This window comes from Molossus molossus, unplaced genomic scaffold (assembly GCF_014108415.1).
Source record: "Molossus molossus isolate mMolMol1 unplaced genomic scaffold, mMolMol1.p scaffold_m16_p_13, whole genome shotgun sequence".
NCBI lineage: Eukaryota > Metazoa > Chordata > Mammalia > Chiroptera > Molossidae > Molossus > Molossus molossus.
The window spans coordinates 52,848,732-52,915,581 of NW_023425348.1; the positions used below are offsets into that span (position 1 = coordinate 52,848,732).

The 66,850-nt window shown below is 37.7% G+C and overlaps 1 protein-coding gene, 1 non-coding gene and 1 pseudogene across 6 annotated transcripts; 2 read left to right on the top strand and 1 right to left on the bottom strand.

Annotated features, from left to right (window-relative positions):
- The first annotated feature begins 3,187 nt into the window (after positions 1-3,187).
- On the top strand, positions 3,188-60,740 carry IPO7 (importin 7). Of its 5 annotated transcripts, none has more exons than XM_036258013.1 (25): positions 3,188-3,380; positions 17,788-17,869; positions 24,372-24,525; positions 24,977-25,135; positions 28,918-29,074; positions 30,320-30,409; positions 33,296-33,390; positions 33,506-33,590; positions 37,096-37,230; positions 38,082-38,181; positions 39,401-39,477; positions 39,637-39,753; positions 41,386-41,475; positions 42,120-42,285; positions 42,923-43,083; positions 48,025-48,153; positions 50,233-50,299; positions 50,381-50,506; positions 51,163-51,260; positions 53,022-53,117; positions 54,037-54,257; positions 54,356-54,561; positions 55,966-56,172; positions 59,295-59,411; positions 60,475-60,740. In XM_036258013.1, exons 1-25 carry the CDS (start codon positions 3,297-3,299, stop codon positions 60,570-60,572), a joined length of 3,117 nt encoding a protein of 1,038 aa, XP_036113906.1. In that variant the 5' UTR covers positions 3,188-3,296; the 3' UTR covers positions 60,573-60,740. The 5 variants fall into 5 exon arrangements, with proteins under 5 accessions (XP_036113906.1, XP_036113908.1, XP_036113907.1 ...); XM_036258015.1 differs by lacking the exon at positions 60,475-60,740 and adding an exon at positions 59,521-59,547 and having other exon boundaries at positions 3,189-3,380; XM_036258014.1 differs by lacking the exon at positions 3,188-3,380 and adding an exon at positions 10,663-10,689.
- LOC118629154 lies at positions 41,849-42,033 on the top strand. Its single transcript, XR_004959396.1, has one exon. It is a non-coding gene; the product is annotated as a small nucleolar RNA SNORA23 (small nucleolar RNA).
- Positions 43,747-44,357, bottom strand: LOC118627642 (annotated as a pseudogene).
- Positions 60,741-66,850: the final 6,110 nt, after the last annotated feature.

Here is a 66,850-nt window from a genome sequence, read left to right on the forward strand (position 1 = left end):
CTCCCCCGCTTCCACTCTATCTGAATAAAATATATATATAAAAAAAGTCCTTGGTTGCGGATAATTAAAAAAAAAAAGTAAATAAAGCATAATTTTCATTTCAAGGCCCTTATATTTGAGGGATGGGGTAGGGAGAGAAAATTCTTAAACAGATTGTGTCAGTACAATCATAGAGCTAATTACAAGTTATCTTTGTGAACTTTCACAATTTAAGTAGCCTATTTGAGCTTTGGAGTCCTCATTTGTAAATTTTTTTTTTTTTTTTGGTACGTGCCCCTAGTGGGATCTAAACCTGGACTCTGGTCCACAGGCCAGTGCTCCAACCACTGAGCCAAACCGTCCAGGGCAATTTTTTTTTTTTATCCTCACCTGAGGACATTTTTGCATTTATCTTCAGACAGAGTGGGAGGGAGAGAGGGGGGAAGAGAGAGAGAAACATCAACATGAGAGAGACACATCGAGTGGTTGCCACCCGCACAACCCCAACCGAGGCTGGGGACAAATTGCAACGGAGGTACAACCGAGGTATGCGCCCTTAGTGGGAACCGAACCCAGGACTCTCTGGTCTGCAGGCCAACACTCTAATGGCTGAGCCAAACCAGCCAGGGACATTTGTAAATTTATATTTCACTTCCAGTCACAGTGGCTAGCATATAAGAGATTATTAATATTGCAAAGCCCACTATTCCAGAAAAAAGTCTTTGTGTCCCCCTTTCTCCTTTTTGCAAACTAAAATCAATAAGTAATCTTTTAACAAATTGTATTTAAAGGCTTATTATTCATTTTAAGTATCTATTGTTAGAAAACAAAATTTAACAGAGTAAATTTGAAGATCTAATTAGATTTAATAAAGCATTCATGAGTTAGGCAACATTCCATATACCAACTAAAAGGGCACCGATGAACCTGACTGGTTTTGCTCAGTGGTTAGAGCGTAGGCCTGCGGTCCAGAGAGACCCGGGTTCGGTTCCCACTAAGGGCAAGTACCTCAGTTGCAGTTCATCCCCAGCTCTGTTTTGGGGTCGTGTGGGAGGCAACCAGTTGATGTCGCTCTTGCTCTCGCTCCCTCGCTCTCGCTCTCTTGCTCCCTCCTTCTCATTCTATCTGAAGATAAATAGAAAAATATCCTCAGGTGAGGATTTAAAAAAGTGGATTATTTCAAGCAAGAACATCTTCCCTTAGGGGAATGAAGGAGGTTTTATCAGGCAGATTACCTCACTAGTCACTATCAGGAAATTCCAGATTGATTGATTAAGATTATGTTTCTGGGAAAGGTTGAAACAACAATTAGATCAGGTATTAAATCTAGGTTTGGTATCATGGGCTTTCATGACACCATTCTGGGCCTGTGATTTTCTATTTAACACTATGTTTATATAACTTTATAACAACAATAACAGGTATGAAAGAAAATTATTTAAAATCTCAGCATCTTAGAAAATCAATTATTTTCCATTTGATATCCTTGTTTCTCAGTTTTTGTCTATATTACGAAGCTATATCCTTACATATATGTTTTTGTGTTGTTACAAGGTATATGATATTTGCAATTTTAAATTAAAAATAATATTAAGCCCAGCTGGTGTGGCTCAGTGGATTGAGCATCATCCCATGGACTGAGAGGTCCTGGTTTGATTCCCTATCAGGGCACATGCCTGGGTTTCAGACTCGATCCCTAGTAGGGGGCATACAGGAGGCAGCTGATCCATGTATCTCTCACATCGATGTTTCTCTCTCTCTAAAAAAATCAATAAAAACATTAAAAATTAATATTTTAAAAATAAAAATAAAATAAAATATTTTATATTAAAACGTATCAAATATTTTAAATATTAATAAGTGATAAATATATAATTATATGTTTATAAATTACCTGCTATGACGTATTTAATTGACTGGATTCTTGTAATTTGCTTAACCATTCCTATATTGTTCGACATTTCTCTTGAGAGGCAGCGTAATTCAGTGGAACGAAAACTTGGAAAACAGAAACCAGGTTTGAAATCCTAAGTGAACCTCTTACTAAGTGATCTTGGACAATCCTTTCTGAAATCCTTTCTTTTTTTTTTTTCATCCTCACCCAAGGATATTTTTCCATCTATCTTTAGACAGATTAGGAGGGAGGGAGAGAGGGACAGAGGGACAGAGGGGGAGAGGGGGAGAGGGGGAGAGGGGGAAAGACAGAAACATCAATGCTAGAGAGACACATCCACTGGTTGCCTCCTGCACAACCAGACCAGGGCCCAGATGAACTGCAACCCATACGTGCCCTTGGCCTCATTGGTCCGCGGGCTGAGGCTCTAACCACTGTGAAAACCTGCCAGGGTTGAAACCCTTTCTTTCTTTTTTTTTGCATTTTATCTTCAGATATTGTGGGAGGGAGAGAGGGAGGGAGAGAGAAAGAAACATCCATGTGAGAGAGACACATGGACTGGTCGCTACCCACACGACCCCAACCCGCGGGGGACAAACTGCAGCCAAGGTAGGTGCCCTTAGCGGGAACCAAACCCAGGACTCTCTGGTCCTCAGGCCGAGGCTCTAACCGGTGAGCTAAACCGGCCAGGGCTGAAGCCCTTTCTTTAACTGTTTTAAAGAAGATGGATTTTAATAGGGGAATTATGCTTATATTCTGCATTTACATGTGATTTATATAAAGTTCCTTCCAAAATTTGTATACTCAATAAAAAGCCATAATTTTAGTATTTGGTGATTATGATAAATATGATAAATACCTTTCACACACAAAGCTTATTTCATCTTTTGTATTATTTCCTGAGGATCATCTCATAAATGGAATTATTTGAGTCAAAGATTATAAACACTTTTATGGCATATAGGAACACTCTCAAATTGCTTTTGTAAAAGTTTTCCTTCAATTACACAGCTACTAGCAACAGATTGCATCACTCATTACACCAGATTTACCTTATATGCACCAGTATATTGTATTAAATATTTGTAACTAATTGTTTTAATTTTCTTTCTGTACAGTCTGAACATTACTTCTTTTTGAACAGCAAGACGTCTGTATGAGCGACAGTTCAGGACCACGTGGGCTGAGGATGGCATACTGGACTACACATCCCAAGGTGCACCGCGGCGCGCCGACAGGAAGTTCCCGGGGCATCTCCCGCCTCCACGCCGAGGCGAAGAGGTTCTATCCGGGGCTTTGGCGCTTCTCTTTCCTTTCGCGCCGGTTGCCGCTGCGGAGCGCGGCGGGTCCATGTGCGCAGTGAGCGGCGCTGTTCCTGGCTCAGAAGCACCCGAGCCTTGGGTTTTGGCGAGTCCGCGCTGCGATGGATCCCAACACCATTATCGAGGCCCTGCGGGGCACCATGGACCCAGCACTGCGTGAGGCCGCGGAGCGCCAGCTCAATGAAGTAAGGACGCCGGGCTGGCGGCGGGCGGGCGGACTGTGGCAGGCCAAGCCCTCCGGGCCTGGCTAGAAACGCGGACGGCGTCGCTGAGGGGCTCAACTGGAGAGATGGGGCGGGGACTTGACGGCGAGTGCCACGCCGGGGCGCTTCAGGCTGCTGCGGTGGTGACGGCGGCCCAGTCAGCCTTTGCGTCGGGTCGTGAGCTGGGCCTCTGGCTGCGGTCGAGGCACGAGGAGCCGGCTGAGGCGAGGCGGGCGTGACGGGGTGGACACATGGCTGGGTCGGGTGGCCGGCCGTCCTCTGGCTCATTCCCCGGTTGTTCCTCACGCCCAGGAGGGGGCGAAGCTCACTGGGAGGTTTTTCAGGCGTTTCCGGGAGCAGTCTCGTTGGCGCCGGGTTTGGAGGGGCTCCTGGGAATGCAGAGCTGTTCCTTTGGGAGCTGCGCCTGTCAACATGTCACTTCTCTGGGCTGTTTGGTGACCTGCACAACTTTCTCCCCTGCGGCTGACCTCCTAGGGAGAGCAGCCAGTCGCCTCCTGAGCAGATGGAGGGTAGTGCGGGAGTCTGGTTCACTCCGCCTCCGGTGACAGGGGAGGCAGGGCGATGTAGTTAGTGTCAGGGGAAGTGCACCCTTGTAGGCAGAGCTGTAGCACCAGTTTCTTGACTGACCTTGGGCAAGTCGCCCCTTTTGATGCAGAGTTTTTTCCATTCATAAAATTAGGCCACAGGGTTGCTGTGACGGTCAAGTGTGAGTGCCTGAAACCAGCCAGACTCCCTGCCAACTCGCTGAGAGTGGTGGTGTTTGTTTTTTGGGTTTTTTTTTTTTTGCTTTTTTAAAAAAATATTCCTCGCCAGAGGATGTGTTTATTGATTTTGAAGGAGGAGGAAAGAGAGAGAGAAAGAGAGGAACATTAATGTGAGAGAGGAACATGATGGGTTGCCTTCCGTGCTCGCCCAGCTGGGGGATCAAACCAGAAACCTAGGTTTGTGCCCCGACTGGGATCGAACCTGCAACCCTTTGGTGTACAAGAGGACGCTCCAAGTAACTGAGCCACCCGGCCAGGGCAGCTTTTAGTATTGTTATGAATGTTTTAAAGGCTCCTTAAAAGGACCTCGATAACTGCCTATGTCAATTATTAACTAATAATTGTCCTTTGGTATACTCCCAGCTTTAGTGAGGTTTAGTCTAATTTTTACGTAAAAGAAGTTCCTCTTTAAAGCAGAAATTGAATTATTTTATGCTTCTCTTATTTGGTACGTAAATCATTTAAAAATATTGATTTAACAAAAGAAAAACACGAGAACATTGACTTAATGGAAGCCGCAGGAGTATTTCTAATCGAACATCTTCAGTGTACAATGTTTTAAGAAGATCACTCACAAAATTAAGATAAATTAAGTATAAAATTGTTTTTGAAAAATTAAATCTTTTGTTTTTTTCCCTAATCCTCACCTGAGGATATGTTTCTTAATGATTTTTGGAGAGAGGGCTGGGGAGAGGGAGGATACTCCAACCAACTGAGCCACCCGGCCAGCGCAAACTAAGACCATCATTAGATCATACCAAGAGTGATACCCTAATTTGGGGGCCCAAAGTAGCCTTGGGAGGAGCTTAGATTTCTTTTGGATACAAAATAATGAGTTGAAACAAGTTCCCAATTTGGACCAGTAGTAAACTATAGGTGGGATTATTGATCACTTTATTTTCATTTGTTTTGATTTGATAGGTTAAAATGAATATTATTTTGTTTATGAAGTAGTAATGTGTATATAAGCCTACACACTGTAAAAGTTTCGTCATAATTTCTACCATGACCTTGCTCTAATACATTATTTTAACTAAACATACTTGCATGTAATTACTAATTTTAAAAATTATTACTTGAAACGAAGAGTTGGTTCCCTTGTAGAAAAATTGGATAAATAATACTTCCTGCAGATTAGAAATTTATGTATCCCTCAAGCAGGTGTTGAATGTCTAGTTCTGTGTACTAACAGCTTGTAATAGAGACCTGGGATAAGTATTTCACAGCTAATTTTTGGAAGATGAAACAGTATTCAAAGCATTTTTTTACTTAACTGCTAAGCTGCTGTTAGGGTTTTATCAGAATAATGTGGAACAGCTTTGACTATTCTGTCAAAGAAAATTTGGTGTTTGGCCTGCATTTCTGTGATTGTTGGCTATTTATATTTTGTAAATTTCTTTCAGTTATTACACCTAGATTTTTTTAGTAATTTTCCTAAGATAATTTCTCTTAGAATATTTATTCTCATCTCTAATCTTAATTTTAATGAAGTGATTTCATTTGAATACTCTTTTTGCTTAATTTTCTGTGGCAGAACCTTGATTTGGGATATAGATCCCAGATAAATCTTGAAGAAGCTTAACTAGTAAGAATGAGGAAGTCATACTTTATTTCTGGCAGGCTTTTCTTACATGGCTAAGATAGGATGAACCAATCATTCCATGATGTCTTAACTAAAGCTGTATTTTGGTTCATTTAGTTAAAAGAAAAAGGTCATTGACATTTGAATGAATCTCTTCAGCTAAGTGAAATAACCACTAACTGAAAAATTATAAATGTTATGAAAATATTATACTGCAAATAGTTATTTTAAAAAGTGCTTTTGCCCCAGAGCATTTGCACTTAACTATTCCATCTGCTTGGAGCCCCTATTACTCGGTTATCTCCTAGACTTGTTCTCTCACTTCTCTTTATCACCATTCAACTTCCTCCATATCACTAAGGAGTTCCCAGACTATCTATCTCCCTTTACCTGTTTATTTTTCTCTATAGCACTGATTTATCATATATCATATTGTATATTTTTTGAGTTTGGGGAGGTCAGGAATTTTTGTCTTTTGTTACTGCAATTCTTTGATTTGTTAATGTTAGGCTTTTCTGACTTCTTGTAATAGATAACAACATAGGCTTTCATATGTTATACCACCTCTATCTACCTCAGGGATTTTTGGGGTATTTATTTTTTATATTACATATGGATAAAATTAAGGAAGCCATTAAACTGTTAGAGGCCACAGTAGGATTCTTTGGCAGATATTTTCAAGATATTTAGTATTCCCCACTGACTTATTTTGTAGTATGTTATGAATTTTTATTTTTATTTTTTGCATTTATCTTCAGAGAGAGTGGGAGGGGGAGAGAGGGGAAGAGAGAGAGAGAGAAACATCCACATGAAAGGGACACATCGAGTGGCTGCCACTCGCATGACCAACCAGGGCCGGGGACAAACTGCAACCGAGGTACGTGCCCTTACGGGAACCGAACCTGGTCTCTCCAGACCGCCGGCCGACGCTCTGACCACTGAGCCAAAACGGCCAGGACTGATTTTTTTTTTTGAACTGCCATTATAATTAAAAAAAATTTTTTTCTTTATTGGTTTTAGAGAGAGAGGAAGGGAGAGAGAGAAACATTGATGAGCAAGAACATCAGTTGACCGCCTCCTGCATGCCCCACACTGGGGATTTGGCCTGCAACCCTGACCGGAAATCGAACCAGTGACCTCTTGGTGCATGGGTTGATGCTCAACCACTGAGCCACATTGGCCAGGCTTACTGCCATTATAAGTTTAACAAATTTTGTCTCAAAGACTGAAGAAAACCATTGTACAGCCCTGGCCGCTTTGGCTCAGCGGTTGGAGCGTCAGCCTGTGGTCTGGAGAGACTCGGGATGGGTTCCCGCTAAAGGCACACTCAACACTCGGTTGCAGTCTGTCCCTGGCCCTGGTTGGTCATGCGGTGGCGACCACTCGATGTGTCCCTTTCACATCGATGTTTCTCTTTCTCTCTCTTCCTCTCTCTCCCTCCCACTCTACCTGAACAAAAGATGGAAAAATGTCCTCAGGTAAGGATAAAAAAAAAAACCATTGTACAAGTAATACTGGAAATATAATTGAAAACCACCATATCTTTAAAACAAAAACAAAAAACTGAAGAATTCTGTACTATCTGGGGGATCTTGGGAAAGTTATTTAATCTCTAAGTATCGTTTTCTTAATTTATAAAATGAAAGTAATTATAGTATGTATGTCATTGTGTGTGTGGGCTGAGATGATGACATGTAAACAATTGCAGAAAGTGTTTGGCACCTGAATTCTCCAGATTATTTGAATTGCCAGTTGATTAACCAGTCCAGCATGCCATACATTTTATTTCCTACCTTACTCTGTTAACCAAGTAGTTGTACATCTCAGTGAAAAATCATCAGCATTAATGGCAAAAGAACACAAGAACATATTCTTTGGACACAGATCACTAATTAGATAGCATTACTGTAACTTTCAAAATTGGCACAATTATAAGCACAGTGCCTGGCACATTATAGGCTCTAAGTAAATATTTCTCATGCATTCAGCAAATAAAAACTTGAATAATAGTAAAAAAAAATGTTAACAGCGCTCATCTTAGAATCCTTATAGTAGATTTGTGTTACCAGGGGTCTGTCACTTCTCATTAAATTCTAAACTTTGAGATTAATTGACTTGTATATCTAGAAGCGCAATTTTTTTTTTTTTTTTTTAATCCTCACCCGAGGACATTTTTCCATTTTTTGTTCAGGAGGGAGAGAGAGAGAGAGAAACATCAATGTGAAAGTGACACATCAAGTGGCTGCTACCCGCACAACCCAACCAGGGCTGGGGACAAACTGCAACCGAGGTACATGCCCTTAGCAAGAACTGAACCCGGGTCTCTGGACTGCAGGCTGACGCTCTAACCACGGAGCAAACTGGTTAGGGCTAGAAGCGCAATTTTTATTTTAACTTTTTAAAAAATCTTTATTGATTTTAGAGAGAGAGGGAGATAGAAACATCTATTGGCCGCCTCCTCTATGCCCCCCACTGGAGATTGGGCCCACAACCTGGGCATGTGCCCTGACTGAGAATCAAATTGGCGACCTCTTGGTGCATGGGTTGACGCTCAACCACTGAGCCACACAGGCCAGGCTTGGCAGATTATTTTAATAGACAACACTCTTTCTGCTCTCTTACTGCCTGTGTTCTTCAGTGAAAGCCTTTCTATATACAAACCTTTACTCATGCTGTTCACCCCTCCTGTTAAGCTCTTATCACCTAAAACTAAAATTTTTCCTATCCATAAATCGCATGAATCCCATTTTAAATGCCATCTTTTCCCACTCTGACCTTTTGTGGTACTGTGTATACTTTCAATTCATCTTTTTTTAAACACCTAATGTTGTATATTCTCCCTTACATTGAACTATTTTAATTTTATTTAAATTAAATGATTGTTGCCCCTTCTACTCTAAAGTTCATTGAATTTTAAAATTTATCTCTAGTAGGAATTAAATCTTTAGATCAAAAAATTTTTTAAAACCCCGGAGTACTAGCTGAGAGTAGACACTCAATAAATAATTGTTCCTGTTATTTAAAAAATATTTGAGTGCAACCGATCCATGTTTCTCTCTCTCTCAGCCTCTCAACACACACACACACCCATCTCTCAGAATCAAACATATTCTCAGGTGAGGATTTTTTAAAAAAGAATATTGCTAAGTAGATACTATAAGTAACCTCTTCAAGAGTAAGCATTAAAAGATAGCAAACATTAGGTGATTACATTGGAAAATGTGGGTCTGGTGGGGGGACTGATATTGGTGAACACATGACTTAAACTTTAAATCTGGTTTGATGTGCTGGTAGTCATCCAGGAGAAAACATCTAGCAGGCCATTAGAAATGTGGAATTGAAGTTTAGGAGAGAAAGCTCCAGTGGAAAATTAGTGGGGTTTTTTTCTGCAGGTGAATTGAGAGGAAGGGAGTATGATCCAGAGGTGTGGGGTGGACTGAAGGGCTACACTTTGGGCCATGCCCATTTTGAGAAACAGGAAAAAAGAGACTGGAGAATTGTGCATAAAAGTGGAAGAAAGTTGCCCTGGCTGGTTTGGCTCAGCTGTTACAGCATTGGCCTGCGGACCAATGAGTTGCGGGCTCAATTCCTGTCAAGGTCATGTACCTCGGTTGCTCCCCGGCCCTGGTTGGGATTGTGCAGCAGGTGGCCATTCGATGTGTCCCTTTCCTGTCGATGTTTCTCTCTCTCCCTCTCTCTCCCACTCTGTCTGAACAAAAAATGGAAAAATGTCCTCGGGTGAGGATTTTTTAAAAAAAAAGTAGAAGAAAGCCGTCTGGCAGGTGTGGCTCAATGGTTGAGCATTGACCCATGCACCAAGAGGTCACTGGTCAGGACACATGCTCAGGTTGTGGGCCCAATCCCCAGTTGGGGTCATGCAAAGGCAGCCGGTAGATGTTCTCTCTTGTTGATGTTTCTCTCTCTTTCTCCTCCTCACTTCCTCTCTCTCTAAAATCAATAAAGGGGGGGGGGGAGTAGAAGAAAGCCAATAAAAGGAATTTCAAGTAAGAAGGGTTGGTTGTGAGCAATTTAGTTTCCGTTTTCCTTAAATAAATTTTGTAAATTTTCTACCAGTGAATATGAATTATTTTTATAATAAATAAAAAAAAACTATTAGGGGAAAAAGGGGTTGTTGACTTTTCTAAATGAGGGGGAGGTTAAAATAAAATGACTTTTGGGGGAGAAAGCTTTGAAAATATTGTAAACTTGGATAAAGCAATTTCTGATTAAAGGGTTACTGAGTGGAATGATAGCAAAGGAGTGGGGGAAAGATTGTAGGTTAAAGGGGTTGTAGGGTCAGGGGAGTGTTTATGTGGCTAGATTTGTTTTTCATATATTTTTTTCTTTTGTAAAGTTAAACTTTATTTGGGGAATAGGGGAAACTGGAGTAGAAGTTTTTCAGGCCTATTATTACCTGCTGTACCAATAATAGTTTTCTGTCTGTAATGTTTTATAATCATCTATCCTAGAATTACATCCTTTATACTTCTTCAAGACCTTATCTTCCTACAGCATAGATCTGATCATATAAAGACTCTTTTTAAAGTTCACACTTACTAGATCTTGATGTGGTCACAATTTACCTATTCATTTTTATCATGCACGATTCTCTTTTATTTTCCTAGTAATCTCTTTAACACAACCTATACTTTCCCTTTAAAAATCCTTCTCCCGTTTCTATTAGTTTAAGTCATTTGGGATCTAACTCAAAGTTTTACTTGGTAGTTCAATGAGAATTTATTTCCCAACATACCTTATAGTGATCTTTTATCTTTGTAGTGTCTGGCATCTAGTTAAGTACTAATAAGTGGAGTGGAGTTGAAGGAGATGATGATGGAGTTGGAGCCCTTAAAGAATTTTGCTTAGATATGTTTAAGGATAAATGTTGAATTATCTGGGTTGATGATAAATAATGAATGAAAAGGTAAGAAATTGTCTAGAAAGTGTTTTGTGTTATGGTGAGCAGCTTTTAAACCTGAGTATTGGTAGTTTTAGCTCTTTTTAATGATATGACCCATTTGTTGCTATAGTTCTGGGACTCAGAAGTTACATTTATGCTTTGACTCATAAAATATTTATTGTATCATCTTCTCAGGACCATATCCATGTTTGCCCATCTGTTGAGAATAATACCATAATTTTTCAAATGTTAAAGGGTTTTTGTGATAAAGATCGATGCTAGTGATATTTTTATTTTTTAAATTACCATAAAAATATAAAGATATTTTAATATATAATAAGATATTATACGTGTACGTATACGTTAATACGTGATAGAGATTTTTTTATGTATGTGATAGTTTGATATACCCAGGAATGCCAGAAAGTTGTTGATCATCCAATGATTAGAATAATGGTTTTTCTGAATTTGAACATTTAATGTATGTGTTTATTTGATCTGTGTTTTTTTGTTTTTTGTTTTATGTTTGTTAATCCTCACCAGAGGATATTTTTTCCACTGCTTTTTAGAGGGTATGGAAAGAGAAACATCAATGAGAGAGAAACACATTGTTTGGTTGCCTCCCTCACCTGCCCCAAACGGGGCAGCGATTGAACCCAAAACCCTTCTGTGTGTGGGCCGATACTAACCACTAAGCAACACTGGCCAGGGCTGTTCTGTGATTTTTAAGTGGTCTTTTTTCCCCCCGTTTTTTAAACTTTATTGAGGTATAATTTACATTGCATAAAATTCACCTGTTTTAAGTGAAAATCAGTAATTTTAGTATATTTATCAAGTGATAGAACTGACACTACCATCCAGTTTTGGAACATTTTCTTTACCCCAGTAATTACTTCTTCTAGTTTACAGTGAATCCCTATTCTAAAGACCCAGACATATTGCTCATATACTTTCTGTCTCAGTTTTCTTGGGATTCTGGTGTCTGATATTCACTATCACTTTATTTATTTTATTTTATTTTTTAATTCTCACCCGAGGACATTTTTTTGTTCAGATAGAGTGGGAGGGCGAGAGAGAGAGAGAAACATAGACGTGAAAGGGGACACATCGAGTGGTTGCCACCCACACGACCCAACCAGGGCCAGGGACAAACTGCAACCAAGGTACATGCCCTTAGCGGGAACCGAACCCGGGTGTTTCTGGACCGCAGGCCAACGCTCTAACCCCTGAGCCAAACCGGCCAGGGCTCACTATCACTTTAAATCCATTTGTTACCTTTGGGATATTACAAAGCTTCCCGCATTAGGGATTTCAGCAGGATGGAAATTTTTATGGGTCAGGTAAATAGATGCCCCAAGTTGAGTTTGTTTGCTTGTACCATTCCCACTGATGAAAATATCCTTTCTTTCTTAACCTTAGTCTATCTAGCTCAGTTGTCTGAAATAACCCTTTTTGTCAGTTACACTTTTAGATTTTAAAATAATTACATTATTTTCATAGTTCTGTTTTTAAAATAATTTGAATTGAATGCAGCCATTTAAGTATCCAATTTAGTGGGTTTTAGTAAGTTATTTATCATATAGCATAATGGTTTTTATCAGGTATCAGCACCACATTCTTTTTATTACCAGTTAGTATTCCATAACATACTACATGGGTTGTTTCCACTTTAGGGCTATTATGAATAATACTACCGTGAATGTTTAGTCAAAAGTAGTTCTGTTGATTTTTTTTTTTTTTTTTTATCCTCACCCGAGGACATTTTTGCATTTTTTGTTCAGACAGAGCGGGAGGGAGAGAGAGGAAGAGAGAGAGAGAGAAACATCGATGTGAAGGGGCACATCGAGTGGTTGCCACCCGCACGACCAACCAGGGCCGGGGACAAACTGCAACCGAGGTACGTGCCCTTAGCGGGAACCGAACCCGGGTCTCTCTGTACCGCAGGCCGACGCTCTAACCGCTGAGCCAAACCGGCCAGGGCTGTTGATTTTTTTTAATTGAGGGATAATTTTCATGTAATAATACAAAGCTCAAAAATATGTACAGTTCAGTCAGTTTTTTTTTTTTTATCTTCACCCAAGGACATTTTTCCTTTTTGTTGTTGTTGTTGTTCAGATAGAGTGGGGAGGGGAGACATCGACATGAAAGGGACACATCAAGTGGCTGCCACCCCCATGACTAACCAGGGCCGGGGACAAACTGCAACCGAGGTACGCGCCCTTAGAGGGAACCGAACCCGGGTCTCTCTGGACCGCAGGCCAATGCTCTAGACAGCTGAGCCAGACCGGCCAGGGCAGTTCAGTCAGTTTTCACCCAGATAACCTCATCCAAATCAAGATACATATTAGCCTACAACTAACTTTCCCTTGAGACTCTTCTCAATCAATACCTTTCCTCATTCAGGTTACCATTATTCTGATTTCTGTTAACTATACAATAGATTAGATTTGCCTGTCATTGAACTTCATGTACCTAGACTAGAATCATATTTTACCCAGGTAGTCTGGTTTCTTTCTCAACATGTCTTTGAGATCTGCATTTATTGCTTGATTCTGTGTGTTGGTTTTATTTATTTTTTAAGTTCCTGTATAGTGTTTCATTTATGATTTGTACCACAGTTTGTTTATAACTTCACTTGTCAATGGACAGGTATTATTGTGGGCATAAGCACTTCTCTTGTATCTATAAGGGTGAAATCGCTTGGTTATAAATGTTAGAAACTGCCAATTTTCCAAAAAGGTTGTAGCATTTCATACATCTACCAGCACTGTGTGAGTTCCATTTTTTTTTTCCCACATCCTCACCAGCACTTTAGTGTATTGCATATATTATTTTGAGGAAGGGCTATCCTGTTCACTTGTACTGATTCCTCTCTAATTTGCTTGTACATATTTGTTTTCTTTTTAAAGTGATGGACTCTTCCTCAGATGTTGTAGATGTTTTCGTTTCATTTTATATTGTTTATGTGATGTGGGGGGGCATATAAAAGTTTTACCTTTGCCCTGGCCGGTTTGGTTCAGCGGTTAGAGCGTTGGCCTGCGGTCCTGAGAGACCCGGGTTTGGTTCCCGCTAAGGGTGCGTGCCTTGGTTGCAGTTTGTCCCCAGCCCTGGTTGGTTGTGCGGGTGGCAGCCACTCGATGTGTCCCTTTCACATCGATGTTTCTCTCTCTCTCTCTTCCTCTCTCTCCCTCCCACTCTACCTGAACAAAAAATGGAAAAATGTCCTCGGGTGAGGATAAAAAAAAAAAAAAAGTTTTACCTTTGCCCTAGCCAGGTGGCTCAGTTGTTTGGAGCATCATCTCTTACACCAAAAGGTTGCAGGTTCTATCCTTGTTCGGGGCATACATGGAAGGCAATCTATTTCGTGCATCGATGTTTCTCTCTCTCCCTCCTTTCCCCTCTATCTAAAAATCAGTGGGAAGATATATCCTTGGGTGAGTATTAACAAAAAAGAAGAAGAAACAACCAATAAATGCATGTAAATAAGTGGAACAAAAATCAGTGTTTCTCTCTCTTTCAAATCAATAACTTTAAAAAAAAAAAAAAAAAGCTTAGCCGTGGCCGGTTTTGCTCAGTGGTTGGAGCGTTGGCCTGTGGTCCAGAGAGACCCAGGTTTGGTTCCCGCTAGGGGCTTGTACCTTGGTTGCGGTTTGTCCCTGGCCCTGGTTGGGTCGAGCAGGTGGCAGCCACTTGATGTGTCCCTTTCACATCGATGTTTCTCTCTCTCTCTCTCTTCCTCTCTCTCCCTCCCACTCTATCTGAACAAAAAATGGAAGAAATGTCCTTGGATGAGGATAAAAATAAATAAAAAAATTTTTAAAAATAAAGCTTAGTTTCCTTCCATTACTCTTGCAGTTTTATTTTTTTTATATTTAAACCTTAAGAAATTAGAAGTTGCTAAAGGTCTGCCCTGGCCGTCTTGGCTCAACGGTTGCTGCGTCGGCCACCTTAACAGTGGGTTTTGGGTTCGATTCCGGTCAGGGGCACATACCTCTATTGCGGTTGTCCCTGGCCCTCGTCCAGGGTCGTGCGGGAGGTGACCGGTTGATCTCTCTCTCTCTTTCTCCCCTTCCTCCCCCATCTGAAGATAAATGGAAAAATATCCTCTGGTGAGGATTTAAAAAATATAGTTAAAAAAAAAATAGCTTAAAGTCCTTTGTTAATGTAACAGTTATAGAATGCCTGTTGTGCTATGGGAAGATACAGTGAGTGGCATATGCTAACTTTTAAGTTGCATATAACGAAATGGCTAACAAAAACAGTGGTAGTTGTAGTAGTTTTTGTTGTTTTAACCTGACTCCTAAACATAAACCAATAACTTTATTTGGGGTTCCAGTCATAAGGAAAAAGTGCAGTATTGGGATCTTAAGAGAGTGTTGTATATACAAAACCACATAAGTATGCTGTATTTTATGGGTGGTTTAAGGAACTATAGATTAATTTGGCAATTTTTAGTTTATGCCCTACAGTCTTTGGCATATACTCTGAGAAAGATGAGATGTGTATGGATATAGAAACATTTACGTCTTGATATTTGCTAAAATGTCTTCCATATTTTTTTATTCCTTACAGCCATCATGTGAAGTAGATTTTGTTATAGTAATTTTATAATTAAGGCTTAGTTTTGCTGAATCAACTTGCTCAAGAGTTAAAAATGTAAAAAGTGGCATCACCTATACAGGGTGAGAAGAAAAATAGCTTTACAGTTGTTTGTATGGAAAATAGTGCAATAATTAATAAATAATAATACAACAATAAACTGTTGCACATACTCACAACTGTAAGCCTACTTTTGCCCCATCCTGTATTTATAACCAAGACTATCTAATTCCAGGAGTTCATAATTTGCTGCAGGAGATAAGATATATTCTGTAATGTAAGTGGCCTTAAATGTGCCATAGTCGTCATATGGATAGTAGTGTCCTTTGTAGGTAATCTGTCTACTCCTTAAGTATAAATACTCTTTTCCACTTTACAATTACCCTGGGTGATCACAGCTGCTTCCAAGGCATTTTTTGCTGGTGTTGATTCATTCAGTAAATTTGTTGAATATCTTTTTTTTTTTTTTTATCCTCACCCGAGGACATTTTTGCATTTATCTTAAGATAGAGTGGGAGGGAGAGTGAGAGAAACATCGATGTGAGAGGGACACACTGACTGGTTGCCACCCACACAACCCCAACTGGGGCCGGGGACAAACTGCAACCTAGGTACATGCCCTTAGCGGGAACTGAACCCAGGACTCTGGTCCGTGGGTTGACGCTCCAACCGCTGAGCCAAATTGGCCAGGGCAATTTGTTGAATATCGTAAATGCCAAGCATCATAAGAGAAACTGGGTGTACAAACAGTATAGTTTCTACTATCACTAGAGCTTCAAGTCTGATTAATAGGAAAGGCGGGTATAAAGCCAGGACTGGGTTGATGTTGATGGGAATGGAGAAAGTAGTGGATATATTAATTATATAAGCATTTTGGGTGTAGAATTGATGGCCTAATGTATTGAAGAGGGGCGTATTAAAGATGATATTCAGAGTTCGGACATGAATAATAGGATAAAGTGGTTCAAGGAAATAGAGTCACAGCTTTTAGGGGACAAGATGCTTTGAACATACTAAGTGTGAGAAACTTGGGATAATGAAAGTAGGGATATTAAATAGGTCTGTTAGAATGATTTGGACTAGAAATAACATTTGACATTTTATTTAAAGATAGTTGGATGAAATCAGCTGGGGAGTGGAAAAGACATCCTGTGACTGAGTCCTGACAACAGCTTCTAGCATTTACAGATTTAAATAGGATAAGAAACCAGCAAAGGAGCCTGAAAAAGGACCAGGAAAAGTGGTGTATGAATTGCATGGATGAAAGAGTGTTTCAAGAAACTAATAGTGGCTAATTGGGTTCAAATCTGTTTAGAGCACTGGAAAAGGCAAATATCTCCTCTTTATCCAACTCAGTTACTCCTGGTTAGGTCTTAAATTTAAGCATTACTTCTCTCAATTAGGAGATTCTCCTTTGATTCTTCCATTGTGTCCTCTACTTCTTCATCCTACTTGATTGCAACTACCTGTTTCCCTTGTTTCCCTTCATTAAACTCTCAAATTGCCATGAGGTCATGGAGCCTCATTTGTTTTGTTCAACCCTGTATTCGTAGCTCTTGACATGGTGTTTTACACCAAGAACACCTACAAAAATAATTTTTGGAGCGACTGAATAAAGTATCATCTGTGTTTTAATGTGGAAGACATTTTTTAAATCCAAAGGAATTTTTTTGTTTTGAAGAATGTTTAAAGAATGTTTGAGGGGGAAAGGCTGTAAAGAGGAAACTAAAATAAAAATCACTGTACATGTAAACATGTGAAGAGAAATACTAAAACATGGTCTGGAAGGAAGACATGAAATTTTAAGTGGTGGTTAAATTGCGGGAGAGAGAATGAAAATGAGAAAACAAGAAAGGATTTAGCTGGAAAGTTAAGTTCTTTACTAAAAAGTCAGAAGCACATGTGACAGATATAGGAATCATTAAGTAACTTATTTGTACTGTTAATGAAAGTGACCCAGGTTCATAGTATAAAATTTGGAAAACAGAAAATGTATCAAGAAGAGCTCTCTCACCACCCCAGAGATAACTACATTAGCATTTTCAGTGTATTTCATTTTCTGGTTTTGTTGCAATGCATATGCTAATAAATGTATTTATTAAATTATAACACAGCCATATTAAGAAGTAAAACATTAGCATTTTTGAAACCAACCCCCAGATTATCAATTTTTACTGACTTAGTTTGTTTCTAGCCACTTAATAGAACCTTTCTATGGAGAAATTGTTACTGAATTGGGGAAATAGGTATCACAGAGGATACTGTTTTTGAACTGCTGCCTTCAGTGTAGGTTAAGAATGTTAATTGGGGCAAATGGGAAAAGCAGCAGAATGCAGGAAAATGCGAACATCCAAAATGTTGTAGGAGTTAGGATGTTAATTTTTTTTGAGTTATTTTAGGTGAGTGACAGGAAATAAGGGTGGGACCAACCTACAGAGAGTCTTTTGTGTCAGTCAAGCAGTGGAATAGAGTACTGAGAATATTTGTTTGCTGAAATTTTAAAATGTATGTTTTTGTTTGTAGGCACACAAGTCTCTGAATTTTGTTTCGACACTGCTTCAGATTACTATGTCGGAACAACTGGATTTACCTGTGAGACAAGCAGGCAAGTTTCCTGAATTATTTTCTTGAGTGTATGTAAATATATTGTTTAAAAGGTTCATAGTTAAAGAGCAGAAATATCCTGGGGTGGCCCTCTAGTGATTTTCTTCCCTGAAAATCGGCTTACCCTCATGAGTTTACTACAAACAGCAGGTGCCTTGATATTTAGAGTTTAAAGGAATGTAACATTTCATTGAATTAAAAGGGAAGCTGGAAAGAGAAATAATGGGGTTTATTAAAAGATTATTTGTTTATGCACTTGTTCCTTACAGATATTTGCTTTTACAGTTTAATTCAACAATTTAAAAAACACTATTTCTGCCCTGGCTGGTGTGCCTCAGATGTTAGAGTGGTTGCCTGCAGACTAGAGTGTCGCGGGTTTGATTCCTGGTCAAAGGCACATACCTGGGTTGCAGGTTCATCCCCTCCCTTCCACTGTCTCTAAAAAAACAATGGAAAAAATATCCTTGGTTGAGGAATAACAAACAATACAAAAAAATAATGTTTAAAAAATGCTACTTCTTGTCCAGCTGGTGTGACTCAGTAGTTGAGCATTGACCCATGTACCAAGAGGTCGCCGGTTTGATTCCTAGTCAGGACACATGCCCAGGTTGTGGGCCCGATCCCCAGTGTGGGGCATGCTGGAGGTGGCCAATCGATGTTCTCTCTCATTGATGTTTCTATCTTTCTCTCCCTCTCTCTTCCTCTCAAATCAATAAAGGAAAAAAAAATTTTTTTTAAATGCTATTTCTTAGTTCAGGTTTTATCAAGATACTGAGCAATTCCTTCAGTATCAAAGTCTGTGAAAATGTGGCACACTACTTCTGATATCATCTTTTAGTCTGCAAAATAATGGGCTTCACATCTTTATGTTTTATTACTTAATTTATTTGCAGATATATGTTTTATAAGAAATATAAGGTACTAATAATTTCATCATTTTAGAAAAACCATTTATAATTTATATTCTGGTGTTATTTCTTGCTTTGCTTTTCTGTTACACTACTTTTGTTTAAAAAATAGTATTTTTTTACTTCCTTTAGTGCACAGTAAGCATTTGCCTTTTCTTTACATAGTGTTAGTCTTAAAAGTTATATTTATCCTAATGTGCCATGTGCAGTGAACTATTTCTCAATTGTTAGAATTTATTCTCAGGTCTATTTGATTAACAATTGTATTCCCAGTGCCTAAAATACTGCCCAACACACTAAGGGTACTCAGTAAATAAATAAATGAATGAAAGTAATGCAATTGTTTTATGATTTTTAAAAAATGGTATGTAGCCCTGGCCGGTTTGGCTCAGCGGTTAGAGCGTCGGCCTGCGGTCCTGAGAGACCCGGGTTCGGTTCCCGCTAAGGGCACGTATCTCGGTTGCAGTTTGTCCCCGGCCCTGGTTGGTTGTGCGGGTGGCAGCCACTCGATGTGTCCCTTTCACGTCGATGTTTCTCTCTCTCTCTCTCTTCCTCTCTCTCCCTCCCACTCTACCTGAACAAAAAATGGAAAAATGTCCTCGGGTGAGGATAAAAAAAAAAAAAAATGGTATGTAAGTCACATAATAAACATTTTTTATACCTATAAAATATAGTTATTTAGCCCTGTCCAGTTTGACTCAGCAGGTAGAGTGTCTGCCTGCAAACCGAAGAGCCACGGGTTTGATTTCCAGTCAAGGGCACATACTGGGATTGTAGGTTCTATCCCCTGCCCTGGTCAGGGTCATGTGGGAGGCAACCAATTGATGTGTCTTTCTCACATTGATGTTTCTCTTTCTCTCTTTCTCCCTCCCACCTTCCCTCCCACTCTATCTGAAGATAAATGGAAAAATATCCTCGAGTGAGGATTAACACCAATAATTAATTAAATAAATAGATAAATAAATAAGATATAAACTGGATCCTGGTCAGCAGTAAGTCGTTTTATAACTTTCTAATTAAACAGAAAAATGTTGGTTTGATTACTTTAACAGTCTTTTTTTTTTTTTTTTTACTAATGATTGACATTTTCCCATTTGATTTTTTTTTTAAGAAATTTTATTGGTTTTTAGAGAGAGGGGAAGGCAGAGGGAGAGAAAAACATTGATGTGAGTGAAACATTGATTGGCTGCCTCTTGCATGCCCAGGGATCAAAGCCCACAACCTGGGCATGTGCCCTGACCAAGAATTGAACTGGCAACCTTTGGTGCATGGGATGATGCTCAACCAACTGAGCCATACCAGCGAGGGCTCGTTTGGTTATCTATCTATTTATTTTTATCCTTACCAGAGGACATTTTTGCATTTATCTTGAGTTAGAGAGGAAGGAAGAAGGGGGGGAAGAGAGAGAGAGTAACATCGATGTGAGAGAGACACATCAAGTGGTTGCCACCCACATGACCCCAACCGGAGCTAGGGACAAAATGCAACCAAGGTACATGCCCCTTGTGGGAACCGAACCCCGGGCCTCTCTAGTCCACAGGCCAACACTCTAACCACTAAGCAGAACTGCCCAGGGCTGTTTGGTTATTTTTTAGATAAGAATCTTTCTTTGCTTTTAAATCTCAATTTTTTATTAAGTTGTTGGAAGTGTTGTTTGGCATCTAGGAGGGACCTTAACACATTTTAGAGACTTGATTGTGTATGTTACGTGTCTGATTCCTGGCCACCCTATGAAGGAGTGGGGTTCACAATATCCTGTCTTCAACAGCCCTGCTCATTGTGCCTATAGTTATTTTATGGAGTCACTTCATCTTATGTTTGTTCCTCCTCTTGCTGCCTCCTATTTTTCCCAGCAGTATTGTCTTTTCCAAAGAACACTGCCTTCTCATGATGTGCCGAAAGTAGAACAGCTTCAGTGTTGTCATTTTTGCCTTTGGGGATATTTCAGGTTTAACTTGCTCTAGGGTCCTCTTGATCACCTTTTTGGTAGTCCAGGGTATCGTTAGAGCAAAATGAAATTGTACTAAGAAGTATATTTTTAGTGTTACAAAAACAGAAGCAACCAAACTATGGAATTACTTAAAAATATAATCATTACTTTAAAAGTTACATCCTTGTAATAGTTGAAAGGTAACTGTAGTATATGGTATATGGTGGTTTCATCTGCTAGGCTTTGAAAGATTCTGTCTTTGTAGTAGAGTTAATACATTCTGGATGGAGTAGACTGTATCATGAGATTCTTGGCAGTGCAGTTCTCACTTGTTGGACCAAGCAACTTTTAAAACAAAAAATCAGCATTTTACAAATAGGTATCTATACCCGATTCTTTGTGCCTAACAATAGAAGGAAATACTCAGAGGCTGTATCAGGTCTTAATTTTGATCTGTGTTCTGTTTTGGAGCTAAATAATCAAAATTCTAGTAGTACTATTAGTCTGAAATATGTTAGTCCCATATACTGAGTCAGTGTTGTTAAGATGTATATCTTAAAACTTTTGTTGAAGGGTATTTTAATGTGTAGACTTAATCTTTTTTGAAGTGTTAATAAGAATGGGGTATTTTAATTCTCAAGATAGAGCAAAGTAGAATATTAAAATCATAGAGTTGTATCAGTTATCCTTATTTAATAGGTGCCAGGACTTCAGATAAGAGTTAATCCCTAATCAGAGAAGAGCCAGTGTTTAACGGAATTTAGGGATTAATTAATTTTGAATAATTTCCCTTTCCTATACATTTGTGATTGTGGGTTCCCTCTCCCTGTTGATTCCTCTCTTCCTCTCTTCATTTGGGGAGAGAGAGCTGGATAAAAAGCATTGTTGGAAGGCATTATTTATAAACCACCATGTCTGATAAGGGCTAAATATCCTACATATATAAGAAACTCATACAACCCAATAGCAAAAGGCAAACAACCCAATTAAATGGTAAAGACCTAAAGAGACAATTTTCCAAAGAAGATATACAAATATGGTCAACAGGTATATGAAAAGTTGCTCAATATCACTAATCACATCAGGGAAATGAAAATCAAATCCACAATGAGATATCACCTCACCCCTGTTAGGTTGGTTATTACGAGAAGCAACCACCACCAAGTATCAGTGAGGCTATGGAGACAACAGAGGCCTGCCCACTGTTGGTAGCAATGTAAACTGGTAGAGCCATTATGGAAAACAATATAAAGGCTCTGCAAAAATACTAAAAATAGAATGACCATATTGTCTAGCAAGCCCTCCTCTGGTTATATGCCCAAAAGAAATGAAATCAGTACCTCAAAGAGATTATCTGGAGCCCATGTTCATTGAAGTATTCGTCACAATAGTCAAAATATGGAAACAACCTAATATCCATTAATGGATAAATTGTGATATCAATATCTATAATAGAGTGTTATTCAGTATTAAAAAAAAGAGCCATTTGTGACAATATGGGTGAACCTGCAGTACAATATGCTGAGAGAAATAGCCAGATGCAGGAAGAAAAAGATTGCATGATTTCACTTTTATAGTAGAGTCTAAAAAAAGTCTGATACATAGGAGCAGAGAGTGGAATGATGATAAGCAGGGCGGGTAGGTGTCAGCAATGGGGAGATGTTGGTTAAAAGAAAAAACTTGCGGTCACATAGAATGAATAAGTCTAGAGATCTCATGTATAGTATGGTGACTATAGTTAATTTAATAATACTATATTGAAATACTGGAAATTTGCTAAGAGAGTACATTTCAAGCGCGCTGTTACCATTAAAAAAAAATGGTAGCTATGTGAGGAGATACATATGTTAGCTTGTCTGTAGTAATCATTTCACTATGTATACCTATATCAAAATCATCATACTTAAACATAGATAATTTATATTAAAAATAAGAAAACAAATTTCAAATGTATAAATGGTAAGATTTAAAAAATATTAGAGTAGATTATTTTCTAGAAGCTTTTAAGTTAACCAAAGACATATAAGAAATTTTTTTTAAAATAGGCATTGTTGGCAATCTAATTTAGTTCAAGTTAATTAGCAATGTACATTATAGCAGTTGGATAGCTGACAGAAAATAATAGTCTGTAATTTTAAACACAGCAAATTCTCCCATAAAATAACATGAATTTGAAACAGAGTGATTATATTGTATGATTTAAATGCTTAGATATGTATACTAAGAATCTTTATATATTAGCCCTGGCCTGTTTGGCTCAGCGGTTAGAGCGTCGGCCTGCGGTCCGGAGAGACCCGGGTTCGGTTCCCGCTAAGGGCACGTACCTCGGTTGCAGTTTGTCCCCGGCCCTGGTTGGTCGTGCAGGTGGCAGCCACTCGATGTGTCCCTTCACATCGATGTTTCTCTCTCTCTCTCTCTTCCTCTCTCCCTCTCGCTCTACCTGAACAAAAAATGGAAAAATGTCCTCGGGTGAGGATTAAAAAAAAAAAAAGAAAAAAGAATCTTTATATATTATAATTTTTCTATGATAAAACTAACTTTTGAGTGTGTGTTAGTTGAGCTGCTGTAACAGAATACCATAGACAGGGCGGCTAATAAACAACAGAAATTTATTTCTCACAGTTCTGCAGGCTGAGAAGTCCAAGAAGTCCAAGATGCTTGCAGATTTGGTGTCTGCTGAGGACCTACTTTCTGGGGTTTCATTATAAGAGAATTAATTTCATTAATGAGGTAGAGCCCCAATCATGTACCAACAGCCTTAATAGCATCACATTGGGGCTTAGGATTTTTATCTGAATTTTGGGGGCCACAATCATTCACTCTGTAGCAGTGATATTAATTATAGAGGCTTTATTGGTGTGTGTAGATGGTTTTGTCTTTAGAGGTTTCATTTAGAAAATTCACTTGTTGCCCTGGCCGGTTTGGCTCAGCGGTTAGAGCGTCGGCCTGCAGTCCGGAGAGACCCGGGTTTGGTTCCCGCTAAGGGCATGTACTTCGGTTGCAGTTTGTCCCCGGCCCTGGTTGGTCGTGTGGGTGGCAGCCACTCGATGTGTCCCTTCACATCGATGTTTCTCTCTCTCTCTCCTTTCCTCTCTCTCCCTCCCACTCTATCTGTACAAAAAAAAACGAAAAAAGAAAATTCACTTGTTAAAATTAATCTAGCTTTCTTACAGAAAATAGGATAAAAATTGTTATGAATAATGTGATGTAAAAGATATTACCAGTTTAATTTGCAGTGTGTTTATTTGTAAAGTTATCTTACTCTGTGTTTAATAAAAACTGGGTGACTACTGTGGCTAAGTATAAAATTTGTGTTTGAATGTAGTATTTTCTGTTTGAATGTAGTTTCTCTTTGAAAGGATAGTGAATGTTACAACAATGGTTGGTTTGAAAAAAAGAGATGGAGGTACAGACACTTATAAGGGATATTCTCAATGCTTTCATAGTAAATACTTTTTAATCAAATTAATCTCTAGCCCTACCTGGATAGGTCAGTTGGTTAGAGCGTTGCCTGGATAAACCGAGGTTGTAGGTTTGATCCCCAGTCAGGGCACATACAAGAATGAACCAATGAATGTGTAAATAAGTGGAACAACAAATCAGTGTATATCTCTCTCCCTTCGTCTTTCTCTAAAATCAGTTTTTAAAATTAATTTCTATTTTAGGTGTTATCTATTTGAAAAATATGATAACGCAGTATTGGCCGGATCGGGAGACAGCACCACGGGATATATCCCCTTATACCATTCCAGAAGAAGATCGACATTGTATTCGAGAAAATATTGTAGAAGCCATTATCCATTCTCCTGAGCTCATCAGGTATACACATACACAACACATAATTAATTTATCTTTATTGCTGAAAGTACATATATATATTAAATATTTAAGCTTAGCTATTTTTTAGGTATTAGGAGGGTGCAGAGGGTGGGGGAGTCTTTTCAAAACATACAACCCTGTCATTTTTATAGCAGAAAACTCAATAAATGTTGTTATTGGAGAACTTTTTTTTCATACTGCAATTAAATTTTATAAAACATTTATAAAACCAAAAACTTTCAAACTTCATGTAAAACTTGTGAAACACACTGTGATCAGATGAAAGGGGGTAAAGAAAACTAGTGTTGTTGTGTAATTTATATCATAGTCTTTTGATCTTGGAAGTGGTATGAACTGGTAGTTTTTCTTCAGTAACTTTTTTTTTTTTAGGTCCGCAACATTTTATCTAGGTAGCTTTTCTTTCTCCTTATTGTTTATTTTTTACTTTCAGGGTACAGCTTACTACATGCATTCATCATATCATCAAACATGATTACCCAAGCCGCTGGACTGCCATTGTAGACAAAATTGGCTTTTATCTTCAGTCTGATAACAGTGCTTGTTGGCTAGGAATTCTTCTCTGCCTTTATCAGCTTGTGAAAAATTATGAGTAAGTGTCTCTTTCAATTCCTATAGGGTTTTGAGAAGTGGGAAAAATTTGGATAATTTATATATTAAAATTAGTGAATTATATTTATATTAATTCATTGTTTTCTTTTTGAAATAGCATTCTTATTTTAATTCTGTACTCTGTTCTGTTCATTCAACTAATAAACTACTTGTACATCCCCCCCTTTTTTTTCTTTATTGATTTTAGAGAGAGAAACATCGATGAGAAAGAACATTGACTGTCTGGCTGCCTCCTGCATGCTCCCCACTGGGGATTGGGCCCACAACCTGGGCATGTGCCCTGACCCGGAATCAAATCGGCGACCTCTTGGTGCATGGGTCAACAACGCTCAATCACTGAGCCACACTAGCTGAGCTGTACCCCTTTTTTTTAAATCCTATGTTTCCTTATTCAAAAAGTGAGTTGCCTTTAACTCCTCAATATGGATTGATGAGGCTTTTTTTAAAATGTGAAGGCAATCAGAGTACATTGAGCATTAGAGCTCTATTACATCTGGCTTTCTGTGAATTTTAATTTGGGATCTTGATAACTTACAAGAACCTGCCTCTAATTCTTTAAGAAGAATATGTTGGGATTTCATATGACTGGTTTTAATTATTGTGTTTTGAGGGATTCACAGTCACCTGATTCAGTGTTTGCATATTTGAGCAAATTATAAGTTCATAATAGTCTCAGTAAGAGATTATTTTAGACCAAGGAATCATCTTTGATCTGGGTTTAGGGATCAGGAAAAAAAATCTAACCTTAGAAGTTGAGGTATATAGCATTAAAAGTAGTAAGTCAAATGTCGAAAGGGGTTTTCTTTTGTGTGTGTGGTGAAAATAATGAAATTGATAGTCACATTAAAGCGTTGACATTAGAAAATTATGAGGAAGGATTGAGGGCCACTTATACCATGATGGTGGCTTTACTTCCAGTCCTAACAGCTACACAGATGCCATTGTGAGCCCTCTAATTCTGGGGCTTGTAGTTAGCCTCCTATACCCTTTTTGGGTCCCAACTAAAGTAGCTGATGAACTGCTGCTTTTGTTCTGAGCAGGAGAGAAATATACCATTTACAGCATTGGTACTGGTGTTTTCTTGTGTTCCCACCAGCTACCCATCTTTCTGCTAAGGAATGTTCCAGCTGTTGCTCCAACCTCTGTCAGAGTGCCAGTTGTTGTAGTTCTGGTAAGTGAGTGACTAAAATGAGAGAGAATAACAATAATAAGCTGTCATTGCTACTGAGGAAGTTCAGGTCTCTCCTATCCTATAATCTTAGCAGGAGAGAGGTTGACAGGCATTTTTTAAATGGGAGGTACTGGAGGCTACTACAATATTGGATTTCCAGTTCATTTTCAGCCAGTGTTTGTGGAGCACAAAGTGTTTACAAGGGATCTGTGTGGACTGAAGCAGTTCTAAGAAAATTCATGGAGAAATTGGAAGTTGTGGCCTTCAGGAGCATAGATCCTCAGGAAATACTTGTCAGTTGAAGGAGCACAGAAGGAGCATTTGAAGAGGAAGGTATATCTCACTATATGGAGTAGTATGAACAAAAAGAAAGGTACAAAGGTGGAAATGAGACATTGTCTTGAATGGATAGTGAGACTACTATAGTATGGATAATTTCTGTTGAGAGTTTGGGGGTAATTTTGGACTTGTAAATTGGGACTCTGTTAAAGAGGGTTTTAAATGTCATGATGGGAAATTTGGATGTGATCTTTTACATACTGATGAACCATTGAAGTTTGTGTGTGTGTGTGTGTATTTTTTTAACAGAAAAGTTAGCGGCTGGGATTTATGGCTCACCAGATTGACACACCATAGCCTTGTAGTGGGCTTTCACTGGTGTTACATTTTCACGTATGCAGGAACTTTCAGGTCTTTCTATGGAATAGTAATTTGTTTCCTACCATAAATTACTTTCACACCCATTAGCTTAGATTAGCAACCAGCACCACCCAACTTCTAGTCCTCTACTTAATGTAGAGGGGGAGAATAATGTCTGATGTGAACTAGGTATTCAAACCCTTTTAATGTGGGTGATCACTTGGGTTGAATAAATGGAGAGGGGTGCATAATATAGTTCTTACCATTATTAGAGGAACAAAGTCAATAATTAATGTAGTTTGTATAATCAGATTGGAGAGTGCAAATGGTTTCCTTTTATAAATTGTTATTGTTTTATTGACTCAAAGAAATGTAGAGATAACCTTTTAAAATGTATCCTAGGTATACTTTCAGAGTATTTTAAAAAAATGTGTCTGTTTTATTGTTTAACATTCTTAGTCACTATTTATGTGAACATTTCTCTTGATTTTTTTTTTTATTCTTGGCAATTGACTGGTTCTCATTTCACCCAAACACAAAAAATAATCCAGCCTTTTAAGAGTGTCTGTCTTTACCTTTTAAAATGTGCTCAGATATGCAATTCTTAAATACATTACCCCTCTTCAGAAAGTCGACCAGTAGATAAAACTGGATTCTAGTAAAAGAAAACCAATTTAAAGCCTTTTAGATAACCTAATCTAAAAAGATTTTAGAATAATGACTTCTTAAGCACTAGTTTATATTTTGCAAAGCTGTTATGCCTCTTGCCTAATGGAAGCTGAAGTTTCTTTCTCATAGTTCTAAACTAAAAATTTGATTTTTAAAACTTCTTTGAAATAAAACAACAGGCCTCTTTCTGTTGTTGTTGTTGTTGTTCATCCTCCCCCCGAGGACACTTTTTAAAGATATTTTGTTCAGATAGAGTGGGAGGGAGAGAGAGAGAGAAACATCGATGTGAAAGGGACACATCAAGTGGTTGCCACCCACATGACCCAACCAAGGCCGGGGACAGACTGCAACCGAGGTATGCGCCCTTAGCAGGAACCGAACCTGGGTCTCTCCAGACCACAGGCCAACACTCTAACCATGAGCCAAGCCGGCCAGGGCAACAACAACAGACCTCTTAACAATACAGTTAAAATGCAAAGAAATCACAATTAGGTCAGCAATTCTTTACCCATAATCTTGGAGCAAAATATGATTCAGAGTTCAGGATTTTTTGGATTTTAGAAATGTTCACATAATCCATGTTATGTAATGTTTCTGTTGAAATCTGTAACAGCACTCAATAGTATTATTATATTGGCAATAAAAAATGTGATAATTCACCCCACGTGGAATAAATGAAGATCATAAATTGCCTGTTGAGTTCGGGTTTTGTTGCCAGATGTGTTATTTTAAAAAAAACTTCTGGTTTCTAATGCTTTTAGAAATAGAATATTTTTTTTCTCTTCATAGATGCCACTCTGCCTTAATACTCTTGGTTATGTAAATTGCTTAAGAATGATAAGATATAATTGATTTTATATCTATCAGCTGCTAATGTTTAAAAGCCAAATCATTGTAGCTCCTCAGTTATACAGTATTCAGAATTAGAAATAGCATGATGAAGTGGTTAAGAGGGCAAGCCTTGGATCTTGACTGCTGAGGTTCATACCTAGACGTGTATTCTGGGAAAGATATTTAACTTTTCTGTGCCTCCGTTTCCTCAGCTAGGAAAGAGAGGATACTGATGGGGCCTTGAAGATTATGACCTCATGATAAACGCTGAGTAAATTTTAGATATTCTATTATTTGAGGTTTTTCTAAGGTTGTTTTGGTTACATAGTAGGTTTTTCTTCTATTTGCTTATATTTGTGTAAACAAACAAGTAGTTTAAATTTGTCATCTATAAATAAAATTGTGAAATAAAAATAAATTCTTACAGAATTAGTTTGTATTGTTACCCAAAGGTACAAGAAACCAGAGGAACGGAGTCCGTTGGTAGCAGCAATGCAGCATTTCCTGCCAGTGCTAAAGGACCGTTTTATTCAGCTTCTTTCTGATCAGTCTGATCAATCTGTTCTCATTCAGAAACAGATTTTCAAGATCTTCTATGCTCTTGTTCAGGTAATCTTTAAGTATAAAAAGTTGGTGTATCTAGATTAAGTGAATGATTCGCCAGTCAAATATAAGTTGCCATAATTATAAGTATATTAAAAGTCTAACGAAGCATATACAAATATGTCTAATAAATCTTAAATTATAAACAGTCAATCTTAAATTCTCTTAAACTATCCATCACTCTTTACAAAACTAGTAAATTTTTCTTATACTTTTCATCTTAAGAATTCACAAGTTTGAAAATCAGTTACTTCATTACAGTTTACATCTAACAAGTAATTTGGTATGCCAAGTCTACATAGTCTAAATAATGCCAAGTCTCAATAACTACAAAACCTATCTTAAGCTTATGTTGTACCAAATAACTAATACTGTGGGCTTAACTGACACACAGTAATGAGCCTTATCATTTTTGTATATTGTTCTAAATCTTTTTGGGACAAAAGTTATCTACAGGAAATGGTTGTGTCTGTATTCTCAGTGGAATGTAATTAGTTAAGAATCAGAGTTTTTGATCAGGGTTAAAATTGTGATTTTTTTTTTTTTTTTGAGCCACATAGCCATAGAAGGATTCATTTCATCTACCAGAACCTTTGGTTCAATTCATGCCTTTACTTACTTTTTAAATCTAAAGTGTCTTGGAGACACAGCATGTGTGCTATTTCTATTTTTCCTCCTGACTGGTAGAACCCCTATCTTTTAGATTAAAAATAAGTTATTTTTGTAAATTATTTTAGGGCACAGAACAGAATATTTATCATTGCAGTGAATTTTTTTGAGACTAGATTACCCTGATATAAAAATACAGCCTCTTACTTCTGAAAATAGATTTCCTAAAATTCTAAATAAGATATTGATTTCATGAGCCTATTAAGAGATAGGATTTATTCCAGGAATGCAAGAATGGATCAACAGGAAGAAATCAGTTTTTGTGATTAACTCTTATATGAAAAGGGAGACCTGTAACTATCTTTGAGGATGTCATTCCTACTTTAAATAGAAATCCACAATAAATATTATACCTTATGGTGAAAATATAATATACTCCCAGTAATTTGGGAATAAGACAAGGATGCCCACTGACATTGTCACAATTCCCAGTATAGATAACTAACCAAATTTACCTAAGTACCTAAAAATAAGAAATGTGGATGGAAGGAAATACTTTTTGTAGGTTTTGTGAAGGATAAAAGGAAGTAGAATTTTCTTTTGTAAGTATTTTAAAGATAATTAATTCTGATTTTAATTTAGTATACACTACCACTGGAGCTAATAAACCAACAGAACCTGACAGAATGGATAGAAATTTTAAAGACTGTCGTGAACAGGGACGTACCTAATGTAAGTCTCTTTGTGTTATTATATTACTAAACTTAAATATTTAGTTATTTTTTGAAAATTTTAACTGCAGTTTCCTGTAACATTCTTTCTAAACTTACATAATTCACAATGCAGATTTTTCTAGATAGAGACCATTTCATCTTTTGTATATATGCACATACTAAGTACAAATTTGTGAAGGGTTATTGTATATGTTATTGTTTAAATGCTTTTATATCTCTGTTAATTTCATCCTAATTCTTCTGTTTCTTCTAAGTCTTTTTTAAATATGTTTTTATAAATTTTTTTTTTTTTTTTAGGGAGAGATAGAAACACTGATTGGCTGCCTCTTGCATGGCCCCTACTGGGATTGAGCCCAAAATCCGGGCATGTGCCCTGACCGAGAATCGAACTGGGGCCTCTCATTCAGTCCATGGGACAATGCTCAGTCCACTGAGCCACACAAGCTGGGCTGTCCTCTCAGTTTTTAATTAAGAGCTCATAACATATATCACCTTGCATAGTTAAAAATGTGCATTTTTCTGTACATACTTAATACAACTATGTAAAGTATAACTCATAGTTTTTATATATATTCTGTACGTTTTCAGGTATAATATATAATCATAAATATGCACATATTATAAGAAAATAATTCATTGATTTGTGACAGTCACATTGCACCCATGTACACATCATCTGGAATGTTTACTGGTGGCTTGCTCTGATCATCCCTACCATCACCATTCTCATTTCTAGCACCATAGGTTAGTTTTACCTATATATAACTTAATATAAAAGTACCTTTTTTTAAAAATCCTCACCTGAGGATATTTTTACATTTATCTTCAGATAGAGTTGGGGGGAGAGAGAGAGAGAGAAACATTGATGTGAGAGAGACACATCGACTGGTTGCCACCTGCACGACTCCAACTGGGGCCAGGGACAAACCGCAGCCAAGGTACATGCCCTTAGCCAGAATCGAACCTGGGACTCTTTGGTCCAAAGGATGACGTTCCAACCGCTGAGCCAAACCGGCCAGGTCAAAAGTACATTTTTTGTATGTACATTCTTTTGCTTAATATATTTACCAAATGTATTAGTTGTGTGTTGTGGTTATTTGTTCCTTTTTATTGCCAAGTAGTAATCCATTATATGGATATATTATTGTTTATATGCAAGTTGGATATACTAGTTAATGAACATCTCGGTGGTTTCAGAACTTTAATATTACATCAAGTTGCTATGAATGTTCTTACATAAGTTTTTGTGATCACATATATTGTCATTTTTCTTGAGTAAGTAGCAAAGAATGGAATTGAGTCATAGTGTAGGTGTATGTTTAACTTTATACCTTCAAAAATTATTTCCCTAGTGGTTATACCATTGCTCTCACTGGCAATGTATGTAATTTTGATTGCCATAGCTTACAAATACAGTGATACCTCGGTTCTCGAACGCCTCGGATTTCGACCAAATCAGTATTCGACCAGGAGATTCGAGAAACTTTTGTCTTGGAATCCGAACAAATATTTGGAACTCGAACTTCCGAGATGAGCCGAGTTGAGCCGAATGGCGTTCATTCGGCCCAGTGCGCCTTGCTTGCGTCATCAGTGTGAGTGCAGAGAGAGAGTCACGCTTTGTGGAGAGAGTCACGCTTTACACTGAGTTTAACCCTTAGACATACTGTACACTTTTATTTCTTGTTGAGACTTATGTTTTTCTACATATTATATACAAATTAGGCCAGTAAATAGGCATTTTCTGGGGCTTGGAACGAATTAATCCAGTTTCCATTATTTCCTATTGGGTTTCATTGCTTCGGTTCTCGAACAATTTGGTTCTCGACCGTCCTCCTGGAACGAATTATGTTCGAGAACCGAGGTATCACTGTATGTCATGGGATGTCTTAGGAAAATATGATGATCCAATCTGTCTTATGGAAATTCTATAATTAAGCATCCCTTTATTACTGAAAAGTTTTTAGTAACTTCACTATGACAGATAGTTTTGCAAATGAAAGTTCATATTTGCAAAGATATATATATATCTGTGTATTTATACTAATATATATATATATATATTTTTTTTATCCTCACCCCAGGACATTTTTTCATTTTTTTGTTCAGATAGAGCGGGAAGGAGAGAGAGAGAGAGAGAAACTTCGACGTGAAAGGGACACACATCGAGTGGCTGCCACCCGCACGACCCAACCAGGGCCACGGATAAACTGCAACCAAAGTACATGCCCTTAGTGGGAACCAAACCCAGGTCTCTCTGGACCGCAGCAGGCCAACGCTCTAACCGCTGAGCCAAACCAGCCAGGGCTATACTAATATTTTTGAAACTAGATTTCTAAAATGAAGTTTCTTGTGCCCTTTTGATTTGAACTATACTGGTTTTGATTAAGCTACTTGCCATGTCCTTGACTTTAATTTTGGTTTAGACTAAAATGCTTGGGTTTAAGCTTTAAAAATAATTTTTTCCCCCCAATTATAAGAGAAAGTTACATACAGAGGTAATAGAAGTGAGCTGGCTGGGCTGTGTAGGCTCAGAAAACAGGTTATAGAAGCAAAAGAAGGGCCCTTGGAGTTTAGGAGAGGGTAAGGAAAAGGTGACATACCTGGGGAGAAGAAGAGGAGAAAGAGAAAGGGGTGGATATGCTTCTAAGAGGGAGAACACGTAACAGTATTAAAAAGCATATCCTTGGTAAACAGTTGAAGCAGTGTAAGTGCTTCTTATATTTAAATAAGGAGTAGAGTTTTTTCATATATAGCCTCTTATTATGAAAGGCCAACATTAGAGGAGCCTTCATGTTTTTGAGAATATTTTCTCACCTCATACTGTTTCTCTTAGATTATATTATCTCTTACTATCTATGATTAAATAAATGTCTCTTTAAATTAGGAAACACTTCAGGTTGAAGAAGACGATAGACCTGAGTTACCATGGTGGAAATGTAAGAAGTGGGCTTTACATATTTTAGCAAGGCTTTTTGAAAGGTAAGCTCCTATATATATGATGATTTAAGTATATTTTTACAGGTTTTTGGTTTTATAAGTGTTGTTGATATAAAAGCATTATAAAGAAACAATGGGTATCCTAATATTCTTTTAGATATGGAAGCCCTGGCAATGTTTCCAAGGAGTATAATGAATTTGCTGAAGTGTTTCTGAAGGTGTTTGCTGTTGGTGTCCAGCAAGTAAGTCTAAGATGATTTTTCTAAGTATAAACATAACATTTGGTTAATTTCTCTCTCGATTTTTTTTTTTATCCTTACCCTGAGGACATTTTTGCGTTTATCTTCAGATAGAGCAGGAGGGAGGGAGGAAGAGAGGGAAAGAGAGAGAGAGAAACATCAATGTGAGAGAGACACATTGAGTGGTTGCCACCCATACGACCACAATAGGGTCCGAGGACAAACTGCAGCTGAGGTATGTGCCCTTTGCGAAAACTGAATCCGGGACTGTCTGGTCTGTGGACCAACGCTCTAACCGCCGAGCCAAGCCAGCCATGGCCCTCTTGCTTATTTTATTAAAATGAAATAAAATAATAAAGCCATGGCTGGTGTGGCTCAGTGGGTTAGAGCATCGTCCTGTGCACTGTAGGGCCATGGGTTCAATTCCCAGTCAGGGCACCTACAGGAGGCAACTGATCAATGTTTCTCACATCGATGTCCCCCACCCCACCCCCACCCCCACCCCCAACTCCCTTCCTTTCCTCTCTCTGAAATCAATTAAAAAACAAACAAAACAGCCCTGGTCGGTGTGGCTCAGTTGGTTGGGTGGCACCCTGAGCACCAAAGCTTCCTGGTTTGAGGCACATGCCAAGGTTTCAGGCTTGATTCCCTGTAAGGGGTATGCATGAGGCAGCCCATTGATGTTGCACTCTCACATTGATGTTTTTCTCTCCCTCTCCCTTTTTCTTTCTCTAAAAATCAGTAAACTTTTTTTTTTTTTTTTTTTTTTTTTTTTATTAAGGGGGGGAGAGAGAGAAACATCTATGTGAGAGAGGAACATTGATTGGCTGCCTCCTGCATACCCCCTACTGGGGATCAAACCTGCAACCCAGGCATGTGTCCTGACTGGGAATCTAACCAGTGACCTCCCAGTGCATGGGAAAATGTTCAACCAACTGAGCCACACTGGCCTGACAAACCTATTAATATTAATGTAGAATACATTTTTTTGTTTAAAATAGCTATTTTCCAAAAATTCAGCAAGAAGAAATGACGTTGTTACACATTTTTTACTAATACTTTTAATGTCTGGCCTAATAAAAATCTTCTGTATACCCATCTATATCTGTATTCAGTCTGTTTTAATTTGTTTCGATGGATATAAAGACAATTTGGCCTTAGAGATAAGAAGCTGGGAAAGCAAAGAATGTTTTGATTGACTTTTCACATAGTTGTAGAAATTCTTTAATATCACACCCAAATTTGACAGTGGTTTCTTTTTCATTTATTTTTTAATTGTTGACACTATTACAGATGTCCCAACAGTGTAGTTTCTTTTTTTTTTTTTTTATCCTCACCCGAGGACATTCTTCCATTTTTTGTTCAGGTAGAGTGGGAGGGAGAGGGAGGAACAGAAGAGAGAGAGAAACATCAATGTGATAGGAACACATCGAGTGGCTGCCACCCGCACAACCGACCAGGGCCGGGGATAAACTGCAACCGAGGTATGCGCCCCTAGCGGGAACCGAACCCGGGTCTCTCAGGACCGCAGGCCGACGCTCTAACCGCTGAACCAAACCGGCCAGGGCTCAACAGTGTAGTTTCTTAAAGGTTAATTGCGATGTAGAGTTAGAAGCTCACTGAACATTTTATATTCCATGACAGTAATACCCATTGCTCTCTATAGCACTTTGAATGGATCATTTATACATGAATTTGTAACATCCTGCACCGACCATTTAAAGAATGGTGACTCATTGAGTTAATGCAGATTTCCCTAATGCTAATACATTTCATCTTGCAATTTAAATATCACATTAGTTAATATCACTACAGCTCTCATCAGAAATATTTTAAAATACTTTTTCCTTGGAGCTCAGATTTTAACACAAATAACATTGTTGGTTATTTTTCTTGAAGTGACCGGCTGGTTTTGTTCTTTTTTTTTTTTTTTTTTTTTTTTTTGAGAAAAAGATAAGCCATACACACAAGTCTAAATAACCATAATTGGCTTTAGTTTTTCTTTTAAATATATGATAGTATTTGATGGAAGAAGCTATTATTTCAGCTTTTTTTCAAACAATTATTCTTTGGTATATAGCAGAAGTGCTATATGTATACTTACCATTTAGTAATATTTACCATATTTCTTTTTTTTATCCTCATGTGAGGACATTTTTCCATTTTTTGTACAGACAGAGTGGGAGGGAAAGAGAGGAAGAGAGAGAGAGGGAAACATCGATGTGAAAGGGACACATCGAGTGGCTGCCACCCGCACGACCAACCAGGGCCGGGGACAAACTGCAACCGAGGTACATGCCCCTAGCGGGAACTGAACCCGGGTCTCTCCGGACCGCAGGCGGACGCTCTAACCGCTGAGCCAAACCGGCCAGGGCGATATTTACCATATTTCTTATTCACTGAAGTTTTTTTCCCCCCAATTTAAGGACATTCTTAAGGAAAGCTTGTTCTCTAATTATGTGGCTGTAAAGAATATTATGACTGCTAATATACTCTGGTGCTAGTCCCTTGATTCATGTTAGGTACAGAAAGTTTTACCACCATTGCTTTTCTACCATCAGTGCAAACGTAAACACAGTAGGAATGGCATATAACGACTTAGCGTTATTATGAAAATTGTGTTCACGTCACACACCTGTTGAGAGGTCTGTGACCCAGATTTTGACATTAAATAGGTAGGTGAATAGTTTGGGTAATGTTTTCCCAGAATGTGATTTTAACAATATAGGGATGTTTCAGAATTTGTGGTATGTTCAATAAGTAGCAAAAGATTTTTTGTTTTTTGTTTATTTAATCATAACTAGTCCTTTGACACGGTGTTTTTATTTAAATGCCCGAATAAATGTGGTTCTCCAATATATGGGTCTTTTTTTTGTTGTTGTTAATCCTCACCCAAGGATATTTTTTCCATTGATTTATAGAAAGAGTGGGGGAGGGGGAAGGAGGATATTGGTGTGAGAGAGACACGTTGATTGGTTGGCTCCCACACAAACCCCAATGGGGCTAGGGATTGAACCTGCAACCCAGATACATGCCCTTGACTGGGAATCAAATCTGAGACTCTTCAGGGAATGGGCTGATGCTCTAACAACTGAACCACATTGGCCAGGCCTCCAATATATAATTTTAAAAATTACTTTTTTTCGCCCTAGTCGATGTGGCTCAGTTGGTTGGAGCATTGTCCCATATACCAAAAGGTGGCAGGTTAGTTCCTGGTCAGGTTACGGGTTTGATCCCCAGTTGGGGTTCCTGCAGGAGCGAACTAATCAATATGTCCCCTCCCTCCTCTCCCCCTCCCCCCTCCTTCTGTCTTTCCTGTGTTCTCTCCTCTCTTTAAAAACAAAAATCAATTAAAATATAAGATAAAAATTATTTTCTTCTTCAAAATATATGCTCATGATTTTATGATGATCTGGATATTAAGGGAAGTGCCAGATGTTTTCGCTGGCTTGTAAATAGTTAAATTTCTATTTAAATTTTGTTTTTTGATCAAATTTTTTCCCCACAGGTTTTATTGAAGGTGTTATATCAGTACAAGGAGAAGCAATATATGGCTCCTCGAGTTTTACAACAGACATTAAATTATATTAATCAAGGAGTTTCTCATGCCCTCACCTGGAAGAACCTGAAGCCTCATATACAAGTAATTTTCTATCTGAAAAGTTTTCTTGGAAATAACATTAATTACCATAAAGGCTTAAAAATGAATTTTTTGTGGCTTGTGTTGCTTACTGTAATTCTGGTTATGGTTTTGAGAGTAGAGTAGAAAAATGAGATAAAACACCTTGCATAAACTTAAAAGACATTTTGTGAATATTTAGATTATGTTTTACTTAAAACTGTTCTTACTGTTGTATTATGGTTAGTTAATATCTTAGTCATGTAATTTGGAATAAGCAAAGAACTATTTTATCAGATTAGTTTTGTGGGTAATTGGCTTATATGTTACTTTCTTGAGTAACTTTTTTTACTTTATTTAGAACTGTAGGACTTGATGGACTAAAATTTCATGTTGTATTTTCCAGCATACTTAGTTGCTACCTATATACACTTTTTTTTTTTCTCATCCTCACTGGAGGACATTTTTGCATTTATCTTCAGATAGAGTGGGAGAAAGGGGGGAGGAAGAGAGAGAGAGAGAGACATCAAATGGTTGCAACCTACATGACCCCAACCAGGGTGGGGACAAACTGCAACCGAGGTACGTGCCCGTAGCAGGAACCAAACCTGGGACTCTCTGGTCCGCAGGCCAACGCTCTAACCGCTGAGCCAAACTGGCCTGTATACACATTTTATTTCACAATTGTTGCATAGAGGGAAGAAGATGTACATGGATGGTTGATCTGAGAATGCAAAAAAGTTTGGTATTAAGCTTTTAAAAAATACATATTATAGATTGTAGGTTTACTTTTGTTTTACCACTTAACAGAAATGTGAAGGTTTAAATTTCAAGACTGACTTAAGGTTGTTACTTTCTTAACTTTTAAATTGCAGGGCATTATCCAAGATGTTATTTTTCCATTGATGTGCTATACAGATGCTGACGAAGAACTTTGGCAAGAAGACCCTTATGAATATATACGCATGAAGTTTGGTAAGGGATTTTCACTTTTACATTAATAAAATGTCAGTTAAGGTTGTATGTAGCAAAACCTGCCAGGGCGTTGTAATTTTTTATTCATTCACTCCAGTTGGCTATTGTTATTTTTTTGTTTGACAACTAAAGGAAAAGAGGTCAGTGCCCCTAACTAAATATTAGTCAGGTATTTCATGCTTTAAAAATTATTGCAGCCCTGGCCAGTTTGGCTCAGCGGTTAGAGCGTTGGCCTGCTGTCCAGAGAGACCCAGGTTCGGTTCCCACTAAGGGCATGTATCTTGGTTGCAGTTTGTCCCCGGCCCTGGTTGGGTTGTGCTGGTGGCAACCACTCGATGTGTCCCTTTCACATCAATGTTTCTCTCTCTCTTTCTCTCCCTCCCACTATATCTGAACAACAACAACAAAAATGGAAAAATGTCCTCAGGTGAGGATAAAAAAATAAATAAAAATAAAAATTATTGCAGCAACAAATCACTGCTTTAGACTTTTGGGGGCGTTTTATTCGTTAATTATGATATTTGATCATCTTCAGCAGACACAGATACAATAGTGTTATAAGTTATTTGATGTGCTTCTGGCACTTGCCAAAACTATTAGAAATGCAAGATTACGCCTTAGCACTGAGTGTCTAAACTATACTTTTGGATCCCATATCAGTCATCATATATATGGAAATTGAGGAGACACATAATGGAAACTAGAGTCACATGGAGTCTCTCCATGGAACTAAAGAATTTTAATTTGACTAATGTTGAGTATTAGTCCTTCCTAGCATAATTTTATGTATGTTTTTTATTGGCTTAAAATAACACACATTAACTGTCTCAGTTACTGGGAGTCAGAGACCTGGGCATGGCTTAGCAGAATTCTCTGCTTCAAGATCTTTAATGAAGTCGCAGTCAAAAATTCTTATGTACTTTTAGTAGTTTGCACTTTTGTGAACCTGTTGTGAATTCTCACAGTCGTAGTCTTTTGTATGAGAGAAAATAATCATTGGGAGAAATTGATGGATTAGTAACACTTAAAGTGTACATAAAATACATGGAATTAGGCTTTTGAAAAATTATATGAGTAGTTCAATTTCATATTCACTTTGTGTGAAAACTTAGCAAAATTTTGAGGTACTTTTTTTAAACAGCATCATTTATAAATTATGTGGCAGTATGTGTTGAAGAAATTGAAATTACTATTTCCTGTATTTAAATTTATTTTTTAGATGTCTTTGAAGATTTCATTTCTCCTACCACTGCTGCCCAGACACTTTTGTTTACAGCCTGTAGTAAGAGGAAAGAGGTACGTTACTTAATGTGTGGAATACTTTTGCTTTAATATTTGAAATTCATTCAGATACTCTGCTTTTCATGTTAGCCGTTTGTAAGTCATTTTGTTATTAATTTTTTAAAAGGATTTTCATTTATCCAATAAAGTATTATTTTTCTCTTTTTAATCCAGGTACTACAAAAGACTATGGGATTTTGCTACCAGATTCTTACAGAACCAAATGCTGATCCTCGAAAAAAAGATGGAGCCCTGCATATGATTGGCTCCTTAGCTGAAATACTTCTGAAGGTATTTATCTGTGTGGGTGTGCACATAATTTAATAACAGCTTTCTTGAGATACAATTCACATGCTATAAAATTGTCCCATTTAAACTGTTCAATTCAGTGGTTTTTCTGATATTTACAGGGTTCAAAAACATTTTCATCACCCCAAAAAGAAATCTTACTAGCAATTACTCTCCATTTTCTATGCGATCTCCCAGGATATGCCTAATCTATTTTATATCCTCTCCATGGATTTACCTACTCTGGACATTCATATAAATGGAGTGATAGAACATTTGGTCCTTTTTTTTTCATCCTCACCCGAGGACATTTTTCCATTTTTTGTACAGATAGAGTGGGAGGGAGAGAGAGGGAAACATCGATGTGAAAGGGACACATCGAGTGGCTGCCACCCGCACGACCAACCAGGGCCAGGGACAAACTGCAACCGAGGTATGTGCCTTTAGTGGGAACCGAACCCGGGTCTCTCCGGACCGCAGGCAGACGCTCCAACCGCTGAGCCAAACCGGCCAGGGCCATTTGGTCCTTTTTGAGTAGCTTTTCAACTTAGCATAATACTTTCAAAGTTTTCAAAGTTTATCATATTGTGACATGTTACAGTACTTCCATTCCTTGTTTTTGTTTTTTTTTTTTTAATCCTCACTCGAGGATATTTTTCCATTTGTCTTCAGATAGAATGGGAGGGAGCAGGTGAAAGAGAGAGAGAAACGTCGACATGAGAGGGACACATTGACTGGTTGCCTCCTGTACGACCCCAACCAGGGCCGGGGACAAACCCCAACCGAGGTACGTGCCCTTGACCAGAATAGAACTCACGAATCATTGGTCCGAGGGCTGACACTGTAACCACTGAGTCAAACCGGCCAGGGCAAGTTAAGGAGTTTAAATTAATTAAAATCCATTACTCAGGCACCATTTCTGGTAAGATGTGATATAGTTGCTTTCTAAACAAGTGATATAAAAAGGTAAAAAAAATTATTCCATGTTCTTTTTTTTATCCTTACCCGAGGACATTTTTTTCCATTTTTTGTTCAGATAGAGTGGGAGGGAGGGAGAGAGAGAGAGGAACATCGCCACCTGCACGACCCAACCAGGGCCAGGGACAAACTGCAACTGAGGTACGTGCCCTTAGCAGGAACTGAACTCGGTCTCTCTGGACTGCAGGCCAATGCTCAAACCAAACCGGCCAGGGCTCCATGTTTTTTTTTATAGTAAAGGTCAATAATAAGAAAATTAGATTTGGATCCTGGGTTCAAAGGACCAAAATAAATGTATGTTTTTATTCTTTTAAGTCCTCACTTGAGGATATTTTTTTATTTATCTTCAGATAGAGTAGAGTGGTAGGGAGGGAGACAGAGAGAAACATGGATGTGAGAGGGACACAGCAACTGGTTGCCTTCCATACAACCCCGACCAGGGTTGAGCACGAACCACGACCAAGGTACGTGCCCTTGACTGGAACAGAACTCATGATTCATTGGTCCACAGGCTGGCTCTCTAACAGCTCAGGCAAACTGGCCAGGGCTAAACGTATGTTTTAACATCAGTGGTCATTTAACACTGGTGCATCTATTTGGCATTTGAGATGATTGTATTTGGAACTTATTCAAAAACAATTTTTGTTTATATTTCAGAAAAAGATATACAAGGATCAGATGGAATACATGTTGCAGAATCATGTATTCCCTCTCTTCAGCAGTGAACTAGGCTACATGAGAGCGAGGGTAAGTTTTAATGCTGTATTAATTTATGTATTTATGTCTTATAATGAATAATGAATGCCTTATGTGGACTTTTTAATATGTTTTCATTGATTTTTTTGTAGAGAGAGAGGAAGGGAGAGAAAGAGAGAAACATCGATGTGAGAGAGAAACATCGATCGGCTGTCTCCTGCAAGCTTCTTACTGGGAATTGAGCCGGCAACCCGGGCACGGTCCCTGACCAGGAATTGAACCGGGACCTCTCAGTTAATGGGAGGATGCTCTCATGAGCCACACCGGCTGGGCTTATGTGGACTTTTAAATGTAAACTTTCTAATGTTCATTTTAAAGGCCACATTTTGTTTTAGACCTGTTTCATGTAAATCTTTAAATGGCTGATGTAATGTGTGCATAGTTTTCATCTGTGTCTGATAGCAGTGTCTGTCTGTGTTTTGCATTCAGATCTTGCTATCCACACAAACATCATGCAGCCAAAGAGTAAGTTGGGATCATAGTACTGGTCTAGTGTTGTCTCACTGGACATAATTTACCACTGGCCAGCCTCCAAATTCCCACACAGAATTTTTGGAATATGAGACATTATATAGCTTTTGGGAATTTAATATAAGATATCGATAGTAACTTACTGCATTTTTTTTAAAAAAAAGGCTTGCTGGGTCCTTCACTATTTTTGTGAAGTGAAGTTCAAAAGTGACCAGAACCTGCAAACAGCCTTAGAGCTGACACGAAGATGTCTAATTGATGATAGGGAAATGCCTGTGAAAGTGGAAGCTGCCATTGCACTTCAAGTATTGATCAGCAATCAAGAAAAAGGTAAAGGGGCTCTCCCTCCCAGGAGCATGCCCGTCCCTTCCCCTTCCCCCAGGTGCCTTACCTTTATCTTCCTTACTCCCAGGCTTTAAGGGCCCTTCCTTTATCTCTATAACTTATATCCTAAGCCCATTTCTTCTACTTCTGATGTTCTAAATGAACATAATAAATAAAAGAAAAAGGTAAAGGATTTTATATCTCAAAAATTGTAGAGTGTTTTTGTTTTCGTGTTTGTTTTTTTTTTAATCCTCACTCGAGGACATTTTTCCATTTTTTGTTCAGATAGATCGGGAGGGAGGGAGAGAGAGAAACATCACCATGAAAGGGACATATCAAGTGGCTGCCACCCGTACTACCAACCAGGGCTGGGGACAAACTGCAACTAAGGTACGTGCCCTTAGTGGGAACCGAACCCAGGTCTCTCCGGACCGCAGGCCGACGCTCTAACCTCTGAGCCAAACTGGCCAGGGCATGCAGTGTTTTTTTTACATAACTGTACAAGGCATAATCCCTAGGTACTTGATACATAATCATTCTTTTTATATGAAACTACCTCTTTTTTACTCTTTGGTGTATGTCCTATCAGGTTTTAAGGAATTTTATCTATTTTGGCCTAATTTTTTTGTTTTCCTCTTAACAGCTAAAGAATACATTACACCATTCATCAGACCTGTAATGCAGGCTCTTCTTCATATTATAAGAGAAACAGAAAACGATGATCTCACCAATGTAATTCAGAAAATGATCTGCGAGTATAGTGAAGAAGTTACTCCTATTGCAGTAGAAATGACACAACATTTGGTATGTTATTTGAACCAATCATTTATGCATTACTTACCTTATAGAAAGTATTTTCACAGAGCTTACTGTATGTTAGATACTATTTTAAGCCCTTAATATATATTTAACTTCTTTAATTCTCACACAGTCTTGTGAAGAATATTTTTATATTGAAAGAAAATATGAGATATAAAAAGGTTAAGTAGCTTGCCCATATCTAGAATGGGTGGGGCTAGGTCTCATTTATTCAGCATTTTTTACATGCAGTCTCATACAACCATGGGAAGTAGAAATTATGCCCATTTTTCAGAGAAAAGAAGTGAAACTCAAGAGTAGCTATAACAGTACATTGCTGAAGTTGGCATTGCAATAGAAGGCTCTCAACTCCAAATCCTGTGCTTTAAACCATACCATTTCTAAAAAACATCATCTATTCATAGTTTCATAAACAAAAAACACTAACTGGTTACATATTTGCAGATGAAAACCTACCTAATTGATCTGAACACTTTTTATAAAATTGTTTGTCTGAAGGAGACTGACAGCATGACTAGTTATATTGCTAATTAACCTTCAACTCATTGTGTAGCACCTAAGAAATTACACTGCTCATATACGGTACACATTCTTTTGAAGGGGGGTAAACACCTTTATTACATGAGCTAAGACAGGAGGGAAGAGAGCTTATTGGCCTTTCCAGGCCTTGATTTTCCTCAGAACTCCCACTCCTTGCCCTCCAGCACATAGCCATCTGCTCGGCCACAGTGGCCTGGTCTTGAAGCAATGCATGCAAGAAACTTGCCCTGTGGGAACTGCTCCTTGACAAGACTGCTGATTTTGGCATTCTTTTTCCTCTCATCATATTTCTTCTGAATTTTCTTTGATTGTTTATTGTTTAAAATCTCTTCCTCCTCAGGAGTCAGCTTAGCCCCTTCTTGCAGCCCAGGGCAGTGCATAGTGGGACTCGTACCACTGTTGGTATGGTGTGCTGTCAACAAGCACGATGCAGTTCTTGACTAGGGTTTTGGTGCGGACCAGTTTGTTGTTGGATACATTGTAGACAGCATCAATAATCCTTGTTTTGCACATACAACACTCTGAGCCCCAGGAGAAGTTGCCCACATCCAGCCTCAAGGCTCTGTACTTGTTGCCTCCCTGCATGTGGACCGTGTGTATGCGGCGGGGTCCAATCTTAGTGTTGGCAGCAGGGCTCATATTTTTGGTTCTTGTGGTACGGCTTCTTCTTTCCCCCCAGTCTTACGGCACTTGTGCTAGTTGGCCCAAGAAATGCCCATGGCTTGGTGCCGACTGAAAAAAGAACGCAAAGAGAATGATACACATTCTTAACAGCTACCACATTGCCTTGTTCGTGTGGTTTCCTAGAATATTTGGACCAACTTAAAGGTGAAGTAGACATACTAGTTTTAAATGTTTTTAAAATGAAATTTGTAGAAATACTTATTTTATAGATGGCTTTTGTTTAGTGTACATAGCCCTAATCTTCTGGGAATTAAGTTTTATTTAAGGGAAATAGAAAGTATGAACATATACCCAACAGTTATCCATTCCTTTTCCCTATACATTGAATTATTTGATGCACAATACTTATTTCTCCTGCGTATTGAGGTTTTAAGAATCTAACTCATGATATTTGCGGTGGATTTAAGCAAAGGCATGGAGTTTTGTGAATCCAGCACTCATTTATTGTTAAAAACAAAAAAACTTAGCAAAGTGGAAACATACCTCAACATAGTAAAGGCCATATGTGACAAACCCACAGCCAACATTGTACTCAGTGGACAAAAATTAAAAGCATTTCTCTAAAGATCAGGAACAAGACAGGGATATCTGCTTTCACCACTCTTATTCAACATAGTAGTAGAAGTCCTAGCCACAGCAGTCAGACAAGAAGATAAAAGGCATGCAAATTGGAAAAGTTAATTTCCATTATTTGCAGATGACATGGTACTATATATTGAGAACCGTAAAGATTGCACCAAAAAAAAGCTAGAACTGATAATTGAATTCATTAAAGTAGCAGGATACAAAACAAATATCCAGAAATCAGTTTCCTTTTTATACACCAATAATGAACTATCAGAAAGGGAAACTCAAAAGCCAATCCCATTTACAATTGAATTAAAAAAAAAAAAAACACCTAAGAATAAATTTAACTTAGGGTGTAAAAGACCTTTACTTGGAAAATTATAAGACACTGAAGAAGATACAAATAAACAGAAGCATATACTGTGTTCATGAATAGGAAGAATTAACATCATTAAAATGTCCATCCTACCAAAAGCAATCTATAGATTTGAATGCATTCCTATCAAGATACCAGTAGCATATTTCACAACGCTAGAATAAATATTCCAAAAATTTATATGGAACCAGAAAAGACCCCAAGTAGTAATAGCAATTGTAAAGAAGAACAAAGTTGGAGAATTCATGCTACCTGATATTAAACTATACTGCAAGGCCATCGTAATCAAAACAACATAGTACTAGCATAAAATCAGGTATTTAGACCAATGAAACAGAATAGAGAGCCCAGAAACCAACCCACACCTTTATGGTCAGTTAATATTTGGCAAAGTAGTCAAGAACATACAATGGGATAAAGAAAAGTCTATTCAATAAATGATGTTGGGAAAATTGGACAGATAAGTACAAAAAAGTAAAACTATACCACTGTACACCATGCACAAGAATGAACTCAGAATGGATTAAATAATTAAATGTAAGACTTGCCCTGGCCGGTTTGGCTTAGTGGTTAAAGCATCAGTCCACGGTCCGGAGAGACCCAGGTTCGGTTCCTGCTAAAGGCACGTACCTCGGTTGTAGTTTGTCCCCGGCCCTGGTTGGGGTTGTACAAGAGGCGTCCACTTGGTGTGTCCCTTTCACATCGATGTTTTGCTCTCTTTCTCTTTCTCTCTCACCCTCCCACTCTATCTGAACAAAAATGGAAAAATGTCCTCCGGTGAGGGGGAAAAAAAAAGTAAGACTCAACCATGAAACTCCTAGAAGAAAACTTAGGCAGCAAAATCTTGGACCTTTCTCTTGGCAATATTTTTCTAATAGTATCTCCTTGGGCAAGGGAAAGAAAAGAAAAAATAAACAAATGGGACTACATCAAACAAAAAGATTTTTGCATAGCAAAGGAAACCATTGACAAAATGAATAGACAACCCACTGAATGGGAGCACATATTCACCAATGTTACATTTGATAAGAGGTTATATAAAATTTCTAAAGAACTTAATAAAACTCAACACCGGAAACAAAGAAACAATCCAATTTAAAAATGGGCAAAGGACCTGAATAGACAATTCTCCAAAGAGGACTTGCAGGTGTTCAATAGTCCTATGAAAAGATGTTCAAAGTCACTAATCACTAGAGAAATGCACATTAAAACCACAATGAATAATCAACTCACACCTGTTAGAATGGCTGTCATCAATAAATCTGCAAATAAACTTTGAGAATGTGGTGAAAAGGGAACCTTAAGGCACTGTTGGTGGGAGTGCAGATTGGTGCAGCCACTGTGGAAACCAGTATGGAGTTTCCTCAAAAAAATTAAAAATTGAACTACCATGACTCAGCATTTATACTTCTGGGAATCTATCTGAAAAAACCTGGAACACTAAAAGAATTATGCACCTTTATGTTCATGGCAGTATTATTTACAATAGTTAAGATTTGGAAGCAGCTCAGGTGCCTATTGATAGATGAGTGGATAAAAAAGTTGTGGTACATTTACACAGTGGAGTACTCCTCATGCCAGCATAGATGGATCTAGAGAGAATCATGCTAAGTGAAATAAGCCAATCAGAGAAAGACAAATGCCATATGATTTCACTTATGTGTGGAATCTAAAGAACAAAATAAACAACATAGAAACAGACTCACAGATACCGAAAACAGACTGACAGCAGTCAAAGGGGAGAGACTTGGAGGAGGGCTGAGTGAAAAAAGTGAAGGGGTCAAGAAAAAAACACCTCATAAACACACCAGTGTTGGTGATTACAAGACATAAAGGGTAGTGGGGAATGGGGGAGAGGGTAAAGGGGGGGGATAAATGGTAAAGGAAAGAGACTTGACATTGGATGGTGAACACACAATATACAGATAATGTATTATAGAATTGTACACCTGAAACCTATAATTTTGTTAACCATTGTCACCCCAGTAAATGCAAAAAAAAAATTAAAAAGAAACAGATTGTGTGGAAATGTATGTTTTTTAAAAAATTTATTTTAGAGAGGAGAAAGAGAGAAAAACATTGATGTAAGAATGAAACATCTGCCTCCTGCACGCCCCTTACCAGGGATTAAGCCTGAAACCTGTGTACGTGCCCTGGCCGGGAATCAAATGGGCGAGCTTTTGATGCATGGGATGATGCCCAACTAACTTAGCCACACTGGCCATGGCAGAAAAGTATATTCTTAAGAACTGATTTTGTAATGGATGAGGACATTTGAGTAAATGTAGTATCATATATTATGTATGTGTATTGCATTTATAATATAGCGGTCTGATTATTAGTTATAGCTCAGAAGTTTGTTTCAGAAGAGTTGAACATTACAATAAAATTTTGATGATTAATATACCTGATACCTGTATTGGGCATTTTCACTTGTTAGCCAGTAATATTAATAAAAATATTTATAATATTAAACACTTTCTATCCCTTGCCTCATTTAATTTTCAGTTTTCTCTGTGAAGTTCCTAAATGAGATGTTAGGAAGCAGAGGCCAAGTAGCTTATTTAAGGTCCCCTGGTAATTCACAGAGGAGTATCATTTGATTTTAGTGACCAAGCTCTTAATTATTATTGATCAATTTGGAGACATTGATTGCTTGTGCTGTCCCAGTGATAACATTTTAAAAATTAACAGTTTTAAACCAAAATGTGTTTATACTGCTTTAATGGCAAACCTAAATTACATTCTCTTGCATCTAGGCTATGACATTTAATCAAGTAATCCAGACTGGGCCAGATGAAGAAGGAAGTGATGATAAAGCAGTGACTGCTATGGGAATCTTGAATACGATTGACACACTACTTAGTGTAGTTGAAGATCATAAAGAGGTAAGAAAATGATCTAGTGTTGTAAAGATTTTAAGTTATTTCAAGCCATTCTTTATCAATTATTCTGTGCTTTTTGAAGGGCTCTAACATATAAGTTTCAGTCATTTTCTCATACGTCTTTTTTTTTTTTTTTTTTATCCTCACCCGAGGACATTTTTCCATTTTTTGTACAGATAGAGTGGGAGGGAGAGAGGAAGAGACAGAGAGAGAGAAACATCGACGTGAAGGTACACATCGAGTGGCTGCCACCGCACGACCAACCAGGGCTGGGGACAAACTGCAACCGAAGTACGTGCCCTTAGCGGGAACCGAACCCGGGTCTCTGGGACCGCAGGCTGACGCTCTAACCGCTGAGCCAAACCGGCTAGGGCTCATACGTCTTGATTCTGTGCCATCTTTTAAATAGTTCCCTTTTGGCCCTGGCTGGTTTGGCTCAGCGGTTAGAGCGTCGGCCTGTGGTCCTGAGAGACCTGGGTTCGGTTCCCGCTAAGGGCGCATACTTCGGTTGCAGTTTGTCCCAGGCCCTGGTCGGTTGTGCGCATGGCAGCCACTCGATGTGTCCCTTTCACATCGATGTTTCTCTCTCTCTCTCTCTGTTCCTCTCTCTCCCTCCCACTCTACCTGAACAAAAAATGGAAAAATTTCCTCAGGTGAGGATAAAAAAATAAATAAATAAATAAAATAAATAAATAAAATACTTTAAATAGTTCCCTTTTGTAAGGATAAGATTGGTACCTTATTTTAGGTTCCGTATACTATTAGAAGGAATGAGGTATTTGTATTACTGTATTTTGACCTCAAGGCTCAGGATTTTGGCTCACTCATAGGTTACCTTTCTCAGATCCAAAGGTGAGATTTCTAGGAAAACATTCTACCTGGTGTTTCTTTTCAATAAAAATATTTTAATACTATGGTAGAAGGGTACACAACACATAACATAAAATTACCATCTTAACGATTAAACGTACAGTTGAGTAGTGTTAAGTACATTTACATTGCTGTGCAACCATCATTGTCATCTTTTTATTATCTTTTAGAAAGGTGTGAATTGTAAATGATTTTTTAATGGAATTATTTGAAATATACAGAAAATAAACTATAACTAGTACCCTTTAACCAACCCCTAAATGTATTAGGTTTTAACATTTTACAGTATATCATTTAGATTTTATTTCCTATATGAAAAACAATTTCAGATGGATGTAATTGCAGTGCTCGGGGTGCCATGTCCTAATCTTATTTCTGTACTTCCTTTCCTTAGAAGTAATCACTGTCTTGAATTTACTGTTTATAATTCCAATGTAGATATTTATATCCATAAATCATATTTTCAGAGTATCTACAAATTGCCTTTTGGAACATGAGATTTTAGTAAATTATTTTTTAATTCTAAATAATAATTGGAAACAGAACCCACAAGGAACCCTGTAGTTAAGCTCCTTATGTTTAACAAATCAATTGTTTACTATATTTGAAGAAAATGTATTAATTATAATATATATTTGAGATGGATGCTCTGCTTTTATATCTGATTGTTAAATTTTATCTGATTTCCCCTCACCCCTTTATAAACCTGATGGATTTCAGGCATTTGGGTGCCAACTGAGGACCATACTAATAATTAAAAAGTACTTGTATTTTCCATCTTGTGTGACTTGGAGGCCTGGTTCTCGATATCTAATATAATTATATACATGGAAGTGACTTACAAATTATTGGGAGTGGTGGGAATAATGTTTTCTTTCAAATAATTGTTCTGTAAGTCACCAACAGTGACGTTTCAGTTACATCTGGGCTGAATTAATCTATATTTATACACAAAAAGATTTAAAGTCTGTTGCAGAACAGTTGTGCATAATTATTTGTATTTTTCTAGGATGTTATTTTTTCCTTTATAGATAAACAATATGTTATTCCTGGTTTTTGTCTCATTGTTAGGATTCACAAAATCGTAATATGAGTGAGTTTTTTTAATGCAGAGACTTGAAATGATTTTTATTTTAATAGAGTGAATTAAGTAACTCATTCATTGTGCTGTATAACCAATATTCTTCCATGTGGTTTTTCTCCTTCTCTTAGATAACTCAGCAACTTGAGGGAATCTGCTTACAGGTCATTGGAACTGTTTTACAACAGCATGTCTTAGGTATACCTCTGATTGTGGTAAGAATTTACTGCTATTTCACATCAGCAAGCATAGTACTAATGACTTCATGTTCTCTTTTAGAATTTTATGAGGAGATCTTCTCTTTAGCACATAGTTTGACATGTCAACAAGTGTCTCCACAGATGTGGCAGCTTCTACCTCTGGTATTTGAGGTTTTTCAACAAGATGGCTTTGATTACTTTACAGGTAAGTCCAGTCAGCATAGAAATACTAAATATTTCCCACCATTTTGATTTCTTTTTAGTATATCAATTGAACACATACTTTTGAATATTCTAAGTGCATGATTGTTTGGATAAGTTATCAGCAGCAGTTAATACTCAGGGATCTATAGCATTGATTTCCATTTTTTGTTTTTATTTTTCTTTATTGATTTTAGAGAGAGAGGAAGGGAGAGAGAGAGAAAGATAGAAACATTGGTGAGAACATTGATTGGCCACCTCCTGCCTGCCCCCCACGGGGGATTGGTCCCACAACCTGGGCATGTGCCTTGACCGGGAATCAAACTGGCGACTTCTTGGTACATGGGTTGATGCTCAACCAGTGAGCCAAACTGGCTGGGCTTTGTTGCATTTTTTATTTAGTTATTAGTTTTGTTTTGTTTTTTTTCTTTTACCAATATTTTTACCTACTTGCTCGTCATTAATATTCTTTATATAATCTTTGTGAGTTAACTATTACATATAAAGGAATTCACTAATAATGGTTCATTTCTACATCTAATTATAAATAAATATACCTTAATTAAACAGCCTCAGCTTTGCTTTCTTTTCTAATGAGATCTTTTCAGAAACAAAGCATTTATATTAGTAAAGGTAATTAACTGATGCTTTTTAATACAGATATGATGCCTCTGCTTCATAATTATGTGACAGTTGATACAGATACACTTCTGTCTGATACCAAGTATCTTGAAATGATATACAGTATGTGCAAAAAGGTAGGTCATTTTTAATTAATAGAAGAACATAATGTCATGAGCCTGATGCTATAAAAAGTATGAAATTGTGAAGCTACACGATACCACATTATGGCCCATATCAGATTATATGGGTCTAATAGAATAAGGGTTTTAAAAGTTTTAACTAAATAAGACTTTGATTCCTTATATGTCACAGTAATGGCTTTGACAAATATTGGTCTTCTGTCTGCCCTCTGACATTTAATTGGACTTATAAATGTTTTTTTTATTTTCAGAGTGCTTGGAGGTTAACCTTATCATACTTCTTCTTTATTAGGCTTTGAATCAAAAGAAGGAAAGTATCTAGAATTTGTGATATTTTAAAAGTATTAGGAATTATTACAGCTATTTTATAAAGAAAATTCCTGGGGGCTGTGGATTTATGGACACTATACAGTAATTATTTAATAAATAGCAAGATTATAAATTGTGAGGGTTTGTTTTACAAAGTCAAAAGTACTGTGCCATTTCTTGGAAAAATTAATTTGTGGTGATTGCTACTTGTTAAAAATATGTATTTTTCTTAAACTAGAGGTATAGGTAAAATATTTGAATTGGGGTCCTTCATTAGATATCAAAGTCACTGTAGTCGATAGCATTTGAATTTCTAACAGTGCTTGTTGAGAGTCAGCGGCTATTTAACATTGGGCATTTAAAAAATGATTTTGCTCCATGAAATTTTAAGATGTGCTTGTCCTCATTGATACCTTTCCTTTCTGAACATAGGTCACAAAATAATCATCTAGCTATATTAAATATTTATTGCCAATACTATTATCATATTAAAACTCTGGGAACAAATATATCTATGCCATCATATTTCAGAACACTTATCGTTAACATTTTGATCCCTTTAGTACTAACTAGATACTTAGTCCATGTTTTTTTATTTCTTGTGTTGGGGATATTTGCCATTAACAGGCTGCCTCTTTCTTCCTCCTCTCCCACTCAACTGTCACTTTTATTTTTTGAGACTTGTGTAAAGATTTTCCTAGCAAAATAAGCTTAGTGTTTTTGTTTTTAATCCTCACCTGAGAATATTTTTCCATTTATCCTCAGATGGGGGGGAGACATCACTATTGGTTGCCGCCTGCACAACCTTGACTAGGGCCAGGCACTGAACTGCAACTGAGGCACATGGCCTTGACTGGAATCGAACCCACAACTCTTTGGTCCACGAGTTGATGCTCTAACTGCTGAGCAAAACCAGCCAGGGCTGTAGTTCTTTAGTTCTTTCTTTTTTTTTCTTTCTTTCTTTCTTTTTCTTTCTTTTTTTAGAGAGGGAGAAAAACGTCAATGAGAGAACATCAATTGGCCGCCTCCTGCATACCCCCCACTAGGGATTTGGCCCACAACACAGGCATGTGCTCTGACAGGGAATAGAACCAGTGACCTCTTGGTGCATGGGTTGGCGCTCAAACACTGAGCCACGCTGGCTGGGCAGGGCTGTAGTTCTTTATATAAGAGCCAGATTATCTAAGAAAGGTAGGGTCCTTTGGTGTGTCTGTATGAAAAAGTAGTGGTTGTCACCTGCTGTAGTTTAGAGTGGCACCATGGGGGAGGTACTTTGATTATGTAGACCAAGATTCAGATTGCTAGAATATGAAAGACAATAGTCTGAATATTGTAATCGGTCATATTTAGAATATCTTAAATACTCCAGAGACTGAAGATGGGACAGAAATTCTCAGCTAGAAAGGTTTCATGATGACTCATTCCAGTTTATATTGTGTTGATCAGGTTCTTACAGGAGTAGCAGGAGAAGATGCAGAGTGTCATGCAGCAAAATTGTTAGAGGTCATCATTCTACAGTGCAAAGGGCGTGGCATCGACCAGGTCAGTGAGGATAACCATTAATGATAACGTATGTGAGGAATCAGAGAAGAAATCATTACCTCTACTTTTTTCTTTTTAGCCATTTGTTATATATTCTGTACATTGTTTATTATGACACCTAGATAAATTGCTTTAAAATTTAACCAATATATAATAATGACATGTTTAATATGTATATGTTCATATTGGCAAGTTTCATGGCTACTTGTTATCATGCTACATATGTTTTTTCCTTATTTATTTTTTTCCTTTATTGATTTTAGAAAGAGAGGAAGGGAGGGGGAGAGACAGAAATATTGATGAGAGAGAACATCAGTTGGCCGCTTCCTGCATGACCCCCACGGGGGATCGGGCCCACAACCTGGGTATGTGCCCTGACCAGGAATCGAACTGGCGATCTCTTGGTGCATGGGTCGATGCTCAGCCACTGAGCCACACTGGCTAGGCAACTTTAGATTTTCTTACAGTATGTTATGAGAGTATTGCTTGCCACTTTATTGCTTTGCAATAAAATTAATCTAATCATTAAATGTCCATGGTTAGTTTTAATAAGAAATTTTTCCCATTTTATTGAGATAATTGAAATATAACATTGTATAAGTTAAAGATACACAGTGGTGATGAGTTGATACATGTATATGTATATGTATTGCGGAAATGATTACAACAGTAAGGTTGGTCATTAGGAGTCTTGTGAATCCATGATTCTTATTGTTGGTGAAGCTTTATTTAATATCTCAGTGAAGATTTATCTCTCTAAAATTAGATTTCCCAGTGAAATGCCTTAACAGGAAAACTGTTGTATCATTTAATGGGGAAAAGGGGAAGTTGAGGCAATAAGTAAGTTAATATGGGTAGGATAATTAGATTGCTATTATTAACACACAATTTTGGAAGTTTTTCATATCTTTCTTTACAGTGCATTCCCTTATTCGTGGAAGCAGCTTTAGAGAGACTGACAAGAGAGGTGAAGACAAGTGAACTTCGAACAATGTGCCTGCAAGTTGCCATTGCAGCTTTATATTATAATCCACACCTACTTCTTAACACCTTAGAAAATCTTCGCTTCCCTAATAATGTTGAACCAGTTACAAATCATTTTATTACACAGTGGCTTAATGATGTTGATTGTTTCTTGGGGTGAGTGACATATATTGGATATTTGTTGATTTAACTTTGTAAGGAACTCTGCTTATTAAGAAAAAAAGAAAGAAAGAAATCTATGTCTTATTTTTTAGGCTACATGACAGAAAGATGTGTGTTCTGGGCCTCTGTGCTCTTATTGATATGGAACAGATACCACAAGTTTTAAATCAGGTTTCTGGACAGATTTTGCCAGCATTTATCCTTTTATTTAATGGATTAAAAAGAGCCTATGCATGCCATGCAGAACATGAGAATGACAGTGATGACGATGATGAAGCTGATGATGATGATGAAACAGGTAAGGGATTTGCAATGGAGGAAGCTGAACTTAACCTAGTTAGAAATATCACTGGACCTGTTTAGCCCTTCTAAAGAATTGTGGGAACATAGTCAAATATTTTCATTATTCATAGACAGACTGTCTTACCTTCCCACTAGGGTAAAGTCCATGAAGGCAGGAACTTCAGCTGCATCTTCAATACATTAAACATTTCTAGGCATTTATGGTTTGTTCATTTATTTATTTTGACTATAACTTTATTGTTTTGAAAAGTGTATTTATGGTTCTTAATGTTGGCAAACATCTATCATTTATTAGTGCTTAAAAATAAGCATCCTAATTAATTATAAAATAAAGTTATTTGGATGTTGCCAAATACATTTCACCTGTAAGTCACTATTGACTTCAAGAGTATACATTAATAGAATGTTAAGAGAAATTATTATAATGGTTCTAAAGTAAAATAGTTGCCCAGGCCAGTTCAGCTCAGCAGTTAGAGCATCAGCCTGTGGACGGGAGAGTCCCGGATTTGGTTCCTGCTAAGGGCACATACCTCGGTTGCATTTTGTCCCTGGCCCCAGTTGGGGTTGTGTGGGTGGCAACCACTCGATGTGTCTCTCTCACATCGATATTTCCCTCTCTCTTTGCCTCCCGTTCTATCTGAAGATAAATGCAAAAATGTTTTTGCATTTTTAAAAAAATGAGGGTTTAAAAAGAAAGACATTACCAATTAATTCTAATAAAAAAAATTATGAAAAATTAAAATAAGATGGCTATTGCCATTTTTGTCTTTTGTTATTCACTAACTTAGCCAGCCATTAAAATTTTTTGCAAAACGTGTTCTGTGGATATTACTTTACTATTAGTGTTTGGTTTGGTATATATCATGGCTCAGGGTACACCAAATGCAGAATCTCATTATGCAATCCCTTTTCAAACCTCTAACATTAAGAATTGTGGTTGGGCCTTGGCCGGTTTGGCTCAGCGGTTAGAGCATTGGCCTGCAGTCCAGAGAGAGCCAGGTTCGGTTCCCGCTAAGGGCACGTACCTCAGTTGCAGTTTGTCCCCAGCCCTGGTTGGGGTTGTGCGGGTGGCAACCACTCGATGTGTCCCTTTCACGTCGATGTTTCTCTCTCTCTCTCTCTCCGCCCCCCCTCTCCCTCCCTCCCTCTCCCTCCCACTCTATCTGAATAAAAAATGGAAAAATGTCCTCGGATGAGGATTTAAAAAAAAAGATTATGGTTGGGTTTCTTGAATTTCTGTGATAATTATTTCCTATTTATTGCTGAGCATATACTTAAACACCCATTCCAGGAACTCTTCCTTGAGTTGATTCAATTGTGATTTGTAATTTACAGTTCTCATTGTCATTTTGTTGAGCAACAAACTGACAAAAAAAGGCCTATTTTTTTAACTTGGCAGAGGAACTGGGGAGTGATGAAGATGACATTGATGAAGATGGTCAAGAATATTTAGAGATTCTGGCTAAGCAAGCAGGTGAAGATGGAGATGATGACGATTGGGAAGAAAATGATGCTGAGGAGACTGCTCTGGAAGGCTATTCCACAATCATTGATGATGAAGATAACCCTGTTGATGAGTATCAAATATTTAAAGCTATATTTCAGAGTAAGTTGTCTTATGTAATTCATATACCTCTATATGATCCATTTCCATGAACCAGTGTGTATATCTGTCTGTTAAGGGGATTTGGATATATCAAACTCAATAGAATATGACTTGGGATTGTTGTGCAAAGTAACCCACTCTTCTGTTTGTGTTTGTGTATTTTTTCTTCCCAGCCAAATCTACACTTAACTGTCTGAGATTTGGATAATTTATAAATAATGGCCTTGGAATCCCTTTTTTTGTTTTCCTTTGTCTTAGTATATATGACTACAGATAATTTGGTGCCAGTTTTCTTGTTTTGTTTTTTCTTTTTAACCATCATGTACTTGGATTTCAACAAAATATAACGTGTTCCATCATTCAGCTTAGAAATTAAAAATGGCGTATTTGAAATACCCTTTCCCCCAGAGTTAACTATTATGCCATTTATCATTTCTATGCATTATGAACTTTTATGTAGACTAAATTCTCTCATAACCAAGGCCTTAGTTTTCTAACCCCACGACAAAGTAATTTTGATACAAGGTTACAGAAACACAAAGAAATGTTTTTCTGAGCTACATGGCAGGCAGCAAAAATTGATTGAGGTGCCAAGAACTACTGGCTTGCTTTTGTCCATAGCTTTGGGCTTTATAGAATTAAATACATGTTAATCCCTAAAGGATTAAGGGATTGTGATAGAGGGCCTGTGTACAGTAAATGCCCTAAAGTAGAAGTATAAAATTATGTGTTGGAACGTCAGATTTCCTCCACAAAATTCCTGGCATACCTAGTACTTGAGGGAATCAGTTTTCATTCTTGAAATTACTCCATAAAAAAATTTTGTTGAAAATCTTTTTAATTTTTTGTTAATCCTCACCTGAGGATATTTTTCCATTGTTTTTTCTAGATAGAGAGAGAGGAAGGGGGGGAGGAAGAGAGAGAAACATCAGTGTGGTAGAGAGACATCGATCGGTTGCCTCCTGCACAATCCCCATCCCAGGGATTAAACCTGTAACCCTGGTACATGCCCTTGACTGGAAATTGAACCCAAGACCCCTTGGTCTGCAGGCCGATGGTCTAACAGCTGAGCCAAGTTGGCCAGTGGTGTTGAAAATCTTTATAGAGAAAAATTTCTCTCTTTTTATGTCCCACTCACCAAGCACATGCCCCTTGTATAGCTATTTTCTTTCTTTATGTTCAGTACAATTTTTTACATTGATTTTAGAGAGAAAAAGGGAGAGGGGTAGAGAAACATGAAACAGCTGCCTCCTGCACAGACCCTACTGGGGATCAAGCCCCCAACCTGGGCATGTGCCCTGACCAAGAATCCAACTTGTGCCTCTCAGTGCATGGGACAGTGCTCGACCAACTGAGCCACACTGGTCAGGGCTTGTATGGCTATTTAACTGAAATAGGGAAATATATGATCAGACTTGATATCATTATATATCAACTTATCTAGTTCATGTTTTCACAAAATATTTTGAGATTTTTTATTCATGGTCTTGTGGCATGCTAGGAAGGTTTATTCTCTTTTTGTCACAGACTGAGTTTGACCATTGTTTAAGCTATAATATTAAAAATGTGTGAGCAGCCCAGCCAGTGTGGCTCAGTGGATTGAGCCTCATACCATGGACTGAGAGGTCCGAGTTCAATTTTTGGCCAGGGCACATGCCCTGGTTTCCGGCTCGATCCCCAGTAGAGGGCGTGCAGGAGGCAGCCAATCTATGTTTCTATCTCTCCCTTCCTCTCTCTAAGTAAAAAAAACAAAAACAAATCAAAAACATTTTTTTAAATGTGTGAGCATTGATTTTTATTTAAGTACTGCAGAACTTTCTATAGAAAGACACTAGATGGTTTTTGTTTTGGGGGGTTTTTTTTGGTACGCGCCCCTAGCGGAAACCGAACCCAGGGCTCTGGTCCACAGGCTGACACTCCAACCACTGAGCCAAACCAGCCAGGGCGACACTAGATGTATTTAGGAAAGGTTTTTGAATAGGCAATACAGAAAGAAACGAAGCATTTATTTTGTACCATTCACTCCTTTAATATGCATCTAATTAATGTTTCTTGTTTTTGTTTTTTAATTTGGGGATTTGAGAATTCTAACCCAAGTAGCCTTGATTGTTGACAAGTTGTTTTGATTTAAGGGATTGTTTTAATTAATTTTTTTTATCATCACCCAAGGACATTTTTCCATTTTTAGTCAGAGTGGGAGGGAGGGAGAGAGAGAAACATCGACGTGAAAGGGACACATCGAGTGGCTGCCACCCACATGACCCAACCAGAGCCGGGGACAAACTGCAACCGAGGTACGCGCCCTTAGCGGGACCCGAACCCGGGCCTCTCAGGACCACAGGCTGACCCTCTAACTGCTGAGCCAAACCGGCCAGGGCTGTTTCAATTAATTTTTTAATCCTCACCTAGGGATATTTTCCATTGATTTTCAGATTGGGGGCGGGGGGTGTTGATGTGAGAAAGATTGGCTGCCTCCTGGACCACCCAAACAGCACTGGGGGTAGAATTGAAACCAAGGTAGGTGCCCTTGACTGGAATAGAAACCATGACTCTTTGGTCAGCAGGCTGATGCTCTAACTGCTATGCTAGACCAGCCAGGGCAGTTGTGTTAATTTTTTTTTTTTCTTTATTGATTTTTTTAGAGAGAAAGGGAGAGGGAGAGAGAGAGACACCTCGATTAGTTGCCACCCGCACAACCCCAACCGGGGATGGACTGCAACAGACGTAGGTACGTGCCCTTGGCTGCAATTGAACCCAGGTCTCCCTGGTCCATGGGCCAACACTCTAACCACTGAGCCAAACTGGCCAGGGCAGTTGTGTTAATTTTATATCTAAACTTTCCCTAGTTTACTTACTTACTGTATAAGAACTGGTTTAGACTCTGAATCCTTATTTGCTAAAGATACGAATTATTGAATGATTGGGTTTTTTAAGGCATTAAAGCTAAACTAGAATTTTTTCTTCCTATATCATTTATTTCACAAGTAACTAGAACTATTATTGAGGGAATATAAAAGACTAGAATTTTAGTACTGGAGGGTGGAGTAAAGGGGACAGAATAGAAAGAAGCTATCAGGCCTCTCTTACTATTTCCATTTCCCCATTTCGTTTCTTTTTGATAGCTATACAAAATCGTAATCCTGTGTGGTATCAGGCTCTAACTCATGGTCTTAATGAAGAACAAAGAAAACAGTTACAAGATATAGCAACTCTGGCCGATCAAAGAAGGGCAGCCCATGGTATGTTAATTGACCACAAACCCTCTTTAATGCAATTCATAATTTGATGTAGCTTTTAATTTTTTATATTGAACTATTTTTAATTATATAAAAGTTACTGTTGTTTCAGGTGATAGGAATTCACTGTAATCTGAAGGAATGAAATGAAGAAATGAATTCTGTGTTTGGCTACAGTTTGCTGATTTTAAGTGTAGCTGAAGACTACTTTTAGTGTACAGAAACTTTAATAAGGTTGCTCAAGCTCATGGTGATGGCTTGATAGTTGAAAATCTTATTAAAAGTGTAAAAATATTAAAAGTTATGGAAACTGCTCTTTTTTTTTTTTTAAATCCTCACCTGAGGATTTTTTTTTTTTTTTTTTTGCATTTATCTTCGGATACAGCGGGAGGGAGGGAGGGAGAAACATCGAAATGAGAGGGACACATAGATTGGTTGCCACCCACACAGCCCCAACCAGGGCTGGGGACGAACGCAACTGAAGTACACGTCCTTATTGGGAATTGAACATAGGACTCCCCAGTCCACGGGCTGACACTCTAATCGCTGAGCCAAACTGGCCAGGGCAATGTTCTTTCTTAGAATTAAAGAAATTCTTAGATATTATCTTATCTTTTCATGGTTTGTTTTGTTTTTTAACATTCTTCTGTATAATAGCTGACAAATTCACTCAACACATTTGTGCAGTAAATGTCTTTGGAAAACCAACTTAACAATTGAGGGTTTTTTTGTTGTTGTTTTTTTAAATCCTCACCTGAGGTTATTTTTTCTATTTATCTTCAGATAGAATGTTGGGGTGGGGGGGGGACACATCAGCTGGTTGCCTCCTGCACAATGCAACCAGGACCAGGACCGAACCACAACCAAGATATGTGCCCTTGACCAGAATCAAACCTGCGATTCTTTGGTCCAAGTGTCAACGCTCTAACCACTGAGCCAAATTGGCCAAAGCAATGTCTTTTCATCTTACACATTCTAGCAAGTATGCATGTCAGAAAAGGACATTTTAGATAGTAGCCTAAGATGATCACATGCTCTATTAAACAATCACTTATTTGTTTTGTAGAATCCAAAATGATTGAGAAGCATGGAGGATACAAATTCAATGCTCCAGTTGTGCCAAGTTCTTTCAATTTTGGAGGCCCGGCACCAGGGATGAATTGAGCTATCACTTTCTTTCCTGCTGTGTGATTGTAGTGATGAGCTTGTGTTGCTCCAGTAGCGGTTCCAGAACTGGTTCATGTTATCTACTCTAAACTAATTGATCAATAGATGGACAAAAAAACAAACCAACCAACCAGGAGGTCAGACCTGATCATGCAACTTGGCACTGAAAAAGAAACCAGAGGGATTTTTGTGGGGGGAGGGAGGAAACTTGGGGGAGGGGTATTTTCTTTATTTTTTGAAGAAAGTAAGATTCTGACTGACAGTTCAAGTGACACTGTGGAATTATAAAACAAGAGGGGATGTCATGAAGGCAGCTTTTCTTTTTCTGAGGAAAAAATAGGCATGGGCTCCAGGACTATTTAAAATGTTTCATTTACAGTATAAGCTCAGAGGTAGATGTAATTTTTACACCTATGAGTATTTGTCCAATTTCTGTCTCTTCCTCACCGTTGGGTATCTATTCTTTGTATGTTAATAAGGTAATCAATAACCTTATTCAATCTTCATCTTTTCACTCATCAAAGATTGTTCCTATGTAGAGTATTGGACATTTATTGTAGCACTACATAACTGATTTTAAAAAATCTGTAAATGAATTAGCACTTTCATATTGAAACAAGCCTGATAGCCTATGTATAAAATAGCAAAATGTTTGCTGTTTATAAAAAGACGGGATGTAATGGGGTGGGGATAGGGGTAATTTCAAGTTATTAATTTAAAAATGAACTAGCAATTTTGTACCTGGTGACTTTGTGGTGCGCTCACCTCTGATAGTGACTTGAATTCGGTATGTTAAAAGGGGTTAATGATATTTCATTGCTGCTAAAAAAATGGCAACTCCCTCTGTGTCCTGTTTTTCTTAAAGCTCTCAGTGTACAAGTGGATATCTGGATATAAGACCTTACTGTAACAAATAAGAAAGGAGATATATGAAGCATGTAAGTTGGATATAAAGTTCTACTCTTAAAGAGTTATCAAAGAGTTAATGGCTTAACAGCAATATATGCAATCTATTAAAAGAACTTAATTCGGCTATTATGTCTTGATTTGATTACAGTGTTTTCCTAATTATAAAAAAATTTTCTTCATTGGCCTGTTTTTATCCTGTACCTAGAAAGAGTGCAAAATGCACACTTTTAAAATTTGACATTTAACGTAATGCCCTCCACCCCTTAACCCTCTTGATTGTGGTATCTGATCTTAAATAGTTAGGCTGAAGGCACATGGTTCCCACCAAAAACCACTATTGATACCACTGCAAACATAAGCCAGCAACAAGACAATGTAGAGAGGTTGGCTTGCTTCCCTCTCTCCTAACTGCATGTTCAAAAATAAGCCTTTATTGATCTTAAACATCTGTCAGATGAGTCATACATTGGGTTATTTTTTTATATACATGTATACACACAATATTTCAAATTGAAAGCAACATCTCAATGGATTCAAACTACTAAATGCTGTTATCAACAGATTAGAAAATTTATAACTGTAAAAATGAAACATGCACATATTGATATTTAAAATGCATAATGAAGTAAACCCATTGGTGTTGTGTTTTTCTTGTATGCCAATAATTAAGCCACTATTGTTGGCACTGTTTGGTTTTCTATTTTAACACTGAAAGGAGTGAAAGTATTTCCTATATTTATGAATTTACTATGAAAATCTTGGCAAAAAAAAAAAAATTTGTCTGTCTAAAGTGTGTGAGTGAAAACTGTTAATCAAGTGTGTTTCTTTTTCCCCCAAGCTGGACACCATCTGTATACCCTAGGTTGCTTTAGGGGATTTCACTATTAGATAAAATCAATAAAATTAAAATGGAGTAGTTGTATATATGAAACATTGTGTACAGAGGGGAGATATTGAATAGTATACATTTTTGTCTTCCTTTATCTTTTATCCCCTACCTAATATTTAGTCTACTTTTAAAAGTTTCAGACCTCACTGCTCTTTGAATTGATAATTCCAGTTTTCACATTGTTATTGGAAAATCACATCTAATAAAGGTTTTAGTTATTTCAGTGCACAGTATGAAAATTCTCATTTACTGAGGTTTTGTTTCAAGAAAATGTATTAGTATGTCTTTGAGAACAAGTTTTATTGTTTCCTCTGTCATACAATCCAAACTACTTTCCATTTATGGATTTTAAATGAAATTAAAGACCTTAAAATTAAACTATATTTAATATTAAATAGTGTTCAAATGGTAGTTTCTAATGCATCTAATATATACCTAAATTATTTTGAGTATTACCTTAAACATCAAATTATAGTTTCTTATAGATTATGAATCCTGATGTCAGGGTTTTTTAAGTAAGGTTGTAGGACTTTTGATGACTTTTTGAGAGTGTTTACAAACATGTAATTAGCTGCATGTAGATTTTATGTAACATAGTCTTTCCCACAGTTTCACTAACCTATAACTTATTTTTTTAATTTATAGAATTCTGATTTTGTATGGATTTTAGTATTTCTTATTTAGTGGCTGACATTAGCATATAATCTTGACTTTTATGTAAACTTAAGCCATCTATCTTTTAAAAACCTATTTATTTATCAGTATTAAATAAAGAAAGTTCATTTGTTTCTCTGCAGGTTATAAAATGGTGATTACTAACCTACACTTTTTATCAAGATGTCGACTGCTATGTTCACCTCTGGAAGAGACCAGAGTATAAAGCAGAGTTGATCTGCCTTGGCTGGTGTGGCTTAGTTGTCTGGGGATCGTCCTGTGCACTAAAAGGTCACCAGTTCGATTCCCTGGTTGGGGTGCATGCAGGAGGCAACGGTTCAATGTATCAATGTTTCCCTCTCACATCAATGTACCTCTCTCTGTTAACAAAAAAGAGCAGGGTTTTTCAAACCACAGCCCTATTGGCTATATTCAGCCCCACATAAAACCTCTGAAGCAAGCACAAAAAGTCATTAAAAATTATATTAATATGACTAAAACAGGTCTCTGGGAAAATGCAGCACAATGCCTTAAACATATAGTAGACATTCCAGTTTGTAAGATGAATGACCCAAAATTACATTAAAACATCAGTTATAAAAATGTCAGTTCTGTTCTATATGTTTTGTCAGCGGTTACCTGTGACTTACTTGTCAGCATCCCACCTGAACTTGAGGTTTTACCCTTGAAGTCAGCCACTCTTGCAATAATACTTTGGTGCGTGTGTTTCTTACAAAGGGAAACTAGGTCCCAGCTAGAAATCCAGTATTTTATCACTGGGAGGAATAATTTTTTTTTTTTTTTAATCCTCACCCAAGGATATTTTTCCATTTATCTTCACATAGAGTAGGAGAGAGGGAGAAACATCGATGTGAAAGAAACACATCAATTGGTTGCCTCCCACACGACCCTGACCAGGGCCTGGGACGAACTGCAACCAAAGGTACGTGCTCTTGACCAGAATCGAACCCGCGACTCATTGGTCCGCAGGCTGACACTCTAATCACAGAGCCAGAATGGTCAGGGCAGGAATAAATATCTTTCAACAAACTTATTTTGGTCTGAGGTAATTCCCCTCCAGGTTTTTTTTAAATTTTAGGCGTTAATTCCTTTATATTTATGTCTCATGCATAAATCAAAATATGTCAATTATCCTCTATTTGAATCCTGTATTTAAATGCTTCCTTATCAGTCTTTTCATGTTTCTTTCAAAATCCTTTTAATAAATTCAAACCAAAAGTACAAGGGAACTTAAACCTAAGAAGTGCAACTACCTAAAACCAAAAGTTAAAAAGACTTAAAAACTTTCCTCCCTAAGATCAGGAACCAGTCAAACATGCCCCCTTTTGCCACTTCTGTTCAACATTACATGAGCATCTAGCCAAGGCAATTAGGCAACAAGAGGGAATTCACAGATGACATGATTTTCTAGAAAACCTTAAGGAGTCCACACAAAAAGTTAATGACCATGAAGGTTGTAGGACACAAGATCAATATACAAAAATCCATTGTAATTCTATATAACTGAAATTGTGGAAATTCCATGAACACAACAGCATGAAAATACACTTAAGGATAAATTTAACCTAAGTGAACAACATACTCAAAAGTATAAAACTGTTGAAAGAAAACCTGAATAAATGGGAAGATATCCCATGTTCATGAAATGGAAAGTAATATGAGGATGGAAATATTTCCCAAGTTGATCTCCAGATTCAGTGTAATTCCTATAGCATCCCAGCTACTTTTTTTTTTTTTTTTATCCTCACCCGAGGACATTTTTCCATTCTTTGTTCAGGTAGAGTGGGAGGGGGAGAGAGAGAAACATCGATGTGAAAGGGACACATCGAGTGGCTGCCACCCGCACAACCCACCAGGGCCGGGGACAAACTGCAACCGAGGTACGTGCCCTTAGCGGGAACCGAACCCAGGTCTCAGGACCGCAGGCCGACGCTCTAACCGCTGAGCCAAACCGGCCAGGGCCCCAGCTACTTTTTTTTGCAAGACTGACAAACGGATCCTAAAATTTGTATGGAAATGTAAGGGATTTAGAATAACCCAATCTTAAATGCCAATGTGATTTAGTAACTGTGACTGTGGTACTGGAATAATGACAGATACAAGAACCAATGGGATACAAATTTTATAATCTCACTGGAAATCCAGGCCTTTTTTTCTTGAATTGGGCTCCTGCCTTTTTCTTGCCAGTGTTCTTTTACAGTTTAGGGCAACACTTACCAGACTGTTTGGCTGAATTAAGCTTATGAGATTCTCTGTGGACTTGACCTATGGCCATGTGAGTTTGGGAAACATTTACCACTACAGACTCCTCTTGAAAATTGAGTCCAAAAATAAAATTCATGGTCAGATGATTTTCAACAAGGCTTCCAAGACCATTCAATGTTATGGAATAATCTTTCCAACATATGGCTCTAATATGACATGCAAATGCCTGAAGTTGGACACTTCTTACTATATACAAAATTTAAAGTGATTTCAAAGATTTAAATATGATCTCAAAATATAAAACTTGGAAAAAATGTTGGCATAAATGTTTGTAACTGAATTAGGTAATGCAATGGTTTCTTGGATGTAACACCAAAGCAGATGCAAATCCTAACTATATAGGAACTCTCAATAGCAAAACATTTTAATAATGGGAAGAATACAAGTAGATATCTCTCCAAAGATAGCTAGTATCATTGGAAAAGATGCTCAACATCATTAGTCATCAGGGAAATGCAAACCAGAATAAAAATGAGATATTTCACATCTCCTAGCATGTCTAGAATCAAGAAGGTGGACAACTACAAGTAGAAACTACATGCAATGCTAAGATGTAAAATGCTTATCTGTTGTCGAAAAGTTTGAAGTCTGGCAGTTCTTCAGAAAATTGAAAATAGTTTCACCCAGTGATTCCACGCTTAGGTACATAGATATATTCAAGAGAAATGAAAGCCATGTCCACACAAGAACTTGTACATGATTGTTACTACTAGTACTATATCCAAAGGTGGAAATAACCCAAGTAGCTGCAACTGAATAATCAAAATGTGGTGTATCCATAAAAATCAGGTATTTGGCAATTGAAAGGAACGAAGCAATGTTACATACTACAACATGGATGAACCTTAAAAACAGTGAAAAAAAGTCAGACACACAAGATTCCATTTATATGAATTATATAGAATTGGTAAATGCATAGAAGCAGAAAACAGATTAGTGGTTGCCAGAGTAAGACAGGGAAGAAATGAAGTGACTAAATGGGTACAGGATTTCTTTGGGGATGATGAAAATGTTTTGGATTAGATACTGATGGTTCCACAGCCTTTGAATATATTAAAAACTATTGAAGTGTATACTTAAAATGGTGTTGAGTATCTCAAAAATTTTAGTTTTGTTTAAAGCAAATCTCAAATTTGGTTCAAGTTATCTAAAATGTAACATGAAATATTTATGTATTTAATATAAATTAATTAGTTTTATGCATCTTATAATAGGGGGAAAGAGTATTAGGAGTCATATTACCCCAATATTTTGTTTTGCTAGTAGTTCATGTGTTTTTTGGTTAATCCTTACCCAAGGATATTTTTCCATTAATTTTTAGACAGAGTGGAAGGGAGGGAGAGAGAAACATCTTCGATTGGTCACCTCCTGCACAATCCTGGTGGGGGCAGGGGATCGAACCTGCGACCCTTCAGTGAGCCAAACTGGCCAGGGCTATTTGTTTTTAAATTCATTACTCTATCAAATAGTCTGAGCTTGTGCCAAAGTTGGGAAGGAATTCTTAAGATTCTTTTTTTGTTTTCTTTCTGTAAATCTA

Bases quoted from the DNA above. Each gene is read 5' to 3' on its own strand.
- IPO7 (XM_036258013.1), top strand. From the start codon at position 3,297: ATGGATCCCAACACCATTATCGAGGCCCTGCGGGGCACCATGGACCCA. The intron at 24,526-24,976 runs GTATACACATAC...TTTTACTTTCAG, and splicing joins CATTCTCCTGAGCTCATCAG to GGTACAGCTTACTACATGCA. The intron at 33,391-33,505 runs GTAAGCTCCTAT...ATATTCTTTTAG, and splicing joins TTAGCAAGGCTTTTTGAAAG to ATATGGAAGCCCTGGCAATG.